The sequence below is a fragment of the Metopolophium dirhodum genome, chromosome 1 (assembly GCF_019925205.1).
Source record: "Metopolophium dirhodum isolate CAU chromosome 1, ASM1992520v1, whole genome shotgun sequence".
Lineage (NCBI taxonomy): Eukaryota > Metazoa > Arthropoda > Insecta > Hemiptera > Aphididae > Metopolophium > Metopolophium dirhodum.
This window is the reverse complement of record NC_083560.1, coordinates 35,705,802-35,774,599: the sequence shown is the minus strand read 5'-3', so window position 1 is coordinate 35,774,599 and position 68,798 is coordinate 35,705,802. Positions and strand designations below refer to the sequence as shown.

The 68,798-nt window shown below is 28.4% G+C and overlaps 1 protein-coding gene and 2 long non-coding RNA genes across 3 annotated transcripts; 2 read left to right on the top strand and 1 right to left on the bottom strand.

The window, feature by feature from the left end:
- The first annotated feature begins 8,146 nt into the window (after positions 1–8,146).
- Positions 8,147–8,851, top strand: LOC132933942 (uncharacterized). The gene is made up of 4 exons (XR_009662960.1): positions 8,147–8,293; positions 8,383–8,510; positions 8,617–8,661; positions 8,733–8,851. It is a non-coding gene; the product is annotated as an uncharacterized LOC132933942 (long non-coding RNA).
- Positions 8,852–8,951: 100 nt separating this feature from the next.
- On the top strand, positions 8,952–12,061 carry LOC132935344 (uncharacterized). The gene is made up of 3 exons (XR_009663219.1): positions 8,952–9,131; positions 11,543–11,768; positions 11,842–12,061. It is a non-coding gene; the product is annotated as an uncharacterized LOC132935344 (long non-coding RNA).
- A 4,333-nt stretch (positions 12,062–16,394) lies between these two features.
- LOC132937239 (membralin-like) lies at positions 16,395–38,390 on the bottom strand. Its single transcript, XM_061004077.1, has 12 exons — positions 38,265–38,390; positions 37,903–38,180; positions 34,819–34,943; positions 27,850–27,896; positions 27,687–27,783; positions 27,339–27,582; positions 27,148–27,241; positions 25,327–25,408; positions 25,200–25,247; positions 24,736–24,868; positions 20,957–21,056; positions 16,395–16,544 (listed from the first exon to the last, which is right to left on the bottom strand). Exons 1-12 carry the CDS (start codon positions 38,388–38,390, stop codon positions 16,395–16,397), a joined length of 1,524 nt encoding a protein of 507 aa, XP_060860060.1.
- Positions 38,391–68,798: the final 30,408 nt, after the last annotated feature.

The following is a 68,798-nucleotide window of genomic DNA, read 5'->3' as shown; positions in this document are numbered from 1 at the left end:
TCACCTACAGGGACACGCTATCAAGATACCTCAATAGAAATAACATAGTGTATAACTCGTATAGGTATTAGGTAATAGTCAGGTGTTTGGAACGTGGTATACTTATGATTTATAGACTTAAAGTTTATACATTGTTGAAAAAAGTAGGTAGGTAGGTATAAAACTTATATGCCACCCACCTACTAAGTACTAATTATTACCAAGCAACATACAGTAAGTAATTAATCCAATCAACTTTATTTGTTAGTTTGTTATGTAGTTATAATAATATGGTTATCACTTATCAAACTAAATGTATGCAAGTTCATACAATAACAATTATTAATTTCAATTTTTTAAAAAATTAAATTCTTTATTAATATTTAGTTTAGGTTAGGAAAACTTTAAATTAGGTACAGAAATGATTAATTATTATTAGCATTAAGGAAACAGATTATTTATTATTTAGTATACCTTAGTAGGTATACCTTAAGAGCTGACATAAGAATAGTAAGTTAGGTAATTATAGATATAAGGCAGGTACTCATATCTTTTTTTATTATTCATGGAGTAGAGCGATAGCAATGGATTGGCTACCTGTTGAGTGTTGGTATATATAAACATTTATTTTTCAAACAGTCCAAGTCAATTAATTTTGAAGAAATATGATTATTATTGTTAATATAAAATTATTTAATTAAGCAAGATGGAATGCGATCTTGATCCATAATACAATAATTGTATGGAGTTACAATAAGATGTAATTATATTTATGTATTTTTATTTATATTAAATTTTTGGATGTCTCGATGATTACACAACGAGCTCCACAATAGGTTGTCGTTTTTTTATAGTTTCTATTTTTAGACTTTTTCGATGATTATCTCACAACGACGAGATGTCAAGATATCTCTGGGACATCACATTCGACAATTGCATTATATCTAATTGATAGATCGATACGACTCTGCATACAATAACACCCATAGTAGTCGAATAGTAATTTCTATTTGTTATTTCAAATTTAAATCGCATAGAAATCACTTTGTGACATCTCAGAGAATATAATTATAACCACTTTTTTTTATATCATCTATGTAAAATTAAATAGTAGTAATTATGCGATGTCACATTTGAGACTTAAAAATACAGTCCCTGAGATATCGAAATCACCTTTATGCACATAGGGATACGTTGAATATAATTATAATATAATTATTTATCTATATTATCTTGATTTTCTATCAAAGCTTACGCGACTACCTACATATATAGGCATTATGCGTAAAGTTTACTAGTATACCTAATAATATATTGCTAAAAAATTAATTTCAGATCGTTATTAGATAAACCTTAACTTTTAAGGTGGTCGATGACGGTTTTTACAATTTTCCATAATTCTATAAAATGTTTAAATTATATTTTATATTTTAATTTCAACCATTATTATAATACTTATCCACTTATCTTCTGTAAACATTTCGATTTTGATTATTTTTTATTTAAAAGAAGAGAATTTTCTCAGGTTGTATCAATGCCTGAATATTCATTTTACTTTAAGCAGTGCTAGAAAAATACATTTGACAAATAAAAATTTCGTGCAATATTCAAATGAATATTTTGATTTCTATAATTATAATTTTGAAAATCAGGCGAATCGACCTGCAAAATGTTCTCTTCTTTTAAATAAAAAAAACTGACAAAATCCGACTATTCTTGAAGGCATGAGAGTTTTTCCTATAAGACACGTTTTTGTACTAAAAACGCACTGGCTGCAACGCCTTTAATATACAATACAAATAAATATGATAAAAATGTCTCATAATGGTTGAATGACGGTGATCGACGTAAACAATGATTTATAGAGACGTTATTTTTATCCATGTTGTAACTAGAATGCATACCCGAGGAGTGTTGATTTAACAATTCACAATGTGTAATTTTACCACATGATAAGGCATAATAACATTAAACATTGTAAACAATAAATATTAAATTAATTTTACCCATACCCTATAAAATCTGTTATTTCCATTAGTTTACTTATTCGTTTTAACTCCATCGTGGCCTCGTGTCTTGTACCATTTTGATTTAAAAGTGCAAAAATATAGTGTAAAAAGTAATATTCGATACTTATCTACAAACTAATTTACTTATAAATTATGGACCAGGCCGATAACGAAAACATATTGAGGTAAGTACCTATATAATACAAGACATTATGAATTTAAATACTGGTTTAATTTGTTCAATTAGTTATTTTAATTTATTTATCTCAAACCTCATCTTAAACTTATAGCAGTTTTTTGAAGATCAAAGATATACTGATAGTATTTCTGGAAGTATACATAATTAAAATGAAGATTACATCATTACCCATTTGAATGTAGCAAAAAACAATAATAATATAAGTGCTAGTGCAAGTAGTTCTAATAGATATTCTACATATTCTCCACATCCCAAGTGTGGTGTATATAAGCCAAGTCTATGCAATTTATCAATTTTTGTTGAGTCTTTCTTACAGGTAGAGGTATAGTAAGAACTATCATCGGACGACCTTGTTCTTGAATTATGTGTATAAACATTAGTTCGTTTACCTTTAAAACAATAACCAATTATAATTCGATTCCAGCCGTGCCTACGTCTACACTTTCCAGATTATTCTTCAGTTATTAATCAGGAAATTATCTTCAGACTAGACGTGTATGCAATGACGCACTTACTTTGTGTTTTTGTTGTACTTATGCAGTGCCGGATCTAAGTCTCGGGAGGCCGGCGTGCAACTACCAATTGGAGGCCCCTTAAAAAAAAAAATTGTTCGACAAAACACTTATCTATTTATTAAATAAACTAAAAACACAAAATTTAAATACCATTATTTAATAGGTATATTATGAAATTATACATTCACTCACTGTTCTCATACCTATACTATACCACGCTTAAATATGATGTATTAATCATTAATGTATGCTTCTATTCTAGTATAATATAAATTAAGAATAAATATAATTTATATGATAATGGCTGTATATTCTCTATATCTTCCTAAAACGAAAGGACACAAATATGATAATCGGTAACAATTACCTGAATTGAATTCAAAATTATTCATCAATCCTTTAAATTTTTTTAATTCATTGTTTTGGAAATTTTTCTCCACCTTTTAGATGCACCACTTTCAAATTGTCTGTTACAGTGCGTTCTCAGTAATTTTCTATGGGTCGGGTTCTGAACATTTACTAGAATTCAATCTGCCCCCTTTTTTATAGAAAAAAAAAACCTTAAATAAGTCAAAATATTTGGTAAATGTTATGGTGTATAGAAAATTCTAATATAAAAATTCAGTCAAAATCTCATGTACCTACGGTCATTTTTTTTAGAGTTGCACCACAAACCAAAATCGATTTTCTCAAAAACAGATTTTGCGTAAAAATTCCCGTTTTTCCTTAATTTTTCTTTTGTTATTCACTTCATTATAAAATCAATACATTCATTGCTTCGCTCAGAATCTAAAATTAAAAAAAATAATAATAATATAGGTTTAGAATGCTTGTTGTCAATGATACATAGTGACCTCGAAGATAATATTTTAAATAAATATAATGACTCGACATTTAGTTCATCAAAAAACGGAATAAATAGATTAATTTTACCCATTAAAAAAATAATTACGTTATTGATTTAAAGCGTGCATTATAAAATAATATGTTAATTTCAAGGTTCAAGGTATTTTCAGCATGTTTATTATTTTAATATATTTTGTAACTTATAACGTACAACATTTTAAACATGATTAAAAACCTAACTAGTCCCAATAATAAAAAAAAATTTTAATTCTAGCAATTAAACACAGAAAGTTTTATATTTGTAAGTAAGAAATAAGAATTATAGGCAATTCAATAAATTCAATTATATTATAATAGTAATAATAATAATAACACTCCTTTTGTTAGAATATTTAAACATTTGCTTACAAAAATAAATTTGTTTACACAAAACCAATCAAAAAGTAAAATTGTTACCGCTGTAGGTATTATAATAATTCAGATGCCGTACCTTTTGCATTAAAATATAAATTACTTATTAGTAATGTTGAAGACTAACTAATTTAAAACAAAAATTAGTTAAACATAATCTTGTTTAGGTTTTGTACGTAAGGTCACTTAAATAATTATTGCAATTCCCATTAATTTTAATTGTGTGGTAAGTAATTAAATTACAAAACGTATGTTTATACCTATTTGGACGGTAGAACAAATTAGGTATTTACCTAATATATTTTATTGAATTTTGAAAAAAAAAAACGATTTTCGATTAAGTGATCAAATTAATATAATAAATAAAAATAAATGAAAGTATTGAATTTACAATGATGTGTTTTTTTTATTTTTTTTTTTGTTCGTGTACACGATAAGTAGTCGAAATAATGCTTTGATTTTCAACTTTAGTATCTTTTTCGATGGCAAAGTGAATCTAATTGGTTTATTATTATGAGGTCAAATCCCCATACTCTAATCAGTGTTAAAAAGCGCCGAGACAAAAAAAAATAAGGACAACCGGGAATTTTCACACTAAATCGGTTTTTGACCAAATCGATTTTGGTTTTTGGTGTAACTCTAAAACAATGACCACAGATGCTTGAAACTTTTACTGGTTGTTTATATTATCATTTTCTATACATGGAAAAATGTATTATTAATATTATTTGGATTTATTTTGAACTGTTTATGGACATTTTCGGTTTCCAATTTTGTTTATTTTTTTTTTTTCTATGAATGTCAATAAAATTGTATTTGTTCTGTTAAAAAGCTTGAAAATGTAATACAAGGCTCTTAATATATTGTTATAATTACATTTGAAAAATTTTAAAAATAAATAGGCACAATTTGTTTATAAGCATTTAAAGTTCACATTTTGACAAAATGTAATAATTATTTTGTTAGTAAAAGTTTATAAAATGTTAAACTTTTATAGTTTAGGATTGAAAATTTAAAACAAGGCTCCACGTAAATAGGTTATATATAAATTACTTTATTTACAATAATATCATCATCAAATATACTTGGTACCTAATATCATAGGCTGACTGACCGTTTTCGCTCAGAATCGTTCTTCTTATACAATGATATTTTATCATTGAATTCAAATTTAACACCATCCATTACAGTGGCCAGTGACGTATTTAGGGTGGGGGGCAGGGGGGCTTGTGCCCCAGGTTAGATGATTTTTTGTTTTCATTTGTCACGAAACATGCATTTATAATTCCTACTAGGACATAGAAAAATATAATATTTTAGTTTGAGAATGGAGTGACAGTGTGACACAGAATCGATGAAAGCAAAATGGAAACTGATAAGATATTACATGGGCTCGTATGGCCGTTGACATGTACACAAACCACCGTCTTAGATACAATCGGTCAAATTGCATTAAGAATTTTTCTTTCATTCCCTATATCAAATTGTTCTGCTGAGAGATCTTTTTCTGTATTAAAAAGTTAAAGTCCTATTTGAGATCTAGAACAACAGATAAGAGCTAAATTGTTTGTTTAACACAACAGTTAAATTATGATGATATCATTGATACCTTTTTCTAATGAAAAAGCACGACGTAAACATTTTTAATTTTAACATATATCTATAATATTCTTTATTAAAATGTTGTAAATTATCCTACATTGAGTTTATTTTAGAATTAATAATAAATATACCAACTATAATAATTATGTAATATTTGCTTCGATGTAAATTATTATTTTTATGTATACCTAATATTCCTTGCTGACTATGAGTGTACCTAGCGAAGAATGCAGTGGTTTCAATATCATGTGTTTTTTACACACTGGTAGAGAGGGGGGCGTTTTTTTTCTTACCTGGGACGTAAGATTCCTAAATACGTCTCTAACAGTGGCCCACATGTAACCTACTGTACAGCAGAGCGACATCCACTTACCCACCTTTTTTAGTTTTTTTTTTCTATAAAAATCAATACAGTTTTATTTGTAGTCCAAAGAGCAAGGCTGGGCATTAACAAGTTAATATGTTAAAATTATTTTACTTTTAACCAAGTTAATTAACGAGTTAATTTTTTTCTTATATTGTTCAGTAAATTACGAGTTAATTCATTTTATTGCAACGTTAAGTAAATTTTTTTTCTAAGCCACAGGTCTACAATAAATTCAATTTTGTAAAAATAAATGTTATAAAAAAAAAATCAGAAATATTAATTATATTAATTAGTAAATAATAATTTATAATAATAGTTATTATATTGCATATTCACAGAAAATATTAAATAACTATATTATAGTCGAAAACTATATAAGGGTTACTGTTATATTACTTTCTTACAATATTGTATCGCACCCATTGTATGAAATTTTGAATAAAAATATTAACTATCAACTTAGCTAAAAGGGACACATCACATTCAAAATGGAGTCATTTAAATAAACATATTAAAGATACGTCGCGGGCTGTGATAACAGGCCGCGGGCCTATGTACAGATAAGTTTATATTATAAGTATAACAAGTATACAAATAAAAAACGTACAGGTTAATAAAAAATTAATTTTAAAAAGAAGAATTACTTTTTTATTAATTTTAATTAATTTTACTTTTGATATTCATTCGATATATCAAATACAGCTCACTAGGTACTGACTACTAAAATGGTAAAATATATAAGAACACAACATTTGTAAATATTATGACGATGGGGGGTGTGGGGCCGAGCCCCCACTATTGAATTCTAGTAAATATTCAGAATCCGACCCATGGAAAATTACTGAGAACGCCACTGTAACAGACAATTTGAAAGTGGTGCATCTAAAAGGTGGAGAAAAATTTCCAAAACAATGAATTAAAAAAATATAAAGGATTAATGAATAATTTTGAATTCAATTCAAGTAATTGTACCCAATTATCATATTTGTGTTCATATTTATTCTTAATTTATATTATACTAGCATAGAAGCATAAATTAATGATTAATACATCATATCTAAGCGTGGTATAGAATAGGTTTAAGAACAGTGAGTGAATATTGTATAATTTCATAATTTACCTATTTAAATTTTGTGTTTTGGTTTGTTTAATAAATAGATAAGTGTTATGTCGAACAATTTATTTTTTAGGGGGCCTCCAATTGGTATTTGCACCTTGGCCTCCCGAGACTTAGATCCGGCACTGCATAAGTACAACAAAAACACAAAGTAACCTAACCTTAAGAGGTATATTATATTATATAATATATTTTTTTTTTAAATTTTTTTTTTTTTTACAATAGGTTTTTGAGATCGGTGAAGTTAAAGAAATTCAAAATATCATTTGTGTTGACTTCACTTAGCGCTTCCTCCATGTTGGTGGGGGAAGCTTAGGATGTGTCGTAATTTATCCTACATGGTTAGCAGTTTCCACTAATAACAACTTACGAGGAATGTTGTAGGTGTTCACAATATCAAGTTATTTGACGGAGCAAAAACTATAAAAAGCTCAACATGAATCAAAATGTTTTGAAAATTTTATGTATCTACAGTAGGTTCATAAGAAATTTATTTTAGAATTACACCACTTACATCAAAAACCAAATTCGATTTTGTCAAAAAAAGGATTTTACGAAAAAATACTTGTTTCCCTTAAATATTTTTTTTTTTTTTCCAAGCGCTTTTGGAGACTAGGTACCTACTTACTGGGAATTTTGACCTCCCATATAATACACTACTAACTAGATTCACTTTCCCACTGGAAAAGACGAGAAGCGAAGTATTATTTCGACCCGGTACTTAACACGGACACAAAAATTAAAAATTAAAATGTATTACGCAGAGAGTAAATTTGATAATAGTTTCACAATAGGTCGATTCAATCTAATTTTAAAACTAACGATGCTAAAATTTGTGATCTGCTGATCGTAAATTCGCTACATAAGAATCAGACGATAAAATGCCCGTGTTACGTCCTCTTAAATCGTGGTCATGGAGGCAGCGTTGCCGATGTTTTATACTTCGGTGAAATTTAATGCCCGCCACATCGGCCAGGAGTACCTCCAATAGATAACCATTCGCACTTATCACTACGTACCACGAACTAAGATAGTAGGCAATAATTGTTATCAAATAAATAACAACACATTATTTTATTTTATTGTTTGCTGACTTTTGAATAATTCGATTATTTGAAATTCGACTACAGACTACATTCGTACAGAGTTCTTTTCATACATTTTAGTAAAAGATTACCATGCATAAGTGTATTCTTTTTAGTAAAACATCCAGAGTATCGCCTCGCCAAATTACTTTAATTTTCATTTGTAAGTATTATTTTCTAGTTGTAGGTAGTGGTTATATTTCTTAAAAATATGTGGTCAGTTTAATTTGCTAATTTGTTCACAAATAATAGATTTCCAAAAAAATGAAAATACAAGGAAATAATGGCCAAAAATCTTCAAATTAAATTATTAATCAATTTTTATCTGGCATAGAATCTGCGCTAATCATTTCACAATCAGTGATTATAAACAAAGCTCAGTGAGTTAGTGGATATTATGAGGTTATCTCAAAACATAATCTTAACCACTTGTCTGGGATAGAGAAGTAAAATAAACTATATAAAATCAATTTTAATTATTTACAGCAACACTGGCACTACTCAGAGCGTGACTAATAAATTATCGAAGAGGTAAAATCATTATATATTACAATATTTTTACATAAAACTTTTGTTATTTTTTAACAACTTGACATTTGTAGAAAATTATATTTCTCCACCGATGTGTTAGAAGAAAATGAACAGACCAATAAAGAATTTGTAGACTTTACAGTTGATGATTTTAATTTATACAGAAATTCCTTGGAAACTTATTAATGTCTAATTCATGCACACTAATGCAAGTATATTACTCAAGTATCCAATTTTAAATGTTTGCCAAAACCAAAAGTTACTTAATTGTTTATCGTTTTTAGTTCATACATGGACTATACATACTATGGTTTTCAAAACTGAAATATACGATGTACTACATACAAGAAACTAAGAAGTTGGCCGACTAACCATAGTATTGACAATTTTTCAGTTTTGACTTACTTGAAGATAATTCTGCCAGCTCAGATGAAGCCATACAATATTGGAGAGAATTATGTAACTTAAAGGTGAGAATATTATTGATAGGTTTTTATTTTAAAGCTATTCACCGGACACATTGTATATCTAATTGTGTGCGTGGACTTATATTTGTATCGAAAGGGCTTTGTCTTTTAGTCAAAATAAATTAATAAAATAATAATTGTATGTTTCAATCTTAAAATCTCCATACCTTGCTTTGAAATAAAATAGAGCACAGAGCTATGTACAAATTCTACAAGTCCTCTGTCCTACTTATTGTATAATTTATTTACTATAGACTACTCTATGGAACTTTAGTTTCGATAAATTTGTTTTTGTCTACACAGAAAATAAGTAGAAACAGATTTGTAAATCAACTTCCTTATAGTTGTTTGCAATTTTCATACATTGAATTAAATTTGTTTACTGTACATTAATTATTGAGAATTAAGTCTATATAAATTTAACTATTTTGCTCATTAATTGATGTAATTAGTCTAGTATTGATAGACTATAGTCAATTCATGTTTGATAGCAAATAACACAAAATAAACTGGATTAGACCTCATGAACTTGTAATATTTATGAGGCAATAAAACATATTATTTAATGTTCATGTCATGATTACAATAGAGTAATTTTTATTTTATTTTTATAATTAAACATTAATATGACAAAATAGTATTTAATATAATATTATTAGCCATATCATCCAAAACGATTGTCTAGGTATCTTATTTCCAAGTTCTAAATCTTTAATTTGAAAAATTGGCTCTTTCAAACTTTTAATTTCAATAACTGTAATTAAAATAGTTTTATAAAAACAATGGTTACTATTTACTAATTAAAAATTGATACTTTTTACATTTAAAATAAGGAAGGGGAAAACTAAGAAATATGGTAATCACCAATACAGCACCCATGCTAAATTGATTAATGATATATGATTATTTGGGCGCACACGAATTGCGTACCAAAACAGGTAAACGAACCTTTTTGAACGAATTGCGTCCCGGACGCAATTCGTGTTACCTTTTTATCTACAGTTGAGTGGTTCTTAAAATGACATTGAAATAATAAAGATATGTCTGTGAAAACATAATATCGTATACAATAAATTGTCATATTCACATATTTTTAACAAATTTAAATTGTAAAATCATAATATCATAGGTATAAATGGTCATATTCACATATTATTTTTAAAAAAAAATTAAAGCCGTGAAAACATAATTTCGTATATAATAAGTCGTTATATTCACATATTTTTAACAAATTTAAATTGAAAAATCATAATATCATATGGTCATATTCACATTTTTTTTAAAAAGTTTATTAGATTTATAAGTCATAGGTTAATATCAAAAGTATTGATTTAATTTTGTCTGTATTTATATTTATTGGCTAATATGTTAACATAATCTTTAATCGTGATTTCATTATTATTTAATTGATTTATTTTATTTTCTATAAATTGTATTCTTTCCCTTAGGTATTGGTTTTCTTGGTACTCGTCGTTTTTCAAGACTACTTCTTATCAATATTGTTGTATCGGTTTGCATATTTTTTAAAACTTCTAAAAATGTGTATATGTTTGGATGAGGAGAATCAAAAAATTTGTTAAATTTTGAATGAAATGATTCGCACGCGTTGGTGGTTCTTTGTGAGCTTGCACTGTTTTCTGCCCATAAATCTGGAGGAAATATTGAATTTTCGTGTATGTATGTATCTACTAAATAATTAGCAAATTCTGTAATTTTGTGTTCATCTGGTTGAATAGCAGACATTTCAGTATTTCAGACATTGTACAGTATTCAAAAGTTCCATCTACATAAAATACACTTATTTTGCTAAAAAAGCTTAAGTTAGTTTGACATGAAAACATAACTATGCCAGTGTCCGAGTTATTAATTAATACAAATTGTATCGGGTCAAATTGTATTTAATCACTATGTGTGATGTTATCTTATATAGTGCCTCGCTTGTAATCCATAGTTACTTATTGATTGGAAAGTCCGTATGGTCCGTAATATTTTTATAAAAATATCTATAAAAGTAAAAACCACTAAAAGCTAGTTTTCATATAATAATAATATTTGTGATAAATATTTAAATTGTTAAAAAATTTTAATAAATTTGGAAACCACTAAAAAATATCTTAAGGCAAAAAGTAACATGAATTGCGTCCGGGACGCAATTCGTTCAAAAAGGTTCGTTTACCTGACTTGGTACGCAATTCGTGTGCACCGGATTATTTACTACTTATCAGTAGGTTCTTAATATTGTAAATAGTAGGTACAAATACTTGAAAAGTTTTTATTGGGATTTTTATTGTTTAATTACCTAAGTCTTAAATAGTAAGACTAATAGTAAATATAGTAAAACTATAGTAATAGTTTTATTGTTTAAAAATAATTTAACTAGTATGGCACATAAAATAACAAACATTAATTTTCAGGAATGCTGGAAATTTGTACAAGAGACTGTAAAGAAAATCATAACACAGGACAATATATCAAGAGACGCATGGTACAAATGTTTCGATATTTACGATGATCAGTCAAAGACTTTATAATTGAACAAAGTTACGTTACTCGAGGAACTGGTACTTCAACTATTGAGTATTATTCAAACCGAAAATACTGCAAATCTGTTTTTTTTTTTTGACAATATTACATATTTAAGTATGTATATCATAATATAAATGCATTCTTAGCAACTACGATAAATCAAATAATAAGAAACATTAACTGATAGAAGCAAAGCATTTGTATGGCCACATTTCACCAGCACAGATGGGGATCAGAGATATGGGATGTATGGGATGTATGGAAGCGTAATATGATTTCATGATTGAAAGACAGTCTGCCCAAATTATTAATTGATGAGATTAACAAACTACGACGTAACATATCAATAACCACATCTTTAGATATCATTGTTGCTGTTATTAACACATTTTCAGAAGTCCAGGCATCCAACGATTGTCCATTTGAAGTAAGTATTTATAATTATTTATCATAAAAATAAAAATAAGAAGCATTCATAAAGTATGTTTTGAATTAAAACAGTTTTTTTTTTTAGTTTTATAATATTTATTTTGAGGAACCTGTGATACTCCTGAGATGTAAGTTTTCAAAATATTAAAACTGTAATGACACAAATTATAGTTTATATTTTATTTCTTAGTACTCATCCCAAAGTTAGCTTAATATTTTATCAACAAATAGTTATTGATAATTTCAATTTAATACACGGAGCGTTTAGAACTATGTTCATTAAATGCAAATTTGATAATATGCCGTCCACTTATGTTTTTGACAAAAATTAATTTTGTTTTTTGGGGTAACTAAAATAAATAACCATAGATACATGAATTTTCACCGAATGTTCCGATTAACATTTCTTATACACCATACAATTTTAAAATAATTTTACTCTTTTTGAGCTAACTATAAAAATAAGATATTTTAATTTTTTCAACTAGGTTTGTTTTTCAAATTATTGTCAATAAAAAGTTCTTTGCTATGTCAAAGAGTTTGACAATGTAATACAAGGGTCCTTATAGTATCTATAATATCTGTTCAAAAATATAAAAGATACATAGCCACTATTTTTCATAAGCATTTAAAGTTCACATCTTTACAAAATTCATCAACAATTTGCAAATTATTTTGTAGTTAAAAATGTATAAAATGTACAATAGTGAAGGGTTAATAGTTTTCTAGAGTTTTCATAAGTATTTCATACTGTATCTACTTGAAGCTTTTAAAGTATATCAAATGAAATGTTTTTGGTAAAAATTAATTCAATCTACTGTTTTACTAAAACATACCATAAAATATAGGTACTTATATTGTAATATAGGCTGATAGTCTTTGGCTTTTTGCTCAGAATCTTTTTTTGTAAAAAATTATTTTATATCATTAAATTAAATTTAACACATACATAATATAGCAAAGCGTTACCCACTTGCCCACCTTTCTATTATTATTTTAATCTATTGAATATAAGAACTTGGTGGAATTACATTGAAATTATTACTTTTCTTTATTTACTGTCATTTTAACAAATCACATACCTAATTGATAAATATGATGATAACATACGGTTATCAATTACATTTGTTTTTAGAAACAAAAAGTTATTTTAGAACTCATCGTTATTGATCTGATTGTTATGATCTGTATTTCGGGACATAGCGAGTAAGTTGCAACTTGATACAAAATAAAGTGTGCAAACATTGTGAACATCTAAAATTTCATATAGGTACAAACTAATAAGTTGCACACTTTAATTATTGGCATCAATTAGTCTATATTGTTCATTTTATATTTAATATTACATTTATTTATAACTCATATCTTTCAGGTCCATGTGTTGTTGTTTAGTAGATGTGACTTACACTTAACAGAATATATCCATCTTTAAGAAGATAGTTCTACTTCTAGTTCAAATTGGCCAGAATAAAAAAATTTGAATATAGTGCATAAATATACATAGCAAAATAAATTATTGTTAATATTTATAAATAAAATAATATTTCAAATAAATAAAAATATTTATACTGTGTTAAAGGTCTGGAGGTCTGGGAATATATTATAATTTGTCCAAAATGATTGGTCTAGTTGCGCTTATGCTCACACTAATGATCATAATATTTTTAATTTATAAGTAACACAATGGTATAGTTACAGCCGAATACATATGAAGTTGCCTATAAAATGTTCCTTAGAATCTAGTATTCATAAAGCGCCTTAAACAGGAATGGATCTTCTTATGAAGAATTGTTCAGAGCTGTATACAAAATTGCCTATATTGACCCTTTTCTGCAATTATTTTCATTGTATTATCTTATATTATTTTTTTAAACAGTTTAGCGTAAATATTAATATGATCATCATTTAAACAGGTAATAGGAAAATAATAAAATTACTAATCAGTACAGGTAATTTTTTAAATGTCCTCCATTTTTGTATATATAGATTATGATAAATTTTTAAATGCTTTAATATTTTCAGAAAACAAATTTGAAAACCACAATTACAAAAAAACTTATCTCAAACTACTCGCCGGTCTTAACCAATGATTTTGACAGCTACCTCTACTAATTTATGTACAAAACGAAAACTAAATAGTATATTGTTGAAGTACATACCTACCATTAACAATCCTACATGTGTACCGTGTATTTTATATTATTTTAATTATACAAACTACCGAATACCGGCTATAAATTAGGTATTTTAAATGAAAAAAAATAAAATAAAAAGCGGAAAAGTGGCTTTTGCTCTGCTGTACAGTAGGTTACAAGTGGGTCACTGCATAATGGTTTGCATTAAATTTGAATTCAATGATATCATATCACTGTATACGAAAAACGATTCTGAGCGGAGACAGTTTGTCAGTCTGGATATTCTATATTAATGTTATATTTTATTATAGCCTATAAGTAGAATTAATATTATAAATTACAACAAAATAACTAAAATCGTTATTTTTATTCGTTTCTATAGTGATAAACAAAGCGTTAGAAATTAAAATCTCATTTTTAGCGGTTTTTCGTAATTTGTCGATAGTTTTTCCTATGGCATTAAATAGCTATTGAGAAAATCGAAAAATGACCTCTTTAAAGTACCATCTTGATCTAATTTCCTAAAAGATAAGGTACTATATTATGTTGCAATCGGAGCATTCCTTCTGATAGAAATTTTGCATACAGGATAAAAAAAAATAAACACCATTGATATAAATGATAACAAAAGTTTGGTTAAATAATTCGATCTTTAATAGATACAGGCACGTAGGCTAGAAAAGATCGCGCAGGTATAAAACTCCTGACCGAAATATTGTAATAATAATCATGATAAATTGATAATAATAACAATAATAATCGTGGGCCGGAGAAAGCTCGTTGTGGCATATAACTCCGAACCGATATATCGGAATAATGATAATGATTTAACAATAATAATAATAATAATAATAATCGTTCTTCGTTTATAAATATGCAGTTAAGGGGAAAATTGTAATAATATTATGGTCGTCCAACAAATTAAGTAATAATTCATGGATAACAATTTTAACATTAATACTAGTTAAGGACAAACAGAAAAAATTGTACCAGCCAAACCACTATCTTATAAAAAAAAAAAGTGTCGGTACAGTTAAATACAATTTTACTTGTTTTCATTTTTCCCGGTGCAGACCGTGTGACTCCCTTATGATGGTAGTTTGATACACGATTAAATTTAAAAAAAATCTTAAATAAAAACGGATAAAATAATAAAAAAACATTCTGGAAGCAGTCGGCTGTTCCGTTATTTTATTTTTAATTATTGTGTTTTATTGGCCGGTGCCCGGTAGGTTTAACATAAATTATGCTGGTTCTGCAATCGGTACGGCAATTGGAGACGTCGAAGGAGGTGGTGGGAGTGTGGGACTGACGTCTTTCGGCGTATCTTACATAACGAAATTTACATTAATTGTCAAACACTTTTATGTATACGGGGTAATCCATTTAACGTAAGACATCCATTATTTAAAAAAAATACTAATATTTGGTATAATTTCAAGTCGTTACAAAACAACATTTTTGGAAAAAATTATCAATTTTATTGTTGTCAATGTTTTATGTTAATAATTCTTTTCCATGATGACATACATTTTTAATTCCATATTCCTAAGTAGAATATTATTAGGAGTATTTTGATATATAAAATTTAATTTTTCAACAAGTATATTATTATATTTAAAAGTACTTAAAGTTTAGATGAGTAGTAACACTCCGCTTCATCGTATAAATTTTAAACATGCGTATGTCTAATAAGTTATAACTCATAAACTATACTAGTCTAAAATTTGATTTTTATACATGGAAGTACTCCAAAAAATATTGAGCTTTGTAATATAAAAATTAAAATGCATGTTATTAAAAAAATTATAATTAAAAAACAATAACGTTAATAAAATACTATAATATACATTTTTAGAAAAATTTTTCTTAATACTTAAAATTATATAAAACGAATATTTTTTGAATCAATGAATGTGTTTCATTCGATGGATCACTCGGTATAATAATATAGTTGTTTGGTCATATTATGTGATATCTTTTTTCGTCGCAAGTTACAATCATAGTTTTTATATAACTATTATTATCGTTACATATAAAATAATATTGAAAAGTCACAAACACTTAATACTTAAATTATAATATAAAAACATCCAACTGCCCGCAATTCAGTCCGTTCTCCGGGCTGAAATGTTGGACCTGACTAATAACTATAGATCACACCGCACAACAGCATTCAGGATGCAGCACGAAATCCCCGACGGCTGGGTGGACGGCCCTGTTGCCTCAAATATTGCAGTTGCCGCTGGCTAAACATCTCCTGCAGTTCGATTTGCCGCACCACGTATGGCAGTTCGATGTGGTGATAAAAGTATATCATGGAGTGCTGCGGAAAAAAAGTCTAGAGAAATACAACTACAATAATGTGTAAAGCCGAGATCAAGCGCAACAGACGATAAATGGAATAAATGTATAGTTAAGATAATATGTATGTACCTAAACCACGAGTAGAATCGAAGTAGGTAATATAATCAAAACACAGCAATATGCTCCAAAAAATTAAAAAATACGACGAAAATGCGTTTTAATTTTCCGTCCGTATATGTATGCCTAATATAATATAATATGATAGGCTAATAATACGGCGGTAACACGCTGCAGTCATTATAACGATGGCGTAGCGCACAAGTGTGATAAGTGACATTTTTTTAAAAAATGAGTTGAGTGCATATTCAATTAATCATAAAATTCTGCACATTATGTACAAACGTTATAAGTGAATAGTTCATTATTTACACCGCCAGATGTCGTGTTTATTTGGAATAAGTACGAAATTCTAAAATAAGAAAATTACAAATGTTCAAAGTGACTTTACAACATTTGTGATTTTTTATGAATGTCTGTATGTTGCGTTCAAATGTGTTAAGTGACGTTAAAACATTTGTGAACAATATTATGAAATAATAAAGATAATAAATAATATTATTAATGTTTGTCACGTTTGGCGCGCATTTTATAGACAATACTAGAAACATTTCTATAATCTTTCAAGCATATCTATCTAGCATATTACTATCAATATTAGCACCATAATAATAAAACCTTTAAAAGCTTATTTTCTTGTGATAAGTTCTGTGTCCTATCCGTTCTTAGTATTGTATAATATTAATATTAATAAATTATCTATGCGTGACATCGTGTATTGCATTGAAAGTTAGGTATTATTCATTAAAAATATTCATGATGAGTATGCAGCATACAATTATTTTACTTATTTAAATAACCTTAATTATTCAAAATAAAAATGAAGAAAGCAAGAGCAAATAAATTAGTTAACCTTGCTCTTAATGTAAAAAATTGCAACACATCATCACACGATCATCATGTCATTAATGTAATTCAATCAGAAAATAGTGTTGATTTATTTAAGAAAAGTACTTCAACTGTTGATTTTAAACCAATTGAAAATATAGAAGAAAAAGACATAGATAATTGTGGTACAGTTCGTGTCGAGACACCGTACAGTCCACACATATATTTATCGTTCGCCACTCCGCTTTTATCTGCTTCCGATAGCAAAGTCATTAGTGCTCGCTGCGGTCCCCAGCGATAATCGCGGGTCCTCTAATTACTGGTAATGTATAAACATACTTATATACCTAGACCACTCATTATATCAATTTTCGATACCTTATCTACGTCATTATGAATTCTCGTAAAAGCAATCCCATAAGTTCAAAATTTAAAACCAGTAATGCGGGAACGCCGTGCACGGAACACCTGGCAACGATCCCATTACCCAATCGATAAACAACGATACAACTATTACTCTAACAAACTTAAATCAACTCTTAAGAAGCACAGAAATCATTTATATGCCACCCACCTCCAATCTCTCTCTCCCTCAAACGGTTCGCTGTGGAAAAAAACCAAATCACTTCTAAAACACAAAACCGTCATTCCCCCTCTTCGCTACCAAAACAACAACCTTGCTATCACTCCTCAAGAAAAATCTGAGCTTCTGGCTTCCCACTTAGCAAACACATTCAAACCCCACAACATTTCTCCAGACACTCCTCATCTACTACGAGTGGAAGAATTCATTTCATCACCTCTACCAATGGCTTTACCAGCATCGCCTACGTCACCCGGAGAAGTTCTTCGGTTATTAAAAAACTGAAGAAAAACAAATCACCAGGCCACGATGGCATAAACAACTCAACAGTCAAGAACCTACCACCAAAAACCATTATCCTCCTCACATATATTTTCAATGCTATTTTTCGACTGTCCTACTTCCCAAACTCCTGGAAATCAGCCATGATAATAACCATTCCAAAACCTGGAAAACCTCCTGACACTCCAGAATCCTACAGACCAATTAGTCTCCTTCCCACACTTGGTAAAATATTTGAGAAAATTCTTCTCAAGAGACTCACTGCCATCGCTATAAAGCAAAATGCTCTTCCCGATTTCCAATTTGGCTTCCGCGCCAATCACGCAACGTTCCACCAACTACACAGAGTAGTGGACTATATCGCTTCAACACTCGAAACTAAAAAATACTGTTCCGGTCTTTTCCTCGACGTGGCTCAAGCATTCGATACCGTGTGGCACGACGGCTTGTTATTCAAACTCAAAAACATCCTCTCGGCGCCATACTACTTACTTCTCAAATCCTACCTAAGCGACAGAAGCTTCAGAGTTAAAATAAATACAACACTCCCCAGTTTGCAAACAATCTTTGCAGGAGTCCCACAAGGCAGCGACATCGCTCCTTTCCTCTATACTCTATTCACAGCAGACATCCCTACCTCAGTCAACACCCTTATCGGGACCTACGCCGATGACACAGCCGTACTCTCCTCCAGCCACGACATTCATGAAGCAAATATCCGACTGCAAAACCACCTGGACATCCTTTCCCACTGGTTCAAGTCTTGGAAAATCAAAGTCAATGACTCCAAATCAGCTCATGTCACATTTGCACTCCGCCCGGGAGTTCCACCCCCTTTAACGTTCAACAATGAAATCATTCCTCAGTCTAATGAAGTAAAATACCTCGGTCTAGTCCTTGACAAAAGACTCACCTGGGGCCCTCACCTCAAACAGAAACGGAAACAACTGAACAGCCGCCTGCATATTCTTAGACCACTCCTGAAATCAAAAATGAGCACCTCTAACCGTCTACTATTGTATAAAAGCTTACTTCTACCTATTTGGTCCTACGGAATTGCCCTCTGGGGTTCAGCCAAACCAGCTAATACCAGAACTATCCAAGCTTTTCAAGCCATTTGCCTACGAATGACTGTGAATGCCCCCTGGTACGTTACAAATGTCAGTCTTCACAACGAGCTAAAAATTGCTACTATCAAACAAACAGCTGCCAAATTCTATACTCGCCTACACTCCAAAACGGCCAACCACCCCAACTGCCTCATCGCTCAACTTCACTCCAACCATCTTCCAGATAACCCGACAAGACGTCTCAAAAGAAATTGGCCTAGAGACCTACTCAACACTTAACGCATACCTTTTAAGGAAACCAATCCAAATTAATTTATTTTAAGCTCAGGTGCCTCTAATGTGAAGCTCCTTCATGCCATTCGTTGTCTTTTTTTTTTTTAATCTTATGCTATACCTTTTACTTATTGTGCCCCCTAGTACAGATTGTAAATATTCTTTAAATAAACGTATTTTAAAAAAAAAAAAAAAGATAATTGTGGTAAGAAAAACATTATTTTTATTCCTAATAGTTATAAATTAAATAAAATACTGAATTGATTAATATTATATTTTGTAGATTATGACTCAAATGGACTGAAACATATTATTGAATGTTCAAGCAATGTTATGCATATTGAGAGTGAAATAACAGAGTTTAATGTAATTCAATCAGGAAATAGTGTTGATTTATTTGATACAAGTACTTCAGCTGTTGATTACAAACCAAATGAAAATACAGAAGAAAAAGACATAGATAATTGTGGTAAGAAAAATATTATTTATATTCCTAATAGTTATAAAGTAAATAAATTAATACCAAATTGATTAATATTATTTGTAGATTATGACTCAAGAAAATTAAATGTATATAAATTTTGTGCAGACTCTACCACCAGATAATGGGCATTATTGTTTTCATCTGCTAGGATAAAACCTAGTCCATACAAAGTTACAACTATGCATTATAATGAATTTTATAACCTTGAAAAATTAGTGGGTTCTATGATACAAAATACAACTTTGAACACAGAAAAGGAGAAAGTAAATTAGCTGAAGATAAAGTGGATGAGATTCCAAAAAAATTAACCTTATATTATGCAATACAAATATGATCAACAAGAAACAGTTTTAAAAAAAATAGACACATCTATAAAAAGGGGTGTAGGTAGAAAACAAGAATGGACTTCAGTTAATTTAGATTTATAATATGTACTCATTATTATGGGGCCCGGATGTTGATGACTTATGCACCATTTTTTGGAACATCATAGACGATGCTTTCCAAGCTTAAAATATGTTTCAATAACATACGAATCTAAATAACTACATTTTTATTCTCTTTAATTCTTTTTGTGTTTTTTAGTTTTTGGGTATTTTTTTGTGACATTTAAGGTAAATCTTCAAAGTTTTGGCACATTTTTACTTTTTTTTTAACATTTGAGTGAAACATTACGAGTTAGGTCTTTGTCATTAATACATTGTAATATTTTCCAAACTATACAGGTATGGATATTATAAATTATCATTAAATTTAATTTAATTTTACAATAGAAAAAAGCCATTTATAATTACCAGTATAAAAGACCATGAACAGGTGAGACTCAAGGATCTGTACTGGCCGTTGAACCGATAGTCGTAAGCATAGAACATAAACAGGTACAGATAGAAAAACCTGGAACAGAAAAATAATAGATTTACAAAATAATACAATAATACAACAATACAATAATGATGTGTGTTTTTTTTATTATTTCATTTTATTTATATTTTTGCATCGGTCACCACCATTTAGGTCAGTAAAACTGCTCCGATTTTCTTCAACAGTATCTTGTTCGATGAGAAAGTGAATCTAGTTGGTTTAAAAATGTCTACAAGCAGTGTTTGAAATTCATATTATTACAAGAATGGATATTCACTCGATTTCTCATGTAGCGATTTTGTTGTTTTGTTGTAATTCAAAAACGAATAACTGTAGATAAATGGTATTTCACTGAATGTTTATATTAGCATTTTCTATACGCCATAACATTTTGAAAATATTTTGACTCTTTTTCGAGCTGTTTACGGACATTGTCAGTATTCAATCTTTTAAGTTTTTTTTTCTATAAATATCAATAAAATTATATTTGTTGGGTAAAAAAGAGTGAAAATTGAATACAAGGCTCCTGATATGTTGTTAGAATATCAGTTTAAAAATATTAAAAATACACGGGCACAATTTTTTTAAAAGCATTTAAAGTTCAAATGTTGACAACATTTATCAAATAAAAAAATAAAAAATGATTTTGTAGTTAAAAAATTATAAAATATGTAACTTTTATAGCTAAGGATTGGAAACCTACAACAAGGTCCACGTAAGTAGGTTATTCTGTAACCAACAAAATTCAAAAATATAAAAACACGAAAACACCGTTTTTTTAAAGTTATTTTATGTTCAAATTTGGGGGAAATTACATATTAAATAACCAAGAATAATAATTTTAATTGTTTTGCTGTAATTTTATAATATTAACTCAACTTAATGGCTACCGTATTAATAATAGGTACCTAATAACAATATGAATATAATATAAAATATCCACGCTGACAAACCGTCACCGCTCAGAGTCGTTTTTCGCATACATTATTGATATTATATCATTGAATTTTAATTTTTTGTTTTCTGTTTAATTTTTTTTTATATAAATTATATTGTTATTTTTGGTATAGATAAGTTAATATTAGGTAACCACACTTTGATGTAAGAACTATCAAATTAGTAGAATTTGTTTGCCAGGAAACATTATTTTCAATTATCCTAGGGTTTGAATAATGTTAATGTTATATAAGTATTTAGTTGGTAGGTAAACAAACCACACGTATTTTGTTTTCATTAATTTCCGTTATAACGTTTTGAAGCCCTTTAATTTTCACTACAAAATTATTTGCAAATGTTCGTAATTTTAACAAATTCATCTAAGTACCTATAGAAAGTATCTTTAATGTTGTTCAGCAGCTATTATTACAACTTATGAGGAATTAAGTGGCTAGTATTACATTTTCAAACTTTTTCACCTGACGAAAACATTTGATTGTCATTAATTTAAAAAAAAAATTGAATACTTCACAAGTCTATTAATTCAAAATGTTTTTAAAACGCAAGACGTAAAAGTGTAAAACCATCATTATAAATAAAATAATATAATTTCTATTTATTATACCTATATACATTCATAAATCTAATATTTAGTGAAAAATCCAAATATCAACGGTTATTTGTTATTGATTTAGCTACAACAAAATAAAAACATCGTTCTGTGAGAAATCGTTTATTTTCGGGTGAATATCCAATGTCATCAAAATTTGAACTTTAATCTTTCAACTTAAAAAAATTGAATTTGATTATTTCAGTTTCTGGCACATCTACTTTTTTATTTTAATCGTAGAATAACATACAAGGAACCTAACACGGGTTGATCGAGGTAAATATATATGAATTATTTTTTCCAGCCACGTTCACAAGCGATAATGTTATTTTTTTTTTGAAACTCTCGAGATCCTGAATCAATTTGCGATTTTATATTTTAGAAATCGACGGACGGACGGCGTTAAAAAGCGTCCTTTTCCCGTCCAGCCGGTGGTAAAGTGGGAATCTCCAAAAGTACTGAGCTCACATATCACGCGTATCCTCAGCACAAACCGACACTAAAATCTATACTACTGTCCTTATAAAACATAAACTTTTGGTTACATCTTATATTCATATTATATTCATTCGCCAGCAGCTCGTGTCGCACACGTCACCCGTGACTGAAATAGCTCACTTCCCGCCCTTGCCATACAATATAGTATATACTATTACATTTTACATTTTGTTTTGTCTCATATCAATAACCTCGGCGCTTTCCATCGCGGCGAACGTTTTATATTCGCGCTATACTGTATATAGTAGATATTATATACATTTAATATACCTACACAAGTAATATAGGTATATTATACATTAAATATAACACCGTACTGTTCATTTTAAAATCTACGATGGAGACACTCATTGGTTTTTCGTTGGGTAAAAGAGCTCGAAAATTTAATACAGGTTTCCTCATAAAGACATAAGTTATAATATACCTAAGCTACAGTTGTTCATCTGTACCCTAAATTTGTATATCATTTTGTAGTTAAAAATGTATAAAATGTTTAATTATCATAGTTAATAATCGAACATTAAACACGAGATTTCTCATAAATAAATAATATGTACTGTAAACAAATAAAAACTAAAAATCTAATTATAAAATTAGTAACAAAGTATTTTTTTTATAGACATCTTATAAGTTATAAATACGATTTTAGTTATTCTGTTTCGATTTAAAAATATTATTTATACTTGGTGTTTTTAAAGTATATAATCTTAATATTTTATATAACATATTATAATTATGTTTCTTTTCCAGTGTCTAATAAACTGTACTACTGTACTCCCACTCAGTGGCATTCTCTTCACTATTAGCGACAGTCAAATAAAAAATATTCGATTGCTTGACACAAACGTTACAGAACACGAACTACCGACAGCTGATAGGTAACTAACAAAATAATTGAACACTCAATAAAGTGTTTTTATAAGCTTTTCAGATTGCAGTTTGGTTATAGTGTGGATTGTGTATGTGTGAGTGATAAAGATCAGCGTTTTAACATTCAAATTTCAAATTCATTAACGACTTTAACAGTTAGTTTTGTGTTGAGAAACAACCTTTTCAAAACATAAATATTTAAATCGCATACAAATTGACATGCTTGTACAATAACACCGCCAAGCCATAACATCCGGAATGTACTTATATTGCCTATACAAAACGCCCGATAAACCAGATAAAGGTCAGTTTTTTGTTTATTATTTTATTTGCAGGATTTGTTTTTTCCTTCTAAAGAATGCATTTCATTTTTTTTATTCATCTGTTATTTACATCAGCAATTTTCTTGTATAGAACCGATCGAAACAATTATATACTTACATCATAACGAATTGTCATTTTCATAATATTTATAAAAATATAAAAGTTCACTCTTCATGATTTATTTTGATGAACTCTAATAAATTATAAATATAAAATATTCGACTTACATAAATCGGACTATAATATACACGCATATTAAGAAACACCAAACAAATGTTCTACGTTTTTGTCAAACCGAGTTCGGGTAAAATTAAAAATATTATTAATTAAATTATTAGAGTACCCTCCTCTTATCCACCACCCAATTAACCCAGATCCCCTCCTCCGCAAATGGGTATACATATAAATATAAAATACACAATTAAAATAATAATAGCTTTTAAATTATAGGTATAATAATAGGCAGGTACTCACTTTGGCCAATGTTTTTTCGTGGTCTCATTATGGCTGAATGTTGCGTAGTACATTTCAGCCGTTACCACGATCAACATGATGTAAAACAATGTATCGACATCTTTGAAATATAACCATATTAATGATGATAGGCCTGTCAGGAATATAAATAATAATATTTGTTAATATAACTGTAAACAAATGCATATCATCATCAGAGATAAAAAAAACCCTTTTATACGCGACCAACCACTCGCTTTTATTATTATTGCCACTAAAGCACAGCATTATCAATTATCAAGTTGATTAAGTTTTTAATTGTTAGTGCTTAAAATTATATTTTGCGGGATGGATGTCGTGGCTTCAGTGAACTCCAATATGACGTGTACAACGTTTGGCAAAGTTGCAGTAATAATAATATTAGGTTACGACGAAAAATCATACGAACGGTCAAACGGATTAATGTTGTAATTTGTTTCACTCACCCAAAAAACCCAAAAAACACACATAAAACTTAACCAGGTTAACTTCCCCTGAAAAAATAATAAGCAGCAATATAAAATCAAAACGTAAGACATTTTTTAATAATTATTATAATCATTTATTTATTACCGTTAAAATGGTTTAGTAAATAATTGAGGGCAACGACTAGTTGATAATTCAAGTACCTCATGTACAATGAAATTACAAATGTCTGAAAGCAAAAACAAATACAAACGATTCAACTTAGATAAATATACAAATAAAAATACTTATTAAAATAACCAGGAAAAGCAAAAGTCATGAAAAAACGGGAATTTTTCAACAAAACTAGGTACTTTATATATATCTATTTAGTTTCTGACAAAATCGATTTTATTTTGCTATTGTAGTAGATATTATTTATTTTACATTTTTCACCAAATATTTATACTAGCATTTCCTAGACTTGATATACCTATAATTTTCAAAATAATGTGGCCATTTAATGCTATTTAATGGCTAACAGCAGATACTTTACGTCATTATCACTAAATGTTAGTATGACCAATTAAAAAAAAAAACAAGATACAATTTTATCGATCATTTTTTAGTTATTTATAGGTATATTTAATTTAGTTTAGTTTTTTTTGAATTTTTGTTGATTAATAACTTTTTGCTCGGTCAACAATTCTGAAAATTAAATACAAGGTTACCTATGCACAAGTTATAATAACTTATTAGTGCAATTAAAAAAAAAAAAGCTGACAGTAAATCCACAATAATTTTTTATGAGCGCCTGAATTTCAAATTTTATTAACATTGGATATTCACCAGTAAAATAAATATTTATCCGATTTTTGATAATCTGTTTTAATGCCCATAGTCTCGAAGTTTGCTTAGTTAATTGCAAGAATAAGTGGATTCTGGAGAATCTTGTATTAAATTTTTAATTTTTAATTTCTGACAGAAATTTAAATATATTGTAATTATTTATTGACTTGAAACTTTTTGTCACTGTTTATGTATTAACTTTATACAATTATTTTAGATTGTTTTTGAGTTATTTATATCATGAACCTATTAACACGATCACCCTAGTCTACTTCACAGATGACTTACAAGTTGGAAATAGCAGGTAATATTGTATGAAACATAGGCGTGCGTACAGGTGCAGTAGGTTCATGTGCTGCATCTGCCACATCTTTTGGGCCGATTGATTGGTCTATGGGCCGGTCGGGCCAATTCTTTATTTAATAATTTAATATTAATTATAAGTAAACAAAATTGATGGGAACCAATAAATAATTATTTTTACAGTAGAGTGTAGACAAAGCTATCAGTTAATATGTTATTAAACAAAATATAAAAATAAAATGTATACTATATATAATAATATGTCTATGTTCAATGTCTTGGTTATGGTCATTGGGGAGGTGGTAGTGGTTAACACTGTTAGCAAGTTAGCTCTAATAGCTAGTCGGACGCATCCACTGGAAAACCCTTGGTACGTTCTAAAAGTAATAAAAGTAATCAACTGAATAATGTCAATAATCAGAATATCAAATTTCTATAGATATTTCTAGAGATAATAATGTTTAACATTAATTTAATCTACATGAAATGAAGTATCATTACAATGAATGTAGACTGTAATGTATCGTTGCAGACTAAGTCATTATAACTATAATAGTATGTTTACATTTGTCAATTGTTAAAAAAATAAATTATTATACTACGTATTATAGCCACTTTGGTAACAATAACACAGCCTGTGTATAATATGATCAATAACTTTGACTGTTTAACATTCATTTGGCCGATTGTTAAAAAAAGGGCTGTTTAATTTTATATGTTGCATCTGCAATTCAAGTCTACGCACGCCTATGGTATGAAATAATATTATAATAATAACTGATCAAGATAATAGTTTTGTTGGTTAAGCTGTATATTAAACAATAATTTTATACTAACAGTGGATATCATAATGAAAATTGAAGAAATGTATGATGCTCTATCTTTCTGTGTTTTCACCGCAATTGGGCAATGTTTCCAGGTAATGAAATTTCTGAAACGTAAAACAATAATAATATTATCTACATTAGGTACCTATATTAATACATTACAATTATTTATGGCATGTACCTACGACTGTATGTCTTTACCTTAAAAAGCCTTTGTTTTCTTCAAATTTAGCCACAGCTTTAATAGAAGCATACAGTAATTCGTCATAACCAATGTAATTTTCTAAGAAGTACCGATTTAATGAATTTCCAAAACATTTGTTCTGTGTAGGGTCTAGGGTTACAAGCATTACCGGAATTTCTAACCCTTGTCTAGCTTCGGACGACAAAAACAAGTTTTCATCATTCAATGAATATTCGACAATGTGATTCTCGTAATATATTCCTAAAATGAAACAACCAAAAATAATTGTAAACATTTTCATTGATAAATCCCATTTAAGCTCATTTCACAATTAATTTAATATAGGTAGGTTGGTATATACCTACCTTTGTTGTTTACGTCCGGAGGTAATGTGGTACTTGTGGACTGGTATAACGAACAACTAGTGGCTCCCAATATACTTCCAAATAAATTATTTGGACACTGAAAAACATAAATATATTATTTTATTATCTTGTTATATGAGATGAAGAGGAATAGTACAAATACCTCAGTAGAATGAACTTGTGATGAAACTGACGGTTTTTCTTTTTCATCTGTTTGAAAAATAAAATAAAGAAATAATAGATGTATATGCTAAACAAATGAAACGTTTTCCATACACTATATTGTATAATGTAGATGTATGTAACCCATAAGGATATTCTTATAGTGAAAAACCCCGAGTTTGTGGTCATGACTAAAAAATATTTAACTCTTTAAACACTACAAAATATATTTTGTGACAACTGCCGAAATAAATAATTATTGTAAAATAATATTATAATTTGTGAAAATAATAGAAAAATTTAAGGAAATCGTAAGAGTTTATAGTAATACTTAATTTTTCTATACTCAAGACAAATTCATCACAAAACACTGCTTACAAATTCCCATTGAGCACAATATATTATAATTTTAAAATAGGTACCGTAAGACGGGGTGAAGTGAACCAGCAATTGGGATGAAGTACCCTATTCTAATTTTTTTGAATATTTATCAGCATAACTTTGATATGGTTGTATACAAATTATTTTATCAATTCTACCGCCATATCAGTATGATAACGAACAATTTTTGATACTCGTGATAACAATACGTACAAATTATGTAATCGAAATTATTTTATTGCCCAAACAGAAAACTACTTTGTTTTTATTTGAAAGTCTTAAAAAGTCATTAATATTTCAAAAGTGAGCAACTAAATTAAAAATGTTCACTCTTAATAATCTTATTAATAAGTTCATATGAATTAATAATTTCAATCATAATGGTAAATGTGTTGTTATTAAGTTTTTGGCGAAACAATTTGTTGAACACTTTAAAAACGTCTGGTGAATCGGGCATCCGCAAAACACCAAGAAGCTACATGACAAATTATACTGGTCGCTATAATTTGAAGTACACTGAATAGCATTTAACTCTGGGAGTTAAATCTGTGAAATTAAATCAAATTTATTTACGAAAATTATTTAATAACAATTTTATATTCATACATTTAGCTTTTCCACTTCAAAACTATATAAGTGGTTTTTATTGGAAATTAAATTCCTGGACCACCTCACCCCACACATGTGGGTAAAATGGACCACTTTTTAGAATAATAAAAAAAAAAGAAACTTTAAAAAAAAAATCATGCATAGGTAGCTGTATTCATGCGTATAGATTATATATTGCAAATGTCAATCATTTTGATCAAACAAATTATTAGGAATCTTAAAATATATACTTAAAAGTGCCCCACTTCACCATGTTCTACGGTAAGAGCTTATTATTTACTGACAAAGACCTATGTAATTATTATATTAAAAATACCTACTAACAAGTACTTAAAATATTATGTTATTTTGAAATATATTATACAATGTATAATAAACTATATAAATACTATTTATTATATTTCAAATATAAATATGTGTAATAATATAATTCAGTATACTTTTTGTTATTTACTGTGAAAATTACATGCTAATATTTTATAGTACCCAAGTCAGAAATCAAAAAATATAAAATAGAATACAATAATTATATAACATTTTATTTTATATTAAATCAATAAACTATAATTTGTACAATTTTATTATTAATTAGTTAAATATGGTGAGTTACAATATCACTGAAAATATATATTTTTGTATAAATATATTATAATTATAAATTCTTTATTTGTTAAAAATAAATTGTTCATGAAATTGGAGAAATTCTGTTTAAGATATATTTTCATTAAATTGTCCAATAACTTATAGCTGGTAATTGGCATTGTAAAAAGCTAGTAGAATTTATTGTGGGTGATCTAGAGCTGGGTACAATAGTCAGTCAAATGCTTTTAGTAAAGGGAAAATATAACTGAGAAGCGGTAAAGGCATAAAATGTTCACCAAGTTTTGTCGTAAGAAGAGGAGTAGGAGATGTTAGTTATATTTTGATGTAGTTACAAAATGTTGGACAATTAATACATTGTGCCCCAAGTCGAAATTAAGAGGGCTTCTCTATTTGTTGTAAAAAAATAATTGTCTCTGTGACCATTTAATAAATAGCAAATAAATACAACTATACAAGAATAACACTGCTGAAATTAAAGCTCACAAAAAAATATATATAAATCAAATTATTAATGAATTAGGATATTTAATAATAATGGTGTAACTGTGTAAGTACCTATTGGTCTCATCATCTACTTTTCTTTTTTTTTAAAAACAGTTTCCTATAATTGTTTACTAATAATAAAGATTCTTTGTGTTATAAGTTGTAACTTTTAAAACAAATGTAAGGAACTAATATTGATAAATATGAAATACGCTAATATTTCAACAAACATTTAAAAGTGGCAACATAATTTTAAATAACAAAATTAAATATTTTTTATCTTATAATAAAACCTTCAACAATATTTTAGTATAATGTATGTTAACAAAAATTATAATAAGTAATAACTTACTAATAAAATTAACTTTAAAAATAAAAAATTAATGTTCAGTGTTAATAGTCTGACTCTATATTAGGTATATAATAATTATAATCACTGCTACATTTTACAATTTAAGATATTTCAGTATATAAAATGTGCTATTATTAGTTTAAGTTTAGTTTAACTTTTTTAGTGAAATTATTATCAATAAATTAATGGGTTCAAATATAAATAACCTTAAAAAAAATAAGAAAAATAAATACAATAGGTATACATATTGTATGACAATACTCATAGAAAATAAAATATAGAATCAAAGGTAATTAAAAAATTAAATATTAAGTTTTATTATAAATGTACTTTAAAGTTATAAAATTACGACTTATTATGCAAAATTATATTTCATTTGTTTAATAAAGACATGGCACATAAAAATATATCAAGAAACTTTCAACTAGATCAAACATTTATAGTAAATTAAAAATCTACTACAATATATTTTATCTAATTTATTAACACAAAAAAACTTAAATAAATTTATACAAATTATTAAAAATATTAAACTTGTTAGACCAATATAGTAATGGAAAATGACAAATATTTCAATATGCTATGATATTATTAAATGTATAATTATGTACCTATCTATAGTTATAAATACAATTTTTTTCTTCCTTTATAGATTTTTAAATTATTACATACTTATTTTAAATTGTTATTATTTTAAATAAAAACTGGTTTTATTTGTATTGATTTAATTTGTATATGAATGAGAAGCGTTATTTTGATAAATAATAAGTACCCAAATCATTAATCAATAGAAATAATATTTTTAATTTTATAAAAGCTATAAAGAATACTTACTAATTTTATGTAGTTATGAACATAACATAACATTTACACAACAACAAATAACAATAAAAATAAATCTTACTCATATCATTGGTAAAATAATAATAATATTACTCAATTATTAATTATTTTATATTATGACGCTGCATTTTGAAAAAAAAAATGATAACGAAAATTTTTTTTAGAGGACGTCGCACCCGCATGTGTTGGATTTGTGTTACACACGTGACACGTACGACAAAGCAAATTTTAATTTGCTAGTTTCAATAGGGTGCTGTCAATTTTGATATTAGAGTGAATTGACCTATTATCAAACTTTTAGGTAACAACATTATCTGTGTTCTCTTGTTGGTTTTTTACGATATTTTAATTTTTAAGGGAGTTATCAGTATATAAAATATTAATATTTGAAAAATTCTCATAACACACTTAAAAATGTTGATAATAGGTCAATTCACTCTAATTTCAAAACTGACTGCACACTGTTGAAACTAGCGATCGGAAATGTCCTATGTCGTACGTGTGTAAGACGGAGTGACTTCCTCTTAACTTCGTGATATAATTAAATTAGTTGAACTTAAAATAATGTCATTGTTAACATAGTGTATCATAATTTGGACGCTTATACCACTACAAGGGTGGCCAACGAGCTCAGGACCGGCTCAAGCGAAAATAGTGAACTAGGCAAAATCGAATTTTTCCGCCCCTAACAATATAATACTATCAATACTATCGGTATTTTGAAAGTGCCACCCTCCTACTAAAGTGATTTTTAAGTGCCGCCCACGGCGTGGATCTATGTCGCCTAACCCTTGCGCCGGGCCTGGAGCCGCTCAATATAATAACAAATAATATAAAAAGCACGAAGGGAATATTACCTATTAAATAATATTAAGAAACATGTAATGATGGGAGCTACATGAGTCAATGACATGAGCCACATTTTGGCCATCCCTGTACTATTAGGTTAAACTTTTTCAATTGTGTTTACATGCCTTTAGATTACTAAATATTACTAACATAATATTACAATAAGTAATAACCTAACATCATAAATATATTTATCAATAAGGTTGGGTTTAAATATTTGGTTATTTATACATATATATTTTGTACAGTTATGTTTTTATTTTATAAATATTCTCATTTAATTTACTTAAAGGCATTAAAATGTAATATATTATGTATTTTTTCAAATGATATATATTCAAGAACATTGACTTCTTCTTGATATCATTTTATACCAGTTTTCATTAAAAATAAAAATTAAATGGCAGATAAAGCAGCAAATGAAATAATAACACATACATTTACCACACGTACATGCATTCAGAAATTTATATGACAGAAAACAAAGTGTTATATATGACAAAAATAATGGCAAACCATAGATATCTCCAATCCCAAAACAACAAAAGGTAATTTTTTAATTTGAAACACACTAATACATTTATCTTATATTTAAATGGGTTTCTTCACTATGATTAATATATCTGACCAGTGGCGTGCAGTCAGACAAGGTATGTGCCACATTATCGCTTGAAAAGGAAGACAATAAATTAATTTAATTTATAATGTCAATTGACATTAATCAGGTTATAATATACTCAATTACCGGTATTATTTTATATTAAAAATTAGAAATTTAAATAGATATCCAATATTATGTTGATAGAACGCTTGCGATTTCAATACTTGTATCATTATACTGTATGCAAACCACAAGGACAGGTGCGATAGGGTAGGGTTACCCCGGCTTTACACAGCAGTTAGGAGTGCTACATTGAGCAATTATAAATACTTTTAGAAATGGATTATTTGATACCAAACGTTTTTTTTTTTTTTAAGTACAAATACGCTGTATAATAATGATATTGTTGTTGAAAGGGGTTTTTTTTGGTCGTAGCCATTTTCCTCCAATAAATAATAAATAAAATAATTAAATAGTTAATATAAATAATTTTTGCATATCAAAAAAAATAAAAATATTCTTTATTAGGCTTAATCGACAACTGATATAGATATAGCCGATACCAGAATGTATCAACCGAATAGGCAGGGCTTGCATTTGAAAAAAAATTCTGTTTTATGTTATTTACAATTAAAACGTTATTCAACTTTTGCGTTTATCGTTATCCAGAATTACGTTTTCCATGTTTTAAGTTTATCGTTATTTAGAACTAAAACGTTCTACAAGTTTAGCGTTTATCGTTATTTCAAATAGTGTTAATACCTATACAATTTAAAAATAACTAATTCGGGAGTTAATGGCCCAGATATGAAATATAATATAATCAATTCTTAGATTGTCGCATGAAATAAATGTTTCTACGAAACCAATAGACTTTTAAATAAATAGATTCGTTTTGCATTATTTTTCGGTCAATGATATTCTATAAATTACGTTTTGCGTTATCTTTTGTTTAATGATATATAATATATTTTGTTAATATTGTTATGTTTAGTTTTGCGGTATTAAATTATTTTTGATTATCGCTTTCCATTATAATTACGTTTACAAATTTCCATAGTTTTTTTGTCAAATATAACGTTTGCAAGCCCTGGATCCTAGCCTTAATCTGTATAATACGAAACGTAATACTACAACACTGGCTAAAATATTGGAGGAAAATGGACATAATATCAGTCTAAAACAATGTGGAAGAAAATGGAAACCAACCTTTTTTTTGTTGAGGAAAACAGTGGAGGAAAACGGTACCTCATTTTTGGAGGAAAATGGAACCACCCTTTTTTGACACCTACCAAGCTTCAATTAATCAAATACCACTGCACGCCACTGCGACTGCCATATTAAGAGGAAGTGATACCCGCATGTGTTGTCTCCGTCTTACAAGTGCGTAACATAGCAAATTATACGCAAAGCAGAACACGTGTAGCTCCGTTAGTTTAAAAATTAGAGTGAATTGGCCTCTTATAAAATCTAAAGGTATGGTTATTATCTAGACAACCTCATGGGCTTTTTATTATATTTTAGTTTTAAAGCGAGCTATGAGTATTTTAAAATTGTAAATTGTTTATACACTTTAAAGTACTCATAACTCGCTTAAAAATTAAAATATTATAAAAAGCCCAGGAGGTCGCCTAGATAATAATCTTACCTTTAAATTTTATGAGAGTCAATTTACTCTAATTTTTAAATTAACGAAGCGACACGTGTTTGGCTGAGCGTAAAATTTGTTATGTTATGCACTTGTACGACGGAGACAACACGTGCGGGTATCACGTCCTCATAAAAACACACACATTCAAAAAGTGTACTTTGAGCAATAATTTCTTAACCATCAAGCATATTTTCATACAACCAAGAGCAAACACATTACAAAATAAAATGAATCCTTTTAAAAGCTTCAAATATTTTTTATCTTCTTACAAATGACAAGACCGTAAAAATTAAATTAAAATTTATTAGTTTTAAGTGTACATAAAAAGTGGTCTAATTTTTTGCTACAGGTATTTAGTGTAGTTTATTTTAATTTTAGCATTTTAGCAACAAACGAAATAAAATAATATGCTTTTAATGATGAAATAAAGTATGAATAAATTGGAAGTAAATTTGAATATTAAAATTAAATATTTGTGCTTAAATTTAACCAACCACAAACTGCAAAAACACAACCACTTTTTCCATTGCACATACAAACATGACATATATTAAATAGTAAATATTCTTATTTCATGTTTACTTAGAATAAATTGTACCTTCAATGTTTATGTTATTTGTAATTGGTTCTGAGTATAAGTGAGGTTTTAGGGCGCTAGTCTTTCGAAATTTATTTTCAACTAACTCTACTGTTGAATGTTCAATATCAACTTCTTCTTTTTTCCTAAAAAAGAATATTTAGTAATAAGATAATATTAAATTCACTTTTTATTTCACTTAATAGTAATCGATCATTGAACCTATAGTACATAATATATTACTTAACAATATTTAAGTATTCTAATCATCACTCAATAATAATTATAATGTGCACTATTTAAAAATATTTTGATTTAATACACGCACTGCAGCGGTGGCGATGGGGGTCGCGGTTACGGAAAAATGAGTCCGGCACTGCCAAGACAAAAGAACTTTACCGCCACCGCTGCAGTGTGTGGCGTCCTTAAATCTAATAATTTATAAACTGTACAAAAAAAAGAAAAATACAATAAAATTAGATTAAATACAAATTATTTGTTTTACCTACCCAATATTATCTTATTGACTATTTATAAATAGTATATAATATATAAACTAATATATATTTCAAACATTGATAAAAAATTTTTTATTTATAAGGTAAGTTAATGTTCAGGTCATAATAATTATGGTAATTAGAATTTAACAAGAGGTGGTGCAAATTAATTTTAATATAATAATGAACATAATAAGTTTAGATTGTTTAATATGTAGTTCAAACAGCTTAAAATCAATCATAATAAAAAAGAAAAACATTACTAAAATCGACATTTTTTTAGTAACATTATACAAAGAAGAAGCCGTTTTTAAATTTATTAAAATAAACAAAATGTTTGATTTTTAACTTTTGTATTTGCCTATATCATTATAATCAATTTTATTGAAAATTAACACAAATGAATACATATGACATTGTATCAATTATTATAACTTAACTCGCTCAGAAATACAAAATATACAGATTCAGTTAGAAAATATTTTTAAAATTAATTGTGATAACAATAGGTATAATAAACCTAAATACACCAATGTAAATACGTACAAAATGTATACTAAACGACAAGTTTATCTTATTGTTCAACATTCTACTATAACATTATGATTGTAATATTGTATCATTATTTAATTATTATAATTAATAATTATAAAGAAAAATATCAATAAATTTAAAAAGTCAAAGAAAACCCTTAGAAACATATGTAATATGCACAACCATGTTTAGTAAAATTTAAAAAAAAATTATTGGTTCCTTGCATTTATTAATATCCTTAGATTAGGTACTCTTCTATAAACTTAAATATTATAATAAAATATTGTTTTTAAAGAACCCGGTGCCAGCTTTTCAAATTGTTCGCAGTTCTATACAATTTTATATTTTAGTTGCCACCTCAGTTATAATACTTTTCCATTAAACTACCCGATTCCTATTTGGGAGGGGTTGATAGGGTGTATTATATTGAAAAAATGACTTCACGGAAATAATTCACAGGTCTTGTAGAATTATCAGATTTTGGTAACTATTTTTTTATCTGAAAGAAGAAAAAGGTGGGTAAATGGATGTCACTCGGCTGTACAGTAGGTTACAAGTGGGTCACTGTAATGGATGGTGTTAAATTTGAATTCAATGATATAATATCATTGTATAAGAAAAACGATTCTAAGCGAAAACGGTCAGTCAGCCTATGATATAACCATAAATACCATAAATACCAAGTATATTTTACAATAATTTACAATGTTTTCCCTTCGTTGAGCTTGATTTTTGAACTAGGTACTTCCTTGTTTCTATATATTTATTTTTGCATATTAGTATTTCGTAATCAATAAGCATCAAAAGTTCAATTTAAAAAAAAGGTGGGTAAATGGATGTCACTCAGCTGTACAGTAGGTAACAAGTGGGTCACTGTAATGGATGGTGTTAAATTTGAATTCAATGATATATTATCATTGTATAAGAAAAACGATTCTGAGCGAAAACTGTCAGTCAGCCTATGATAATACCAAGTATATTTGATGATATTATTGTGAATAAAGTAATTTATATATAACATATTTACGTGGAGCCTTGTTTTCAATTTTCAATCCTTAGCTATAAAAGTTGAACATTTTATACATTTTTAACTACAAAATAATTATTAAATTATAAATTTGATAAATGTTGTCAAAATTTGAACTTAAATGCTTATAAAAAAATTGTGCCTTTGTATTTTTAATATTTTTCAACTGTAACATTATATCAGTAGCCTTGCAATAAATTTTCACGTTTTTTCACCCAATGATATTTATAGAATAAAAATTGAAAATGTCCGTAAACAGCTCAAAATAAGTCAAAATATTTGGAAAATATTATGGTGTATAGAAAATGCTAATATAAACAATCAGTCAAAATTTCATGTACCTACGATCATTTGTTTTAGAATTGCACCAAAAACCAAAATCGATTTTCTCGAAAACAGATTTTGCGTAAAAATTCGCGTTTTTCCTTAATTTTGCTTTCGTTTTTTACGTCACTTTTGAAAACAACTGTGAAAAAGATTTTTACTTTTGATCCCCCAAAGTACCAACTAGATTCACTTTCCTATCAGAAAAGTTACTGTTGAAGAAATCCAAGCATTTTACTGTCCTAAAAGGTGATGACAGACACAAAAAAAAAAATAAATAAATAAAAAAAAACACACAATTGTAAAATCAATACATTCATTGCTTCACTCAGAATTCAAAATTCCTACAGACCGCATTGAACTTTGATTGTTTAAAATAATGATGTAATATAATTTATAAATAAATGCTTAAAATTGTAATTTGGTTTTTTTTTTGCAAATTATTAAGTTTGAGATAAAAATATTGAAAAACGGCGTTTGATGCGTAGAATGTTACCCTCTATTAGTTAAAAAAAAAATTATCAAATTTGGTTTTTTCTACAGAACAGAATCATTATTCCCGTAGAGTGTATTTCTATGTGTAAAATTTTATTGGCACCGGGCGCCTTATAAGTAGATATATTTTAAGAAGATTGGTTTCTAATACCTAGGTATTAAATTAATTAATTGCATTAAGAACAATAAGACCATTTTTTCTAAAATTAATAACTTTTGGGTACTTACTCAGGGTTAGACGTTTTAATGAAATCATTGAACAGTGAAAAATTCTCATTTATTTTGTATAATACATTTTCTAATCTGTATTCACGTTCAAAAATATTTTCTTCTGTTAAGAATTTGTTTATTTTGCCTTTTTGTTCCGGATAGCGTTCATAATTTTGAATTATCTCCACTCTCAGTATACCATTTTTGGGCCAAATATTTATGACATGGTCCAAACAATGAGCTGGTTGCGATAACTTTATATGAAAATTAACAAATGCATACAAAACTAATATTGCCTAAAATCAAAAAACGCAAATATTACAACACTGGGTAGTTCTAAACACTGACGTTTGGTACGTAGGTATAATGTGAAAACTTACCTCAAATAGAAATACAAATTCTATAACTCTCCTTACATTTCTTGGAAATAATTGCATGTATTTCGTTGAGAATCTGAAGTACATGCTGTCTCGTATATTGAACTGGAAGCTATTGTTGGCAGACATGATGAAATTGCCCCTCTAACTTAGGAACAAACCAAACTGAGCAGGAATCCTTGACGAATGCTACACCGGCTACTGAAGCGACTAAACCAAATTGTTTGCATGTACGGGAACGCTGGAAACAATCTAAGATATCGCTCGAGTCACAGGCAATCACTTTTTTTAAGAACGTCTTACACACACAATGGTAATAATATGTGAATTACTAATCGTACGTACTCACCCTAGGGCCTAGACAGACGGACGTGACCCAAACGCGACGGAGATCGGTGATGTAACTATGGTGTGTGTTGGAAAAGAGGACTTGCGAATTGTGTCAAACTCAAGAAATTGAAATAATTTTACTGTGATCTACTGCCATTACGATCCATTGGGACGACAAGTGCCAGAGAGGAAACAAGAACACACATTAAACGACGACGACTACGACGACGACGACCGAAATGATAGATCGTAACTGCGCAATCGCACAGGTGGTCGTCAGCCGAAGGTTGGATATTTAGAATATAGGTCACATGTTACAATAGTATTGATATTATTTATGTCATATCTTATAATTTACACACAATATGAACATGAAAAATATAATATAATATCAATGTATCATTTATTATTTAATATAAGTATCTAGGTAAGTTCTATTAAAATACGAGTGTGACGATTATGTAATGCGCAGCCGTGACGTGGGCGACATCGCCTCGCGTCATACTGCGGAGTTCCCATGACTATACACTTACATTTTTATTTTACCGATCAATACCTACCGAATCAGAAAGCGACTCGTGTGTCATACAATGTGAAACGTGTGTTCAGGCAATCTACCAATATAATATGAAATATGAAATAAGTACAGCACCTTATATGAAATGTTTCCCCGAAAATTCAATTATCGATCACAAGAAAATCGAACCGTACATTTACCATTATTATTTCCGATACATTTTATCAGTGGCAGCGTGACGCCAAAACCAGTAGCCAGGGTGGCAGTGTCTAAGTGTTACGGCCGCAACAAGTATTTTGAGTTGTTGTGGTTTCTTAGGGAACAAATTTGATTTAGCACGTCACTCACAAATGTTTTAATTTTTTTTTTTTGGAACGTAGTTAATAACGAAAGTGTTATCAGAATATTATGTGGGTCACTTGGTCATGGACTTGGTCTTCGATTTGCTTTAGCACTGTTGTCAGAACAAAATATGCATGCACCACTTTTTTTAGAAATCAATTTTAGATTCTGAGTGAAACGATGAATGTATTGATTTTACAATAGTGTGTTTTTTTTTTTTGTGTCTAACCTAACCTAACCTTTTAGGACAGTAAAAATGCTTGGATTTTCTTCAACAGTAACTTTTCTGATAGGAAAGTGAATCTAGTTGGTACTTCGGGGGATCAAAAGTAAAAATTTCCCAGTAGTTTCAATCTAAGATTTGAAAATGTAATACAAGATTCCTCATAAGTTTGCCTATTTTTATCAAAAAAAAATGTCTACAAGAAAGTCAAATCAAATTTTTATGAGCGTTTTAAATTCATATTTTTACAACATTTGATATTCACTCGATTTCTCATGTAACGATTTTCTTATTTTGTTGTAATTAAAAAACGTATGACTGTAGATACAAAATTTCACCGAATGTTTATATTAGCATTTTCTATACACCATAATATTTTCCAAATATTTTGACCTATTTTGAGCTGTTTACGGACATTTTCAATTTTTTTTTCTATAAATATCATTGGGTGAAAAAACATGAAAATTTATTGTAAGGCTACTGATATAATGTTACAGTTGAAAAATATTAAAAATACAAAGGCACAATTTTTTTATAAGCATTTAAAGTTCAAATTTTGACAACATTTATCAAATTTATAATTTAATAATTATTTTGTAGTTAAAAATGTATAAAATGTTCAACTTTTATAGCTAAGGATTGAAAATTGAAAACAAGGCTCCACGTAAATATGTTATATATAAATTACTTTATTCATAATAATATCATCAAATATATTTGCTAATACGTTTTTCTTATACAATGATATTATATCATTGAATTCAAATTTCATACCATCCATTACAGTAACCCACTTGTAACCTACTGTACAGCCGAGTGACATCCTCTTACCCACCTTTTTTTTAAATTGAACTTTTGATGCGTATTGATTACGAAATACAAATATGCAAAAATAAATATATAGAAACAAGGAAGTACCTAGTTCAAAAATCAAGCTCAACGAAGGGAAAACATTGTAAATTATTGTGTGCAATACATTCAGGTATAATTTTCTTATAGTAAATTGCGCTTAGTAGTCAGCAAAGACTATTAATTATAATTTATAATTTATATTATTTGTATGACAGCCACTTAACATTATCCAGAGGATACCACGAAGGAGCGACTATCACTCTTCGACGAAAAATGTTTTTTTTTTGGTTTGGTTACAATAAATAATTTAATAAAAAATTCAAAAGTTGAATTTAAAATATATAGGTATATAAATATATAATATACATTAAGTTTATTATTTTTTTTTTATTCAAAATATATTCCATCTGTTAACAAAATAAAATAATAGGTAATAAGGATAACAGAGAAACATTTAAATACCTTAGTATTATAGCCATATAGGTTAAGAATATAATGTATTAAATTATGGAAAAATTCTAGATTAGCACCCTTAGAATATTAAAATTTTTTTTTTAAGGAAAATTTTGTATTATGGCGAGTTAACAACGATATTGCAAAAATGAATTGCAGGATTTCATTAGTTTTTCAGTTATAGCCTTACGGAACTTTTCTGTTTTACAAAACACCCTTTTTTGTAAAAAAAATTTTATTTATCGTACCTATGCAGTGAGGCATACTTAAAACAATGGGGAAGTCATAGTTATAACTAATTGAAATGTATGGTATTGTCATAATATACACCCGGCGTGGTCACTCGCTCGTTTCGCTCGCTCGGACATTTAAAATCGAAAACATCCCTCGACTTGTTATGTAAAACTATCATGGGTGAGAATTATTTTTATAACCTAATTTTCAAAACGTTGATTTAGTCATGTTTCAACAAAAAAAAAAAAAATTGAAAATCCATTTTAAGCGCGGTAAACTATACGCGTTGTGCGTGTGTGTAAAACTGTAAAATACCGAAAATCGTGAACTTCGTAAGGCTATACCATAAAAATTATAAACTAATGATTTCTGGAATCAAATTGATGCACTATCATTCTTTGTTTGTAATACATAAAGGTTTCCTAAAAAATTGAAAAATTCGCGTGGGCCCTAAACTTGATTTACACCGAATAAAATTATATAATATAATATAATTTATATAAATAATATATTACTTAGGTACCTATCTATAGTAGGTATATAATGCCTGCCACACGGTCTACATAATATTGCACTATCATTGCTAATTATAAACGGCTGTAACTTTAAAACTACTTAGTTTTATGCTATTATTAATGTTAATAGAATAGGTAGGTACTTAACTTTAAGAGGACGTGATACCCTCATGTATTGTTTCCGTCTTACAAGTGCGTAATATAGCAAATTCTACGCTCAGCAAAACACGTGTAGCTCCGTTAGTTCATGAACCTCACCGATAGGCGGTAATAGTGTTTGAGATTTTGATGGTTTGAGATTGTGTACAGAAGAAAATGTTTCATATTATATTATATTTTCATCTTAAGTTTTTTGGGGGCTTATCCCCCGCCCTCCAGTCCTCCCACTGTTTGTGCATAAGATCCCCTACCAGAAATTTAGAAATATTTAACCGTGAAATTAAAAATAAATTTCAATATATTTTATTAGGTTTAATTTCAAAGTTGTAGAAAAAATATAAAAATTATATTTACTTTATACCTACATGGTGAGGACTTGATTCGGGGGCGCGGAATTGGCATAGTTTTGGGGGAGTTATAAATCCCCCTTAACCCCGAGTCCCCTCTCCACCTAAGCATCAGTCTAGAAATATCTACCAACGATACCTACCTATTTAAGAAAACTACACTAGACTAGATGATAAAGAAACGCTAATCGCTTGTGTCCGTATAGCTATTAAAATTAAATAAAAAATATAATAAAAACAATTTATATAAATATAATATAGGTTGGTATCTAATATCTATTTTATTTTAGTAAAATTTTCTATATCTGCAAAAAAAACCAAGGCAAGGTAAGTTAATGATTTTTTTTAACTCAGTTAAGTTAAGTTAATATGCACCAATAACAAAAAGTTAAAAGTTAAAAGTTAATTTTAACTCTAAATTAACTCAGTTAAGTTAAAAGTTAATACACACTTTTTGTTAACTTCTTATTAAGTTAAAAAAAAGTTAATTTGTTTAGACAACACTAGCGTACCTAATTTTTTTCCAACCCAATTATAGGATATAGTGTTAATACTTCATACAGTATTTCCATATAAGTTGGATTCGAATGATGTACATTTTTAACTTTAAAACAATTTACGATGCATATTTTAGATTCTGAGCGAAGCGATGAATGTATTGATTTTACAATGATGTGTGTTGTTGTTTTTATTTTTTTTTAAATTTTTTTTTAATTTTTTAATTTTTTTTAATTTTTTTATTTTTGTGTAACCTTTTAGGACAGTGAAAGTGCTTGGATTTTCTTCAATAGTAACTTTTCTGATAGGAAAGTGAATATAGTTGGTACTTTGGGGGGTCAAAAGTAAAAATTTCCCAGTAGTTTTCACAAGTGACGTGAAAAACAAAAGAAAAATTAAGGAAAAACGGGAATTTTTACGCAAAATCTGTTTTCGAGAAAATCGATTTTGGTTTTTGGTGTAACTCTAAAACAAATGACCGTAGGGACTTGAAATATTGACTGAATGTTTATATTAGCATTTTCTATACACCATAAAATTTACAAAATATTTTGACTCTTTTTTGAGCTGTTTACGGCCATTGTCAGTTTTCAATTTTTTTAGTTTTTTTTTCTATAAATATCAATAAAATTTTATCTGTTGAGTAAAAAAGCTTGAAAATTTAATAGAAGGCTCCTAGGTTATTGTTTCAAAGGCAGATGAAAAAAATTAAAAATCCTTAGTCACAGTTTTTATTTATAAGCATTTAAAGTTCAAATTTTGACAAAATACGGAAAAATCACGAAAAATAGCAAATTATTTTGAGTTGAGAATTCATAAAAATTTTTCTTTTTAAATCTAAGATTTGAAAATATAATATAAGATTACTCATAAGTTTGTCTACCTTTATCAAAAAAAAAATGTCTAGAAGAAACTTAAATTAAATTTTTATGAGCGTCTGAAATTTATATTTTTACAACATTTGATATTTACTCGATTTCTCATGTAACAATTTTCTTATTTTATTGTAATTAAAAAACGAATGACTGTAGATACTTGAAAATTTCACTGAATGTTTATATTAGCATTTTCTATACACCATAAAATGTTGAAAATATTTTGACTCTTTTTGAGCTGTTTACGGACATTGTCAGTTTTCAATTTTTTTAGTTTTTTTTTCTATAAATATCAATAAATTTTTATTTGTTGGGTAAAAAAGCTTGAAAATATAATATAAGGCTCCTGATATATCGTTCTAATAGCAGTTGAAAAATATTAAAAATACATAGGCACAATTTTTTTTCATAAGCATTTAAAGTTCAAATTTTGACAACATTTATCAAATTTATAATTTATTAATTATTTTGTGGTTAAAAATTTATAAATTGTTCATCTTTTGTAGCTAAGGATTGAAAATTTAAAACAAGATTCCACGTAAATAAGGAAATATATAAATTACTTTATTCACAATTATATCATCAAATATACTCAGTAATATCATAGACTGACTGACCGTTTTCGTTCAGAATCGTTTTTCTTATACAATGATATTATATCGTTGAATTCAAATTTAACACCATCCATTACAGTGAACCACTTGTAACCTACTGTACAGCAGAGCGACATCCACTTATCCACCTTTTTTGACATGATAACGAAATAGACTGAAATAGTGATAAATTATAAAATTAAAAACAAAATAAATTAACTTAACTCACTTCTTGAAATGAAAAATTAACCTGTTCATTTCACGTTAATTAAGAAAGAAATTTAGTAAGTTAACAGTTAAGTTAATGAAAAGCCAAAAGTAACTAGTTAAGTTAAAAAGTTTAAATTAAATTAACTTTAATTTTTTAACTCGTTACTGCCCAGCTTTGAAAAAAACCCTTGTGTACCATAAGTCATAACTAACTTATATAAATGTAATAATTACCTGAATCACATTCAGAGCTATATATTTTGGTAGATGGTAACTGTAAAAAATCCATATTTTATTAAATGTACCTATATTTAATTATTATTTTTTTTTCGTACTTTCAGAACTTTAATTTGTACACAGGCTTACTTATGATAGTTTTAATCCAAGTTCAATATTACGAGTACCACTATAGTCTGAAATAGAATATAATATCATTCGTATTTCGTAAACATTTTATGTTTTTGTACTTTGTTATTAATATTCGTAAATAAAATTATATAATATAATGGTTTATTTATTGTGTGAAAACTAAAACCTCAATTTTTATAAGTAAAGTAGAATACAATAATACAATAATACAATATAATAAATTTAAGCTACATATATTTCACAAGGAATAAATAAATAATGTAAAGAATTCAATAAAACACGGTTTCTGAATTACCATAAATTATTTTGTAAATAAACACTGTAATAATTTAAAATCATTACTATCGATAAAATATTTGATTAAATAGATTTAAGTAGATATTATTACAATATATATAATGTATACAATTATATAATAATATATATTTGTCATAATATGTGTGTGAAATAATATATGAATAATTATTACTTAAGTACCTATAGTTAATAATAATACAATAATAAAAAAGTTTATCTCAATGGTATAAATATTATAAAAATTTAAGCATAATAACATTATACCAACACACTACTGGGGGGGGGGGGGGGGGGGCTAGGAGGGCCTGACATAATTATCGTCATATAGAATTTATATATATTTATCAACAATTAATATTTACTTAGGTATGGACTTATTGTGTATTTTATTTATAATCTCGAAAAATAAATTGAATTTAAAAAACAATACCACAAAATTGAATTTATAATTTAAATTAAAGAAACAACCCTAACCATAACCTAACCCCACAAAAAAATTGCCCCGGTCCTTAAAATTCCTAAGTAGGGCTTATATATTATAACATTAGGTAGCAATACCTATTATTATACTCAAGTTATATAAAATAATTATTGTTCAAACTTCGCGTTCGTACCTACTTAAAAAAATATAATAGCAACTTAGTAGGTATATAGGTAATCTATTTTATTTTAGTGATAATAACTGCAAATAAAAAATACATTAATACTATTATTGCTAAACTAATGTTACATAATAATGTATAAAATAGAGTTAACATTTTTTTCTTCTGAATATCAATCTTGAATTTTATTATTTCCATTGGTTTCCGATGGTTGACGAGATTGAGATTTAAATTTAAGCCTCTGAGTCATTGTCCTGTCCTCGCCAATCCAAGTGTTTTTAAAATATTCCGAAGCATGAAGTTTAGTTTTATGTTTCAAAACCATCTGGACATAATCGGTCGATTTAAATGTCATTCGAATGGGACGATTCAGTCCACGATAATAACCTAACCGTTTAATTTCCGGGAAGTCATATTTATATTTCAAAACCTTCAGTAAATTAACAACGACAACACGCAACACCTCTGGTGTCTCATCCTTCGAATCGGGAACATGGAAAACTAGTACATTCTTAGATCTTTCATACCGCTCTTGAACCTCCGCCGTAACGTCATAAAAGCCATTGTCCAGTTTTCGGCACAACGATTCACGAATACCATCGATTGAATCTCTTAGCATCGCAATTTCATCAGCCATAGTATCTCTCTCGTTTTTAACTTTGACCAATTCAGTGTTTAATTTATGTATCATATCGTTAAATATCCCGTGTGCAAGACTCAACGAAGATACGTTTATTTGGAGATCTTTTATGATCTTACTTTGATCAGTAAAATTGTCCCGAGTATTAGTGGGTTCCGAAAATAACGAGGTACTCGTTAAATAATTGTAAGTATGCTCACCGCGGTTGGCTTGGATGTTACGGTTGTTCCTCTCCAGAGAAGACGTTCCCATTTTAATTCTGTATTGATCCATGTCTGCTGCAGGTATAAAAATCTGCAGTGCCTTGCATGCGTTTATGTATTATGGCCTTGGAAAATGTAGGTACAGGAACAACTACAACGACACAACAATAGTGAATTATTCTTCTTGTCACAGTTATATATTTAAATTATAAATACCCATTTACATATATACTACACTAGAGTTGTCGGTTTACACGTGGTGAATCGAATAAAATAATAATTCATGAATGATCAAGGCTGTTTGTAAAAAATACAAAAAATAATACCCATGACGCGGTAGCGAAACATCTGCACACGCACAGTGCACGAACAACTATAGTATACTAACTAAGACTCAAGAATTTTCGATTAGTACAAATCGTTTCCATAGTCTACCAGACGAGTCTAAATAGCCAATAATTTAATGCTAATGTCTTTTTTTTAGGAATGCTTTTAATCGACATAGGATAACCAGAAATGTAATAAACATTAAGGAAACGCCCTACCCATATAGGTAGGTATAGTGTATACTAAAACGGGAGAACTACAGATAATTGCTTATAATAAATATAAACATTTGTGATTACTGATTAGTATTGTAGGTACCTTCTGTAAAATATATTTTTTTTCCCATTTTTAACATTAAACATGACGATATAGAAATATTTTTAAAACGTGAGGAAAAAACACTTGTCCATTTGAATTGAGTGCTTTATAAAAGTTACATAAAATATAGGTAATTAGTTGTCTGTTTTATGTATATTCAAAACTAGGTCGTAGATATATATAATTATTAGGTAATATACATAACTAACTGTCCCGCATTGCTAAAGATTTGTTCTTATTAAAAAATATATTTGTGAAAAAATATTTAAGGTATATGTAATATAATATGTCTACTATTTTTAAAAGTAATATGTAATCAATACGGCAACCCAATAAATAAATAAAAAAATTATTTCTTTTTTTCGTGAGCTGGAAACTAAAACGCATATGTGAACTGTGAGCAGTCCTTTATTTACCTATCGGGGTTGAAAAGATAAGCTATAAACAAGTCTCAAGGAATCTATTGGTTAGGTTAGGTTAGGTTAGATATATAACTAGTATTGAAAACAGTCAAGTAGTTTTTGAGTCTCTATAGGCAGACAGACAAAAATACATTTTTTGTGTATAGATAACATCTAGGAGTTATATTAATAACATTTAGGTACCATGTACGCTGTACGGAGTAAAACTTTTAAAATTATAGTAGGTATATAATATAATATTATTTTAAACAAAATTCATATACTAAAAGTAAAAATCAAAAGCGCCGGGAAAAACAAAAAAAAAAAAATAAGGAGAAACGGGAATTTTCACACAACATCGGTTTCGAACTCTAAGACACATGACCGTAGAAACATGACTTTTTGTTTGGTTGTTTATATTAGGATTTTCTATACACGAAAAAATTTTCAAAATATTATGATGTGTTTTGAACTATTTATTACTGTGTACGGACATTTACAGTTTCCAATTTTTTCTCAGTTTTTTTTCTACAAACGTCAATAAAATTATGTTTGTTGGGTAAAAAAGCTTAAAAATTTAATACGAGGCTCCTACATTGTTTTAATAACATTTGAAAAATATTAAAAATCCTTAGTCACAGTTTTTTTTTATAAGCATTTAAAGTTCAAATCTTGACAAAATATGTAAAAATCACGAAAATTAACAAATTATTTTGAGTTAGAAATTCATAAAAATTTTCTTTTTAAATCTAAGATATGAAAATTGAATAGAAGATTTCTTATAAGTTTGTCTACCTTGTTGTAATTCAAAAATGAATAGCTGTAAATACATGCAAATTTGACTGAATTTTTAAATTCTCATGTTCTATACACCATAAAATTGACTTGTTTTGAGCTGTTTACGGACATTGTCAGTTTTCAAGTTTTTAGTAACCAAAAAATTTAAATAAATATATAAACACAGATTTTCAAAACATATTTGTTGTTTAAATTTGGACGAAATTAGATATTTTTAACGAAAAAGAAAGATTTTATTATTCATAATCATATTATTTGTGGGTAATTGAAACATCTAAAATATATTATTATATACAAATATGATAATATACAAATAATATTAATTCAACTTATCGGCTATTGTATTAATTTGTTCAATATAATCAAATTTATTGAATTTTAGTATAAACAAAAATTATGATAACCCATGTACCTATACAGCGGTTTCACCATAAATGACAAAGTTAAGAATCCAGGGAATTTTAAATTCTAGGTTAGGATGAACTTTGTGTATTTGTACACATTTTATGGTAGAAAAAATACATCGATATTTAACATAGATGGTTATTCATATTTAAGCTGAGTATTTTTGGTTATTTACTTTTTTATGCGGTCAATATAGAAAATACCATGGCTTAAATATACAAGGTTATTGATATTGGGCATATATTCTATATTGTTATCAAAGAAAAATAACATGGCAGCGTAAACAGGTACAGTCCATATCTTAGTATAATATGTAGTATCTTAGTACCTATATTTTAATATCACGAAATGATGTCATATTCTAAAAAGCGCATAATTCAAAATTATAAATATTATTTAAATGGTATTGAGCTGGCTAGATTTTCTCATATTAAAGATCTTGGTCTATATTTTGACTCTTCCTTATTGCTCAATGATAATTATACATTTGTCATAATTAAATCGTCTTCAATGTTAGGTTTCGTAAGTAGAATATATTATATATTCTGATTTCAATAATCCAACAGCTCTAAAATCTCTATACTGTTCACTTGGTCGATCGATACTTGATAGATACTTAAAGTTTGAATTTTGACAAAATTTATCAAATTTAAAATGTAATAATAATTTTTTTGTTGTTAAAATTGTATAAAATGTTCAACTTTTATATCTAAGAATTGAAAATTTGAAACAAGGTTCCACGTAAATAGGTTATATATAAATTACTTTATTCACAATAATATCATCAAATATACTTAGTAGTTACTAATATCATAGACTGACTGACCATCTTCGCTCAGAATCGTTTTCCTTATAAAAAGATATTGGGAATGGGACTTTTCGGCGATGTCCGTTTCGGCGCGTGACTGTTTCGGCGATACGGCAATTTACTTATCTGTAACATTGTCTCATGGCGTGTGGTATAGGAATGTTATCTTTATTATTATAAGTTATTGTTATTATTATTACACGATAGTCGATATGAATGCCTTGATAATTTTATAATTTTATAATTTAGTTAGTCTGCGGACAGTGAAGTACCTACCTATACGTATAGTCAAGTATTTTGTGTTAAACCATAATCACGAATATTTTTTTTATCATTCGTAAAAGGTAAGTACCTAAATATGTATTATGTCAAAAGTCGATGGTATTCATACATTTTTAACTGTATTACCTATAAATAATTATAACTATATTTTAGATTCTGAGCGGAGCGATGGATGTATTGATTTTACAATGATGTGTTTTTTTTAAATTTTTAAATTTTTTTTATTTTTGTATCTGTCAAAGCAGTAGCAGTATCAATAGCAGTAGAAAAATATTAAAAATACATAAGCATAGTTTTTTTTTATTTGCATATAAAATTCGAATTTTGACAGAATTTATCAAATTTAAAATGTAATAATTATTTTGTAGTTAAAAATGTATAAAATGTTCAACTTTTATAGCTTCAGATTCTCAACGAAATACATGCAATTATTTCCAAGAAATGTAAGGAGAGTTATAGAATTTGTATTTCTATTTGAGGTAAGTTTTCACATTATACCTACGTACCAAACGTCAGTGTTTAGAACTACCCAGTGTTGTAATATTTGCGTTTTTTGATTTTAGGCAATATTAGTTTTGTATGCATTTGTTAATTTTCATATAAAGTTATCGCAACCAGCTCATTGTTTGGACCATGTCATAAATATTTGGCCCAAAAATGGTATACTAAAAGTGGAGATAATTCAAAATTATGAACGCTATCCGGAACAAAAAGGCAAAATAAACAAATTCTTAACAGAAGAAAATATTTTTGAACGTGAATACAGATTAGAAAATGTATTATACAAAATAAATGAGAATTTTTCACTGTTCAATGATTTCATTAAAACGTCTAACCCTGAGTAAGTACCCAAAAGTTATTAATTTTAGAAAAAATGGTCTTATTGTTCTTAATGCAATTAATTAATTTAATACCTAGGTATTAGAAACCAATCTTCTTAAAATATATCTACTTATAAGGCGCCCGGTGCCAATAAAATTTTACACATAGAAATACACTCTACGGGAATAATGATTCTGTTCTGTAGAAAAAACCAAATTTGATAATTTTTTTTTTAACTAATAGAGGGTAACATTCTACGCATCAAACGCCGTTTTTCAATATTTTTATCTCAAACTTAATAATTTGCAAAAAAAAACCAAATTACAATTTTAAGCATTTATTTATAAATTATATTACATCATTATTTTAAACAATCAAAGTTCAATGCGGTCTGTAGGAATTTTGAATTCTGAGTGAAGCGATGAATGTATTGATTTTACAATTGTGTGTTTTTTTTTATTTATTTATTTTTTTTTTTGTGTCTGTCATCACCTTTTAGGACAGTAAAATGCTTGGATTTCTTCAACAGTAACTTTTCTGATAGGAAAGTGAATCTAGTTGGTACTTTGGGGGATCAAAAGTAAAAATCTTTTTCACAGTTGTTTTCAAAAGTGACGTAAAAAACGAAAGCAAAATTAAGGAAAAACGCGAATTTTTACGCAAAATCTGTTTTCGAGAAAATCGATTTTGGTTTTTGGTGCAATTCTAAAACAAATGATCGTAGGTACATGAAATTTTGACTGATTGTTTATATTAGCATTTTCTATACACCATAATATTTTCCAAATATTTTGACTTATTTTGAGCTGTTTACGGACATTTTCAATTTTTATTCTATAAATATCATTGGGTGAAAAAACGTGAAAATTTATTGCAAGGCTACTGATATAATGTTACAGTTGAAAAATATTAAAAATACAAAGGCACAATTTTTTTATAAGCATTTAAGTTCAAATTTTGACAACATTTATCAAATTTATAATTTAATAATTATTTTGTAGTTAAAAATGTATAAAATGTTCAACTTTTATAGCTAAGGATTGAAAATTGAAAACAAGGCTCCACGTAAATATGTTATATATAAATTACTTTATTCACAATAATATCATCAAATATACTTGGTATTATCATAGGCTGACTGACAGTTTTCGCTCAGAATCGTTTTTCTTATACAATGATAATATATCATTGAATTCAAATTTAACACCATCCATTACAGTGACCCACTTGTTACCTACTGTACAGCTGAGTGACATCCATTTACCCACCTTTTTTTTAAATTGAACTTTTGATGCTTATTGATTACGAAATACTAATATGCAAAAATAAATATATAGAAACAAGGAAGTACCTAGTTCAAAAATCAAGCTCAACGAAGGGAAAACATTGTAAATTATTGTAAAATATACTTGGTATTTATGGTATTTATGGTTATATCATAGGCTGACTGACCGTTTTCGCTTAGAATCGTTTTTCTTATACAATGATATTATATCATTGAATTCAAATTTAACACCATCCATTACAGTGACCCACTTGTAACCTACTGTACAGCCGAGTGACATCCATTTACCCACCTTTTTCTTCTTTCAGATAAAAAAATAGTTACCAAAATCTGATAATTCTACAAGACCTGTGAATTATTTCCGTGAAGTCATTTTTTCAATATAATACACCCTATCAACCCCTCCCAAATAGGAATCGGGTAGTTTAATGGAAAAGTATTATAACTGAGGTGGCAACTAAAATATAAAATTGTATAGAACTGCGAACAATTTGAAAAGCTGGCACCGGGTTCTTTAAAAACAATATTTTATTATAATATTTAAGTTTATAGAAGAGTACCTAATCTAAGGATATTAATAAATGCAAGGAACCAATAATTTTTTTTTAAATTTTACTAAACATGGTTGTGCATATTACATATGTTTCTAAGGGTTTTCTTTGACTTTTTAAATTTATTGATATTTTTCTTTATAATTATTAATTATAATAATTAAATAATGATACAATATTACAATCATAATGTTATAGTAGAATGTTGAACAATAAGATAAACTTGTCGTTTAGTATACATTTTGTACGTATTTACATTGGTGTATTTAGGTTTATTATACCTATTGTTATCACAATTAATTTTAAAAATATTTTCTAACTGAATCTGTATATTTTGTATTTCTGAGCGAGTTAAGTTATAATAATTGATACAATGTCATATGTATTCATTTGTGTTAATTTTCAATAAAATTGATTATAATGATATAGGCAAATACAAAAGTTAAAAATCAAACATTTTGTTTATTTTAATAAATTTAAAAACGGCTTGTTCTTAGTTCTTTTTATTTATGATTTAAAGTGACTGTGGTATTTATACATTTTTAACTGTATTACCTATAAATAATTATAATTATTTTGACTAAATTATGATTTGAGATTACTTATTATATTATATAATACGTTTTTACATAATATTACATTTTTTTTTACTATTAATTTTCGCCGTATCGCCCGCGCTGAAACGTCGTAGATCCAAGGATATTATATCATTAAATTCAAATTTAACACCATCCATTTCAGCAACCCACTTGTAACCTACTGTACAGCAGAGCGACACCCACTCGCTCACCATTTTTATTTTATTACGTTAATTTTGAAAATATATTCAGTGGCGCAATTCACGGTAGGGTTGAGCTCGCAATTTACAGTATATAGCCCCCTTTTATGGGATGCCTCTATATCTCACATAGGTAAGTACTACAGTCTGCAGTAATATACACATATTACATTATTTGTTTCAAATAATTCAAACGTTGAATTTATAAATAATACTATTGTATACCAAACAATTATCAAACAGGACGAATAAGATTTTAAACTAAACATTTTGACGAGGTTGATGGAGTATGTGTACCTATTACTATTTACTAGGTTACTCAGTTTAATTAGCCACATATTTTTTTTTATGACCGCGATTGTTTATGAAATTTTGACAAAATTTTGACAAAATTTCAAACGTATAAAACATTAAAACAGACATTTTTCGTCAATTGAATTTTGTTATATTTTTATTGTTATATTCAACAAACATTACCTAGGTAACTATAGAATCTTTAATCGTTCCACGTTATTGCTTAAACTTAAATATTATCAGTTTTGTACGATACTTAAAATATTGGCACTACAAATTTGACTCCCCTATAATAGGGAAACAAGTTTTAATACCCCCTTCAAAATTCTGAATATTAAATATAATAGACAATCAGTGGCGTATATACTTAGGGAGGTATTTTAAAATATTGTGGCAGTCACGTCTTGACACAAATTATTCATTTAAAAGCAATAATGAAGACATTATATTATGAAGTATTGACCGCAAGTAATAAATGGGTCCCCGGGGGTGGTGTTCTGCGGTCCTGCGCTCCTGTGGCTTCCTCCTTCGCTGAAACTTTCCAATACCGCCGCCAACACCACCCACTCCTCCTCCTACGTCGTAACCGCCCGGCAGCGTCACATACTCACACCACAACTCTTCCTGCAGCAACACCACCGCGTTACACTTATGTCCTCGGAATTTAGTTCGTATATACAATGGATGGAGGAGCCTCGGATCAATATTTTTATAAACATGTTAGCTACGAGTATGGCCTCTACCGCGCGGCGCATTCGCCAGCGACTATAGTCGAATATTTCTCCCAATACATTCGATCTTAGATCAACATAATATACAATTACTTATACTACCTAATGAATATTATCCAATATCATTAAAAATCATTAAAATTTAAACTTCACAACAATATTATTGTGGAAGTATACGCCCGATTCTTTTAAACATATTATTATTAACTTTTTATTTTTCGTAAGGTTTTCGTTGTCATGGTAACTTAATGACAAAAATATATATATGATTCATAGATTTTCCTTGTAGAGAAAAAATATCGAGTAGCAATTGTAGCATGCTATGTTTTTTTATAATTATTATTACATCAATTACATCTTATGAGGATTTAATTGTATTTAATTGTCTAGTTTTTTGACCGAACAAAATATATCTATAATATACATTAAATAGCTCAAAAAGAATCAAAATATTTTGAAAATGTTATCTTGCTTAGAAATTGCCAGTACAGTGGAATCTTCGAATCTGCATTAAGCACAATTGCAAAGGACCAATACACATTTCAGTTTTAGACAGGTTTCAGTATAATATAACAGAATCAAGTTATATAAAATAAAATTACATATTTTTTTAAAATTACTTTTAAGTCTTGTTTGTTTTTTCGTCTTAAGAGGACGCAACACGGAAAGCGAGACGTATAATACAATGGCCGAGAAAATAAATTTATCCACATTTAGAAAACAGAGATACTTAAAAGTAATATCATATTGAGAAATACAGGAACTAAGAAAAATTAACTTTACAAAAAAAAGGTCAAGGGAGGGGGATCTATTCCCCCCTCCCGTAAATATGCCACTGATAATATCCATACACGTCACACCGTGACCGAGATAAAATTCGGTGTATACACGATATAACAATGGTTTACAATATTTTTTGGAACCTTAGTGCACAGTTAAGGAAATATATATTATAATAATAAAAATATATAATATAATAATATATATATATATAATTATGGTTAATTATATATATATGTATATGCTGATATACACCCTCGGCAGTTTCCGATCGTCATCGCGAAAACTCGAAGTTGTGTAAAATGTAATCGAATTTCATGCAGGCTATGTTTGGACAGTGTATAGTGTACTTAATGTCATAATAAATTATTAATAATATTAGTATTAGTATTTTGAACTTTTGTTTGGTGATATTATGACTGATGATAAATTGGAAGCACGCGTATACCCATATAAGACTAATTTTCTTAGGTATACGCATAAATTCAAAAATAGGGATCCGGGTATACGATGTATACCCGTGTATACCCTCCAATACACCACTTTTTAGAATATTCCATAATTTATTGTTGGCTGTTGCGTTAATTTAATGTAGGTAAATGATTTTTACTTGTTTCTGATCAGCTGTACAGGTTACAAAAAATACGACGTTTTATATAATAATAATATTATTGTTATACACATTTTATTATACCCATAGCGTATTTTTGCATAATAAACTGTTTCAGACGAATTTATCTATATACATAATATAGGTATATCGTAGCCTCAGACCAAAAGGGGCTAAATCGATTTTTTCGAAAATCCACTTTTTGATATAAATGGGTTTATTGGTTAATGGGTCTATCCAAGCTCACATCCAACTTTATAGGTTCATTATTTAAGGAGTTATCCAGAACTAAAAGGTGCTAAATCGATTAACTTTACACTTTTGTTTTCTGATAGCGATCTAAATAGCACCTTTTGGTTCTTATTAGTTATTAATAGTATTAAAACCAAAAGGTTCTATCTGCACGATAAAATAAATTAGTGATAACCAAAAAGTACTATATCATATTCATTGTATCAACCATTCAATAATAATATGATGGTACAATATTATTAATCATTGTACATTTATCAGCAAAGCAAAAATTTCTATAAAAAAAATTGTAAATTATAAATTAAGAAGGCGTGGTGGACGCATTCAGGACAAATTTTGGTGATGAGTGGCGAGTGGTTTTGAAAATTAAAACCATGTATGATGTTTAATTATTTATAAGATAACATAATCTGACAAAACTTCGAGGGGGGGGGGGTTTGAACCCTTAACCCTCGACTCCCTCCCAAATTACTGTCTTGAAATAGGGATCTATAAACGAAAAGCCAATGTCACTTTATTTATTATTTTGGGGTTGGTAATGTCTTAGTAAAAACACATTTAATTCGGAACGAAACAGTTCTAATTAAGTGAAAACAACTATATTTACAACCAAAAGGTTCTACCTGAAGAACTTTTTGGTTATTACTGGAAATTTCTTACAATTTTGATTTTTTTACATAACGTTTTGATTTTAAAAAAAAAATTACTATTGTTAACGCAGAACAACTTTGTGAATTTTTAGATGTGGAAAATAGTTTAAAATGGCTCTCCTGAATAATTTGATATTTTGAGATAGCACCTTTTGGTTCTGAGCTCACGATATAATAATTATATTTTATATATGCATTTAATACTAGGTATCTACCTATAATATTTTGTATGTCCCATGAAATTACCAATGAAAATATACACGGGCGTGTTCTTACACTGCCCGCAGACGACGACTTTAACTGCAGCTATAAATATTATATTATGTTGTATAATATTATAAATTATAATGTGATATATTGGGCACCATTATCGATGTCAATTTTATAACTAATGTTCTATGCAGACAGTATATACTGTAAACACAATCAACAGGACGTCTCACCCGCATGTGTTGTAACGTCTTGATCGATCAGACTACGATCAGTAAACGAATGCAACAACTATAATTAACATATTATATACGCTTATCGGGGCCAGACTATACCGATTCTCCGAACCGTCCGAAATCGGTCTGAAACGCTGTTGCATTTTGGAAGCGACGATGCGTATCCGTCGTACACAACATTACATTCATCTGTACGGCACGGTACCGTCTACACTGAGCGTTTTTCGGTTGCCGTTATTTTTGGAATTGGCAGTTTTTTAAAAACTTATATGCTTATGATATATTTAAAATAATATTTTCCATTAAACCATAAACATGTATTCAACTGAAAAATTAATAACTGAGGTCCAAAACTATCCATGTATTTGGGACAAGACCTCTAATGAGTATATGAATGAAGAACTAAAAATCTCAGCTTAGTTGAAAGTAGCCGAAGCAGTATATAATTTGGAATGGGAGAACCTAGGAGCTGTTGAAAAAGAAGAAAAAGGTAAGACAATTATCTATTATGATTATCAATAGGTTAAGTAGTTATAAATAAATAAATAAAATAATACTATTCAACAAATAGTAAAAGTAAGTATCCAAATAAATAATAATAGACATTAGACCTTATATACATAGGCGGTATCATCTTTTTATACGATTAAACTTATATAGATACTTTACCTAGGTACTTATCAGTTATAATAGCAGCATTACATATAATAATAATAATAATAAAATATCATGATATTATTGTATACTCAATAATATATACAGCCTATGGGGGACGGTTGATCCCCTTGATCACCCCGTAAATACGCCACTGGCATCATGCAGTAATTATTGGAATGTTGTATTAAGATTCATTATTATGATAAAAAAACGATTTTGAGCAAAGACAGTCTAACTTGTTGGTAACCAAACAGTTATATTTATTAATATATTTTAATAATAATATAAAAATTTTAAAAAATATTCATTTTTTTTTACTTTTCCCGATTATTTTAAAAATAACTGAGAATTTTTAATCTACCTAGGTATAAGAAAGTGTCTTCAAACACAAAAATAAAAAAACACACCATTGTAAAATCAATACATTCATTGCTATGCTCAGGATCTAAAAATCACATTATAATTTACAATAGTGAATACGTAATATAAAATATAAATTACAATAATTTCAAAACATTATATTTAATTTAGCAAAAGAGTTAAAGAATCAAAAATGGAAACTTGTTCGTGATGCATATTTAAAGTATATTTCAAAAGAGAAAAATTTTAGAAGTGGATCGGGAGGTACAAAAAAAAAACCTTATGCATACACACAAATTATGTCATATTTAAATACGACTACCAACAAAACGAAGTAAGTGAATTTATAAGTTTGAATTTTTTTTAATTGTTCATTTACAATTATTGGAGATTAAATGTTTTTAATTATATTACTACTTGTCTTATACAAGTAGGTACGGTGGCGAGTAATTTTCTGAAAAATGTTCGTCAGGAACAATTTAATTCAGGAAAATATTTGTCGGGAATGCTTTTGTGATGAGAACTAATATTAACTGTAAATCACTTCTTAGTAAAATTAAAATCGTAAAAGTATATTTTAGAGGAAAATTATTATTAGGAATTGAAAATGTATGAAAATATAAATCAGGAAATTAATATTTGGAGAAATAATTCATATACAAGAATTCAAAATCGGGAAGCTAATTAGGTACATAGGAAAATATTACAAAGGAAAATAAAAATCAGAAAAATATTATATGCCCAAAAAATAAACGACGGGAATTTAAATATTAGGAAATATTTACACGGGAAAATTCTGAAATAATACTTTCCCGTGTACAATATTTTTCCGGTTTTGAAATTCCCGTGTATTATTTTCGAGTATAAATAATTTTCTGATTTTAAAACTTAAAATTCCTATAAATTATTTTCCCGTTTTTTACTTCTATACTCCTTTATTATGTAAATTTATGTTTTGGTCAATTTTATGCATTAGTTTTGACTTTTGACAAAGCCGACTGGATCCCACTTAAGAATTTAGTTGCAATTCAAAAAATAATAATCACAGGGAAACTATAAACATTCAACTGTTACTTGATTCATAATTTTTAATACTCAATGTTATTTAAAAATTATTTGGATTCATTTTTTAGCAATAACCAGCTATTTATGCGTTTATATTAGTTATGAAAATCAAACAATCATTATTCTTAGTTTAATCAATAATTTTAAATATATATTTATATTTTATTTTTAGAACAACTGATTATTGTGAAAATGTTGAAGACGATACAGGACGTCACAGTTTAGACGATATGGATGATGATACCTCTGAGACACCAGCTAACGTTTCATCTACTTTTATGAGTCCAAATAAAACACAAAAAAAAAACAAAAAAAATCCAATTACTCCATTTCAATGTAATTTACTTGAACACCTAAAAAGAAATCAAGAAATTACATCAAATCCAGACATGAGCATTGTTATGTCGTTTCTTCCCTACATGAAATTATTAAATGAAGAGCAAAAATTAGAATTTCACCTTAACAGTCTTCAATATTTAAGAAATATTATAAAAAATCAAAATCTACCCATAGAACAAAACGTACTACATGAACCACAGCCTCAGTATCCCATTCCAACTCCTCCTTTCAATTTTAATAATTATACAATGGACCAAAACTCATCTTCTAACTTACAATATAATTCCAGTCCTTACTTAAATACTCAACCATGCCTATACTCATATCAAACTTAATATACACAACCTAATTATCCTCATAATTCATCGTCCTTTTATTCAGACCACACTGTTCAATTCACACTCACGCCTACGTCAACTTCACAACCATCACCATCAAACCTGAAACCAGACACAATAGACACAACATTTTGTATTGTATTATAATTTTATACAAAATTAAAGATATTGTGCTTTGCAATTTTGTAGTGATAATTAAAATAAATAATTCATTTTAATTTCAAATAATTGTTTTGATATTATAAGTACCTACTTATAGCAATAAGTATCACTGTCTATTATTATATTATAGCATGGTTTTGGGTGTAAACCGTCACCGAGCAAACAAAGATGTAATGGTTTTACAACTGAGTGTTTAACTGTTGTCTAAAAAAAAAAAAAAAATGTTTCTGAAAATACCTTTTATTAGAAAAATGCTGCGAACCTACATTTTGAAGGAAGTTTTTAGTAGCAATTACCAAATTGAATCTAGTTTGTATTTTGCTGAAAATTAATATATTATAATGTTACAACATATTGCATATTTGCAATTGCAATGTGCATCACTCTGTTATTGAGAATGTAAATCACGCCACCGCGTATTTTTGTAACAGGGTCATAAGATCACTTATATATAAAGACGACCAAATGCACTCTACCAAATGGCACTGCCTACTATGTTTAGTCCTCATCGTGCGAATAACCAAACGGGACTCCTGGCAATCTACAGTTAGGTAGTCAATAGTTAGGCGGTCGATAGTGGAAGTCGAGGGCTGACAACGACCTGAAGAGGACCTGCGGACGACCAGCTCAACCCACATCGGATATCGGCACCCACGACACACCATGGCCCGATTGGTAACCCTGAGTTATAATTTATAAGTTAAAGAATTCTGGCCTTTTACCGCCAGAAAACTACCCACGTGTAGAGGGGAACACTCGATACGTGACCTACGAGCCGCACCACGTGTAGGCCCTAAGGCTCGGTCGGTGGAACTCGTAGGTTTTTGTACACGCATCAGTGCTGAAGATTTATTTAAAGGAGGGTAGGTAATAATCTAAACGATCATAAGATTTAGTTTAAGGTAATCACGTGGTTTGTATTTTACAGTAACAAGGTGATAGGTAATTTCGATTTAAACATTTTATAGAATAATCAGTTAGGTGATATGACAAGATTAATTTGGGTGATATACATTGTATGAATATAAAACATAATATAAGTTAATATATGAAGGGTATATAAGTTCGGCATATAAAATATATATAATTTTGGCATGAAGGGAATATTTAAGTTTTTGGCATGTAACAGTCACATGAAAGATATGTGAAGTTGATACAGAGAGGCACATGGTATGTAGGGGAAACAATATGGTTTAACGGGAGTTTTGGAAGCTTGTCGCAAGATGAAAATCTTTTTTAATATATAAGAATTAATAATATAATATACTATAATGATTGGATTTTTTTTTATCTCTTGGCCCACAGGGGACGACGTACTATATTAATCATAGCGCGCTCCCTCAGGGTCACCAAGGTGTACCGCATGGTATCTTTTATTGAACTTCTTATATATTTAAATAAAACACCAAAGCGTCAGATTGCGACAGCCAAAGGAACATGATGGGAAAGAGAGACACCTATAATCGTGCATTAAAGGGGGGGGGACATGGGGAAGTTTATATTACGACTTGACGAATTGACGGTGCTGAATTGAACGGCGGACTGCTGGTTTTTTGGCTTCGCCCGCCGCGGGCCCGTCGTTGTGGCTTAGCTTAGCCCATCATGGCAGTGTTTGAGTGTATCGGAACTGTGTGGAAAATGATGCCCGTTGTCGGTTGGTCACGACTCACGAGGTTTTTAGCCGATGACACCGGAGACGTGTGTTTTTCGTACGTGTCGAAAGGTCACCGGTTGCAAAAAGAAGTGCGTGTTGTTGACAGGTCGCCAGTTGCAAAAGGAGAACGTCGTGTCACCAGTGGTTACGAAAAAGAAATGTTGAACGAAAAATTCTTCTGTGTCGACGGAACACAACGGTCCAAAGTTGTCGATGAATATGCCGTCTCTTGGAGTGGGGACGGTCAGTGTGTCATTTTGCGGGTTTTTAATACAATTACATTAATTAGGGGCAGTGGCGTATACATAACTTTTGTATGGGGGGGGGATCAGTTGCAAACAAATTATTATGGAACAAAAATACCTAAACCTAGGTATGTGCACATTTAAATACCTAATAAATGATAAAACATAATATATATATTCAATACATTTTATTTTAAATTCTACAAGTAGTTATATGTAGTTATGACTTGTTCGTACAACTGACATAATATTTGTGGTTGATTTTTGTTTTTAGATAATAATATTTATTATTTAAGCTATTTTTAGCTATTTTTATATTTCTTTTTCTAATGTATAGGAAAATGTATTATTATACGCACGGACATGCGGGCGTCGTCTCCGCCGCGTTGATATCGGTGACGGTGGCGACTGGCGACGGCCCGTGGCTGGTCTGCCACATATTATTATCTTATAATAATTTATTATACTTGTATATATAATATACATATTATCAAATATCACATAATACGATTATATGAATATGAAATAAATATATGATTACTGATTAATATTAAGTAAATTATTTTTAATTAATTGTTGAATGTGTTAAAATAAAAATTTACAAAAAATCCTTGCCATTTTTTTTCCTTGTAATTTCCTTACATTAAGTCATTAAGAACACTATTTTATAAAATTTAAAAAAAGGCCTATTGGGGGGGGATCTGACCCCCACATCCCCCCCCCTTGTATACGCCCCTGATTAGGGGAACAGATGGACCTGTCGGATCGTGCCGACGGGTACGACGAGGCACGGACGGTGGTGGACGAGCCGACGTCGCGGCGCGTTGACAATGATCACTGCAAGGGAGAGGGGTTCGGGGGACAGGTGTTGCGTAATACTGTGATTACTACTGCATTAGCGCGCGAGACTATTTTGTTATAATAATATAATGACCGTTGTATGAGAGTAGGGTACGCGCAACCGTAGATTGGTAGATTGTAACCACTAAGATACGCTCGGGGCTCGGGGACTTTTTGCCATGAAATAATACGCCAAAAAATGCTGTGATGTTACAAAGTATTACCTAATAATATAATAACACACTCATGTTTAATAACAGATATATATATACGTTGAGTACTTTGCTTCACATAAGGTAACCCTGATTCCTAAGAATAATATCACACACCAAGGTCGAGTCTCCGAGACCTCGTTAATATAAACAGAACGACACCTAAAAAGAGCGGTAAGAGCGATAGGTGAAGAGAAGACGTTACAATATCACGGGGACCCTCCCTCCATGTATAGATGTAATTGTTTTGATTAATTAACAAAATGTATAGTAGGTAATAATAATCGTCCAGTCTACTAGATTTACGTATCCCAAACTAGTCTCGTTTCATCGCTTGCTCCGCGTATTGCTACCAGGTAATCGGTAAAGTAAAATATATATTATTATATTGTCCATAATATTTTATTTACAATATACATTAAGTTGTATACTCTTAATAGCCTAACTGTCTATAACATCAAACCATTCTCCTATACCCCCGTTTGGTATTAATCTGTCACTTCGGATACCTACATAATATATCAGTTATAGACACGTTTTTATGGTATAGTACCACGTAACATTACTAATTACTGATGTTTATTGTTTATAGTAAGTAAATATCCACCATGCTATTGTGCTTTGATCAATAAAAAGAAAAATTTACATTTATTTTACGAATAAAAGAAAGTATATAATTTTAATATAGATCACTAGATCAGGTATCAGTGTACTTATAGAGTAAAAAAAAAAATTTACGTTTTCTTATAACAATGCGTAAAAAATTCTCAGTAATTTTCAAAAGCACTGTGATAAACAAAAAAAAAAAATTAAGGCAAAACTGAAATTTTTACGCTAAATCGATTTTTACTAAAACCATTTTGGATTTTGGTTAACTTTAAAACAAATTACCGTAGAAACATGACGTGTTGACTCAATGTTTGTATCAGCATTTTCTATACACAATAAAAATATTTTGATTTGTTTTGAACTGATTAGAGACATTTTCAGTTTCTAATTTAATAAGGTTTAGATTCTGAGTAGAACGAATAATGTACTGATTTTTCAATTATGTTTGTTTTTAAATTAAATTTTTATTTTTATGTTTGTGTACACGATTAGTAGTAGAAAAAATGCTTTGATTTTCAAATTCAGTATCTTGTTCGATAGGAAAGTGAATCTTGTTGGTGCTTTTGGGAGGTAAAATTAAAAATTCTCAATAGTTTTCAAAAGCAACCGAAAAAACAAAATAAATATTAAGAAAAAACAGACATTTTTACGCAAAATCAGTTTTTGACAAAATTATTTTTGGATTTTGGTATAACTCTAAAATAAAAGATCGTAAATACATGAAATTTTCACTGAATGTATTAACCTTTTCTATACATGAAAAAAATTTTAAATATTTTAAATTGTGTTGAGCTGTTTACGGATATACTCAGTTTCCAACTTTTTTTGGTTTTTTTTTTTTATGAATGTCAAAAAACTTTAATAAAAGGCTCCTAGTGTTTTATTTCAAACGCAGATAAAAAATATTAACAATCATAAATTACAGTTTTTTTTATAAGCGTTTAAAGTACAAATTTTAACAACATTTATCAAATTTAAAATTTAATAATTATTTTGTAGTTAAAAATTTATAAAATATTCAACTTTTATAGCTAAGGATTGAAAATTTAAAACAAGTCTCCACGTAAATTGGTTATATATTAATTACTTTATTCACAATAATATCATCAAATATACTTGGTAATATCATGAGCTGATTGACCGTTTTCGCTCAGAATCGTTTTTCTTATACGAAGATATTATATCATTGAATTCAAATTTAACACCATCCATTACAGTGACTCACTTATTGTAACCTACACTAGAGCAGAGCGACATCCACTTACCTACCTTTTTCTTTCGTTTTCACGTCGCTTTTGAAAACTACTGGGAAATGTTTACTTTTGACCCCCCAAAGTACCAACTAGACTCACTTTCCTATCAGAAAAGTTACTGTTGAAGAAAATCCAAGCATTTTTACTATCCTAAGAGGTGATGACAGACACAAAAATAAAAAATTTTACATAATAAACATTTTCAGTTTCCAATTTTATTAGTATTTTTTTCTATGGATGTCAATAAAACTTTATTTGTTAGGTAAAAAATACAAGGCTCCTACTATATTGTTACAATGATATTTCAAAAATATTAAAAATCATAAGTCACAGTTTTTATTTATAAGCATTTAAAGTTCAAATCTTGACAAAATACGGAAAAATCACGAAAATTAACAAATTATTTTGAGTTAGAAATTCATAAAAATTGTCTTTTTAAATCTTAGATTTTTAAATGTTATACAATATTTTCTACCTTTTCCAAAAAAAAATTTCTAGAAGAAAATCAAATTAAATTTTTATGAGTGATTGAAATTCATATTTTTACAACATTTGTAATTCACTCGATTTCTCATGTAACGATTTTCTTATTTTGTTGTAATTAAAAAACGAATGACTGTAGATACATAGTAGGAGCCTTGTATTCAATTTTCAAGCTTTTTTACCTCACAAATAATGTTTTATTGACATCAATAGAAAAAAATACTAATAAAATAGGAAAGTGAAAATGTTCCTAAACATTTCAAAACAGATCAAAATATTTTAAAAATGTTATCGTGTATAGAAAATGCAAATATAAACAACCAGTGAAAATGTTATGTATATAGGTACGTTCATTTGTTTTAGAGTTACACCAAAAACCAAAATCGATTTTCTCGAACACAGATTTTGCGTAAAAATTCCCGTTTTTCCTTCAATTTTCTTTCGTTTTTAACGGCACTTTTTAAAACTACTGGGAAATGTTTACTTTTAACCCCCCAAAATCATTGTATAATCAATACATTCATCGTTCCACTCAGAAACTAAAATTGACAAAATATTGAAAAATCACAATAATTAGCAAATTATTTTGAGTTCAGAATTCATAAAAATTTTACATTCTGAATGGAACGATGAATGTATTAATTTTACAACGATGTGTGTTTTTTTTAAATTTATTATTTTTTTTTTTATTCTCAATAATATCATCAAATATACTTGGTATTTATGGTTATATCATAGGCTGACTGACCGTTTTCGCTCAGAATCGTTTTTCTTATACAATGATATTATATCATTGAATTCAAATTTAACACCATCTATTTCAGTGACCCACTTGTAACCTACTCTACAGCAGAGCGACATCCACTTACTCACCTTTTTTTAATATTTTTATTGTTATAAATATCAATACATTTTTATTCGTTAGGCCATAAAGCTTGAAAACTTAATTCTAGGCATCAAATATATTGTTTCAAAAGTTTTGCGAGTTGCGACTCATCTGGATACATTTATTTAGATGAATATTTCATTATCTATTATCTTATCTATACATAGCGGATCCAGGGGAGGGTAATGAAGGCATTTCCCCCCCCTAATTTCCGTAGTTTTCCTTTGTTTTACACTGTTTCAGTTATTCATATTAATTTATCTAAATAATTTTTTATGTATAGACATTTATTGATTCATTTAATGTCATAGTATAATATAAATTTTCACATTTTGTGTTGAAAAACCATACCTATATGTAATTTGTTAGACGATTATAGTACTTTTAATTATAGTATGTACAAATTCAAAGTAGTCATAAACTCTTAAAATATAAAATATAGGTAATCTCTATAGTCAATACACAGAATACATTTGATCATTCAGTGGTCAATATTCCATAATTTTTATTATTCGCAGTTGCGTTAATGTAGATAGGTATATGGTTATTTGTGATCGGCTATTCAGTTGTGGTGGCATAAAACACGAGTAGATACGCGACGTTTTATATAATAATAGTATTATTGTTATACACATTTTATTATAGCGTATTTCTGCGTATACTGTTTTAGAGGAATTAATCTATATAATATAGGTATATAATAATATTATTATAGTGGCTCGGCGTGTGCATTAAGTGATGAACCTGTGAGTACCTGTGAGTGTACGCACTGACCGGAGTCACTAGCTCTCAAATGGGTGACCATCCGCGATGTTTAGTGATATATTCTTGTCACACATACACACCCTCGTTAAAAACCTACAGTACCCTCCCACACAGTACCCCAGGCTAATGACCACAGTAACTCTGTTCGACAACTGTTGTCGAGGCCTTAACCCCAATAAAAAAATTAAAAAAAAATTGTATATTCAAAATGTGCATTTGATACTAGGTAAACATATAATATTTTGTATATCCTGTGAAATTACTCATGAAAACATATTATACGAGTGTGTTTTGTTCAATGTCCGCAGACGATGACTATTGTAGCTATACCTACACATATATTTTATATTATAATATATCATACCATCGAAAGTCTCTCTCTCTCTCTATCTCACACACACACACATATAACACAATATTATCATTGTATTTATATTATTTTTATTTTTGTCCTTAGTAAAATTGTGTCAGCTGTGAACAGGGCCGGCGCAAGCAATTTTTTATATGTAGGCAAAGATCAAAATTGCCGCCTCTTATTTTATTACAACTTAAATAGATAAATGTCATATGTAGAAGCAAAAAAATTAAAAAAACTTTTTACAATTGTCAATTATTATATAATAAAAAAGAAATTACTAAATTAATATTACATAGATTGTTTGTAAAGTATTACAATAGTTATTATGAAATACAATATTTAGTTATAATTTTTAAAAATGTATTTTTCTTGCTTTTGATGACGCAAAATCTTTAACTAAATCGTCAATGTCAAGATCATTCGCAATTTGATTTTCAATTGAAATTGTTGCCAATCCAACTAAACGATCCTGTGAAATTTGTGATCTTAAATAGTTCTTAACAATTTTTAATATTGAAAAGCTTCTTTCAGCTGAAGCTGCAGTTACTGGTAATGTTAATAACATTCTTAGAGCTACGTATACATTAGGAAATAATTCTATTAATTTGTTTTCACATATAAATTGTAAAATTGCTTTTGGATCATTTTCATTTTTCAAATGTTTTTGTAATTTATTTATTTCTTCACAAAGTTCAACAGAATTTATATCAGAATTTAAACCGTCATTTGAAGAAAGTGCTAGCTGAAGATCTTTACAGCACTTCATTAAATGTTGATAATTATTGACATTAGAAATATTATAAAGAAATGAAAATAATTTACTATGGTCTTCAAGTTGAATAAATCGGTCATTTATTGATTGGAGCATATTGTCTAATATTTGATGAAAAAAATTTATTTTGAAATTCTGTTTAGGATCTGTTATAGGAGTATCACGAGATTCGTAATCAAAATGAGTTTTTTTACGTCGAGTTCGAAATTGATTTAACGAAAAACTATCTTGTACACCAAGTTCATTTGCTAAGTTACTTGCTTGTGTAAATATTTTTTCAAAATTTTCATCACTACGATATTTTTGTAAAAATATTTTGGTATTGTTTATCTGATTTATTGATTCGATAATATTTAATGATATAGATTGTAATAATTTACTAGTGACATTAATTTCGCATAATAAATCATACCAAATTACTAAACTACATAAAAATTTGAAGCTTATTAATTTTTCAGCTACCTATACCTTTAGCTTCAGAACGACTTCGAACGCCAGTTACACTCGTAAGTGAAGTGTCTTCTGATATTTCTTCCAGTGCATCATAAATTTCAGCAGTTTGAAATCGAATTGGTTGAATAGCATCTATTCTACTAGACCATCGAGTTGCACTTAATGGTTTTACAGTAAGATTTTTAACATATTTACAAAAAACATCCCATCTCTGTGTTGATGCTGAAAAAAATGTATACATTTCTTGTATAATATCAAAAAATGAAACTGCATCTAAACAACAATTTGC

Excerpts from the sequence above, each read along its gene's own strand:
- LOC132937239 (XM_061004077.1), bottom strand. The coding sequence starts at position 38,390 with ATGTCTGCCAACAATAGCTTCCAGTTCAATATACGAGACAGCATGTAC. Across the intron at positions 27,583-27,686 it reads TCCGGACGTAAACAACAAAG|GAATATATTACGAGAATCAC; the intron begins GTAGGTATATAC and ends GTTTCATTTTAG. Across the intron at positions 24,869-25,199 it reads GTGTTTTTTGGGTTTTTTGG|GCCTATCATCATTAATATGG; the intron begins GTGAGTGAAACA and ends TATTCCTGACAG.